Source organism: Symsagittifera roscoffensis, chromosome 1 (genome assembly GCF_963678635.1).
Source record: "Symsagittifera roscoffensis chromosome 1, txSymRosc1.1, whole genome shotgun sequence".
Lineage (NCBI taxonomy): Eukaryota > Metazoa > Xenacoelomorpha > Acoela > Convolutidae > Symsagittifera > Symsagittifera roscoffensis.
The window spans coordinates 53131519-53203607 of record NC_087062.1 but is presented as its reverse complement, the minus strand read 5'-3'; the positions used below and the strand labels follow the sequence as shown (position 1 = coordinate 53203607).

General features: G+C 36.1%; 2 protein-coding genes across 2 annotated transcripts; both read left to right on the top strand.

The window, feature by feature from the left end:
• Positions 1-3609: 3609 nt before the first annotated feature.
• On the top strand, positions 3610-22362 carry LOC134845535 (ribosomal protein S6 kinase 2 beta-like). The gene is made up of 6 exons (XM_063862468.1): positions 3610-4186; positions 15449-15634; positions 15717-15807; positions 15881-16438; positions 19427-20044; positions 20665-22362. The coding sequence occupies exons 1-6, from the start codon at positions 3635-3637 to the stop codon at positions 20970-20972; spliced, it is 2313 nt and encodes a 770-aa protein (XP_063718538.1). The 5' UTR covers positions 3610-3634; the 3' UTR covers positions 20973-22362.
• Positions 22363-28848: 6486 nt separating this feature from the next.
• On the top strand, positions 28849-62024 carry LOC134845524 (uncharacterized). Its single transcript, XM_063862457.1, has 9 exons — positions 28849-29154; positions 29887-30013; positions 33751-34104; positions 34401-34646; positions 53571-53896; positions 54019-54096; positions 54311-54572; positions 56315-56580; positions 61438-62024. Exons 1-9 carry the CDS (start codon positions 29035-29037, stop codon positions 61891-61893), a joined length of 2235 nt encoding a protein of 744 aa, XP_063718527.1. The 5' UTR covers positions 28849-29034; the 3' UTR covers positions 61894-62024.
• The last annotated feature ends 10065 nt before the right edge of the window (positions 62025-72089 follow it).

Genomic DNA, 72089 nt, shown 5'->3' with positions numbered 1-72089 from the left:
TGTGGCAGCCACTATCCATTACCCATGGCGATGGTGGAAGTATCCAGTCAAAGGGTATTGATAGACAAAGCCTTCTCAGTGCCCAAATGCGTAAGACTGGCTCGGATGTCGCATCATTCACACAAGCTGTTAAGGAAGATCTGAGGGACAGTGCCGAAGGAGCAGAGGGACGACTTGAGCGAAATCTGGGGTGAAGAACTTCTGGGTTTGGGGGGTGAAAACACAAGTGACCACGAGAGACAAAACGTGATCGGGAAACCCATGGTTGGTGCTCCAAACCTGGAAGAGATCGACGCGATACACGAGAAAATGATGTAACTTGAGCCTCTCCTGGAAGCCTCGGGAGAACGCAATCTTAGGAGCATCGACCTCACACATGGGGATTGTCCGTGCCACTGTCTGGCGCAAACAGTGTGGTATCCAGACCACGCCAATCTCTGCCTGATCTGGGATGTGGAGGAAATCAGGTCGTTGGGACTGCCCGATCATCAGCAAAAGGTGACCATCTTGGTGGTGAGCACGATGCTGGCCCTAAGATGGATTGAAGAAAATATAGCAAAGTATCGGGAATCGAAGACGCCAACGGCAGAGTCGATTCACGCGATAGATTACAGCAGAAGACTTGAGTTGTTCGAGACCGCATGCAAGGTGTTCGCCATACCAATGGAAGTCAGACACGTATGGAGCCGCTTAAGGTTCTTTCCTTGGTTTCGCGCGACGTTAACGTCCTGGTTATACATGGTAACGAAGGATCACATGAGGAAACATCAAAAGGAATATCGACAGTTCCAGGCCGAGATAGGACCAGATGCCTTCAAGAGACCTCTGCTGACCCATCAAAATGCGATCACGACGGGGTGGAAAAGAGTGGGTAGAGTATCCAGAAACAACACTAGAGCGAGGGAGTCGATTTTAGAGGAAGACCTGGCGAAGAATGTAAGCCTGAGTCTTCACAATTCCTTCTGTTTGAACCGAGAGTCGAAGGTGAAGAGCTTACCGAATCAAGCGAAGAGATTGCAGGAGCAAAGGGAGTGGATGCGATCCTATGAACAGCTGAAGGCTTGGGAGGAGATTGTGATCAGCTCCGATGATGAAGAGGCACTATTGAAACAGATCACAGTGTCAAATATATCTGGGTCTGGTACCTCGAAGGCGAAGAACACGAGGTGAGCCGGTGGCTCAAAAGGAAATTCTAGAGTCTTGAGCCTTGAGAGGGAGGGGGCTCGAGGGTGAACTCGGATGAAATCTGGATTCACCAAAAAGAAATTTTAACAAATGAGATATTGTTATTAATATGCTATATCTATTATGCTGCATGCAATTTCCTGATTGAATAGGACAAAAGAAATTTTAAATTACCAGCTTAAAAAGCGAGAATTCATAGGTGCAAGTGTGTGCAGAGTTTGATTGCTGTTTAGCGATAGTGTGAAAATTTTATATGGTTGTGAATTTTGGAAGGTAGATAAACTTAAGTCTGCTGCAAACTTCTGTAAATGACCACTGGCACTGTATCTTGAGTGACACTCGGGTTTCTGGGGATTCACTGACAGAGGCAGCACGCGATGAGGACATCGATCTTGAGTCCGGGGAGTATTTGCCAGTCGGTCATATCTGGAAGTTTGACCTTGAGGGACACGAATATACGTGATTTTGGAGTGAAGTTTATTTTTCAAAATTTCGAATGGAGCCTGTCATGCTCAGTTTTCTCGCAACAACTGAAAACACAAAATGAAAAATCAGAACGACCGAATTTACAATAGCGGGAAAGTACTTAAGAAAACAGCAGGAAATTGCTATTTGCAATTTCCAGATACAAAATAAGACACGAGTAGAGCCGTCTTATCCTGAAATAGGAGACAAGATAATCCCGAGAGAAGAATACAATTATTCGAACTGAACTAGAGTGAACCTTCAACGGAAAGGTGGACAGCTGGAGTGTCCCAATGGTTCAGACTAAAACTTCAATGCTAGAGTCAAAACTTATTTCCTTTATTAAAACTGATTAGTATTGAACTACTCAAGTTATTTTATTTAATTCTCGAGTTGCTCATCAATTTAATTACTCCCTATTCTCGAGTGTGTCGACATATGAGTTCCAAATTTAGTTTTCTCGAGTGTGTTTTATGATTGTTATGTTGAGATAAGGCGAGTTTTAGGTTGATCCATCTGAAATGGATCAAAGTTCCACTGTCCAATAAAAAGTAACTTAACGGATTGTTCCGACCCTGTTTTTAACGGCGTTCGTGTATTTTGGGTATCTCGAGACCTAAGTATGGGGACGTTCTTATTTTCTAGAGTGGGGGGGGATATTTTGGTAGTGGCCTTTAAGCTGTAACGGGTTCTAGTCTCATGTCGCAAGCGAACCAAATTGGCTCCGACCGTTCTTGAGGTAGAAAAACACAAGAGATAGTGTCCCTGACTCTTGAGCCAATGGTTATAGACATAGTGCCTTTTTTTCTTAAGCCTCATATGTGACCAAAGTAGGCGACTTTTACACAGTTTTGGAAGATTAGCAGCGTTATTTGGACGATTGGACGGGTCGTGAAGGTCGAGGGATTCTGAAAAAAAAACGGAAGAAAATCAGAACAACAATAGTTGCAGTAGAAACAACTACGAAGAAAAAACGACAGATAGAATTAGAAATTGTCAGAAACCGCTCCGAGTTGTAACGATTGTGCCGCTACAATCGTTACAGAGCAATTCACACGAACGAGGAAGGTTGTTGGGACGACGTGTCCAGCGTTCCCAAAAGAAATAAGAACGTTATTTCCCCGTATTCCAGAATCCGCAGGGGTCTCGGGCCCAAAACTCAAACTGTTTCATAGAAACTTTTAGCTTCCTGGTCATGTCCTGAATTGAATTAAATTAACATCCAGATTCGTTTTCAGATAATGAGAAGCTAGGAGTTGAGGGAAAGGGTTGATCCATGATCCATCTTCGATGGAGATGATGATCTTTATCTACTGAACAAAAACAATAGTAATATAGTAAGTAGCAGTAGCCCTGTTTTTAGGAGTGACCTCGTGGTCTGGGGATACTGAGACCCAGCCATGAGCTCATTATTCTTGCATATAGTTGACTTAATTTGAGTGTTTTGACCGAAGCCAGAAGCAGTAACGTTTTTGTCGACCCGATGTTAGGAAAACCACCAAAAGAACTGGCTTTGGCAGAGACAGTAAAAAGCATGTAGAGCTGTGTTAAGACGCTAGCCAGTCGTTTTAGAACCTAGCTTTATTTTCCGTCGATATGTACTTCCGGGCGAATGTTACATATCTGGCGTGTGCTGTATGGAACTGGCTTGTTCCATCCTCGCTAGGATTGTCATGGAAACGTTAGGGCCTATTAAAATTTTTTCAAAGAAATAAAAAGAAGATCTGTTGATATCGTGTTTTGAGTTCTACTCAAAATGTAGCCCGAAGCATAGTATCAAATTACCATTCACCATTTAGTTTTTCCTTAGTGGCGGAATATAATTTGCTGGGGGTCTATAATGGGTAAAAACCTCACTTAATTTGTTCAAATTATTTTTCATCAATCAATTTTTTTGACCGCACTGCTTTTTTCGATGTGCTTGATGTTAACGCTTGTTTAAATTAATATATCATTTTATAGAAAGATTTGAACAAATCCAAAGATGCCTCTTGCTCGAACTGAAATGTGGCAACAGAATGACACTGTTCCTCTGGAAAGTTTGGACGAGGTTCCAATGGACGTAACATATCAAGGAGGCGCTGATTCAAGTCTTGGTAGTTCAGGTATGGAACACCACATGACGAACTCCAGTATGGACAGTACTTCTACTCGCTCATTGCAATCAGAGCATTCAGTGACCACGACAGAAATCAATATATCTGACTATCTTGGTGGACATGTGAAGAAAGCTGATCCTTCTCATTTTTTAATGTTAAAAGTTCTAGGGCAAGGATCTTTTGGGAAAGTGTTTTTAGTCAAGAAAAAGCCTGAATATGGAGCCGATGGGGATCATCTTTACGCGATGAAAGTTCTAAAGAAAGCTACCTTAAAAATTAGAGACCGGCACAGAACGAAGATGGAGAGGAATATTTTAGCTGAAATCGACCACCCTTTCATTGTGACATTGCATTATGCTTTTCAAACTGAGGGAAAGCTATATCTGATTCTGGACTTTCTTCGAGGAGGAGATCTTTTCACTCGACTGTCAAAGGAGGTAAGAAGTTTCCATTTTCATCGACCGTTCATTTCAACATAAATTGCTGTAATAGTTAAACTTTTTCATTGAATTTTTCAAAGCTCATGTGAATCTATATGGGCGACTATTTAATCTTGAGTTGAAATTTGACGTTCAATCTCACCTTCTCTTTGAAATGACCAATGGTAAATTATCTTCGGGTTACGTAGCAGTATTTAGTCAACCGCGTAATCATACCCGTCGGTAAGCAGACAAAAAATGACGAATCAGAATGGAGACAAGGAATAAATTAATAATTATTTATTTCTTAAGTTTGCTTTCTCATCTCGATTCTGATTGGTTAAAATAATATCTGTCTGGTTACTGACGAGTATGAATATGCGGTTGTCTAAATTCAGACCGCACTCCATATCTTCCATAGCATGTGTTGATATAACGTTTTTATTCTGCATTGAAGTTTTTCAAATCAGAGCGTGCAAAATATTTTTAGCAGAAAATTTTTATCGAAAATTCAAATTGCAAGTCCTAAAAATTGTTAAAACAATTTTGCGTTTAAGATTTTGTCCGACCAATTTCTTAGATGGGACTGAACAATGGCGTTTGGTGGGTAGTTTTCCGCCCAACTTTGACTACTTAGTATTCAAATGGGACTACTTAGTAACATTTTTGAAAAGTTACGGAAGACGAAACCTCTTATCATCGACGCGATAAAACGACTTCTTCCTAAACAAAAACAAAACGACATTGATACAGTTGTTGCCCTCTCTAAACTACACCCCCCTCCGTCTCTTGAGCTGAAGTTGCTCAACAAAGTACTTTCGAAACGTCACAACCTTCGTTCACTAGTACTTCAGCAAAGATCAAAATCCAGAGTACGGCCCACCAAATCAAAGAGAGCAGCAGCAAAGAAAAAACAAGCAGCCCAATCCTCATCGCACTAGTTCTGGTGAGTCTGATTTTCTTGAGACTATTCTCTCCTGAGGTTTTTATACCTTGGAGTATCAGTCCAAGGGAATCAAAAAAACTCAATAAGTCTTCTCTAGTCTGGTTTTCTCCTGAGGTTTTATACCTTGGAGTGTCAGTTCTGAGAAGATTTTTTTGAGCAATATGGGCTCAGAAGAAAGACGCAGAAATGCTAGCGTCTCGCAAGCATCTGAGAAATCTTGTAAAACATGCAAAAAGCCGATCACAAACAAAAGTCAAATCTTTAATTGCATTGCCTGTGGCGATGTTATGCACATGACAAAAACATGCACTGGAATATCTGAAACTGCCATCCTTGGAATTTCGGAGATCAGCCAGAACGTCCTCCTGCTCTGTAACTGTTGTGTTGGAAACAATAGGAAAGAGTCGATGATCAACGATTTGATGCAAACCCGTCCATCCATTGCTGAAACAAAACTAAATGAAATCGCCGAACAATTCTCTACTTTTAAACAAGAGATAGATTCACTTAAGCAAAAGATAGATGAAACAAGCAAAAAACCACAAAACAGAAATGAGCCAAAGCAACCTGCCTTAAACAAACCAGAATCAAGCTATAACGGAATCCGGATAAGAGGACTGCTTGAACTGGGCTCAAAAAGTTCAAGAGATAGACACGAACACGACTTGGAAGAGGTGAACAAACTGTTTGCGTTCTTAACAGTTGAAGCAAAAATCACAGATTTAAAACGTTTAGGAAAATACGAAGAAGGAAAAAGGCCACGCACAATAGTTGTAAATGTTTCAAATGAATGGCAAAAACGACTGATACTAATGTCCTTGGCAAAATTGAAAAACTACGACAAAACTGTCTTTGTGTCAAAAGAGCTCAGCCCAAGTGAATTTCTGATTGAGAACAAACTTCTTATGAAAAGACGAACAATGATAGAAACTGGAGTATCAGCTAAAAACCTAAGGCTAAGGGACCTTGTCCTTTACCAATATGACGAAGAAAGTGGAAATTGGAAAAAAGTCGAAGAAAGCAATTGACTACCTACTGCCAAGTATTTAAAAATGTTATGCCTAAATGTCAGAAGTATTTTAGACATCAACAGAAGAATAGCTCTTTCAAATGCCATTTTACAAACAGACTACGATATACTATGTCTCACAGAGACATGGCTGGTAAAGGAAATACCAGATAAAGCTCTGCATTTGGCTGGTTTTAATATAATTCGCAAAGATAGAAAAAACTCCACTTTAAAAACCAATCACGGAGGCGTACTCATGGCGATAAAAGAAAATGTGCATTACGAAGAAATTGATGCTCAAATAGAAAATGAAGAATGCATAGTGGCCAAACTAACAGGTGAAACTGGGCATCATCAAATACTCTGCTGTGTTTATAATCCCCCGAAAAACAGTAAATACCAATGGAAACAACAAAACTTCATCAGTTTGTTCGAAAACCTAACAAAATTACAAATACAACACAACTGTAACGCAGTGTCGATTACGGGAGATATAAATTTTGAATACACTCATTGGAAAATGATGCACTCAAAGGACAAATATGAAAATGCAGTGTTAAAAAAGCTCATTGAACTTGACTATGAACAATTATTCGACTCCAAAAAAAAGCAGCTTGATGTTTTATTAACAAACAACTCTGGAGTAATACTCAACTGGCACACGGACCATTCAGCAACAAACGCATACAGCATCGACAAAGTTTCTTGCTCAGATCATTATGCTTACTCTGCAACAATTAACATGGAAGCCAGTATCAAAGAAATAAACAAAGATGAAAGTCTGGCGTTTAACAGAGCCGATTGGAAGATAATAAATCAAGAAATAAAAGACAAACCTTTCATACCGTATTGTTACAGTAATGTAAATGAGCTCCTTCGTCAGTGGTATGCATGGTTATGGGACAAAATAAAGAACAATGTACCCAAGGTTACATCACACAGATCAACTCTCCCCCCATGGGTGAAGCCAAGTACGTCTCACATGCTAAAAAGAGTACAAACCTTAAAACGGCGTATCGATCGGCAAAACAAACCTAATTTAAGCATTATCCTAAAACACAAAAAACTGGAAAAAAATCTTCAAATAGCATTGACTGCAGATCAAGCAATTTACGAAGAAACAGTAACAAGCAGTAGACGATTCAGTGACCTGCAAAAATACTTGAACAAAATAAGTAGTTCCAGGAAATATCCCCAAAAAATGTTCTACAAGGAAAAATCCACAAGAGATGACACCCAAAAAGCTACATTTTTTAACGAATTTTTCATCAGTGTATATCAAAAGGAATCAATTCCTAACCCTCTCGCACGAAATACAAACTGTTCTCCTACAGAAGAAATCTGTACACAAATACACATTGAAGAAACCAAAATCCAATACATTCTCAAAAATCTTTTAACAAATAAAGCGTCAGGTTTTGATGGTATAGGTAATATAATCCTAAAAAATCTTTCTGAAACTCTGTCAAAATCGCTCTATCTTCTCTTCCGCACATTCATTAACAAGCGGCTCTTCCCGACCTACTGGAAAACAAGTCAAGTGGCCCCAATTTTTAAAGAAAAGAACAAGGCGTCAGTCGAGTGCTACCGCCCAATTAGCCTCTTATGCTCCGCCTCGAAGGTCTTCGAAAAAATTATCTTTGATAATATATACCCCAAAGTTCAACCTTTCCTGGAAAACGCACAATACGGCTTCCGGCAAAAAAGGTCAGCAGTACTACAAATGGTACAATTTTTGAGCAAAGTATATGAACTCTACGATGACAAAAATGTTCAAACACTCTCAGTCCTTTATCTAGATTTTTCTAAAGCCTTTGATAAAGTTCCTCATAGTATCCTAGTCGCCAAACTACGGAACATAGGTCTAAGCATTCAAATACAAGACACAATACAAGACTATCTAACAGATAGAATGCAGTTTGTGAAAATCAATAAAAGTTCATCAACTCTGAAAGAAGTAACTAGCGGTGTACCACAGGGCTCAATTCTTGGCCCTCTACTTTTTATCATATTCATTAACGACTTTCCCAAATGCATTGAGAATTCAGATTGTTTTGGCTATTGTGACGATATGAAGATCTTGTCTACTGAAGAAATTCATCTGCAAAAAGACACGGCAAATGTTGAAAAATGGTGCAAAGAAAATAAAATGCCGCTGAATGAAGATAAATGTAATTTGTTAAACCTCAAAGGGAAAATGGAAGTTACACTATTTAATACAAATGTTGATACCGCAAAGACCCAAAAAGACTTAGGTATTTTAATGTGTCACAACCTTTCGTGGTCAGTAAATGCTGAAAATCGCATATCAAAAGCAATGGGAGCTTTTTACAAAATCAAACGAAATATCTCGAAAAAAACATCTTTAAAGTCAAAATTAAACTTATACTGCGGATACATCGTACCAATCATAAGCTATGCATCGCAAACATGGTATCCGAACAAAGCAGAATTAAGACAACTAGAAAGAGTACAAAAACGAGCGACATCTTGGATTACAAATAACTTCAAAATGAGTTATACTGAAAGACTGAAATTTTTAAAGCTCCTTCCACTCTCAATGTACTTTGAATTACACGACATATTGTACTTAGTTTCACTACTAAAAAATAAACATGACATTGATTTGAATACAATTATTCATAAAAACGAATCACGAACGAGACAAGCAACACGTGGTGAGATTGCTGTTCATGCAACAAGACTGAAAAAGTCAAATGAAAATTATTATATACGTTCTATTACGCTATACAACTACTTTAGCCAAATTGTGGACTTCGAAAATCAAGATTATGACAGCCTGAAAATATCTATAACAAACACGTTTTGGAAATTCTTCAACAGAAATTTTGCAGAAAACAACTTGTGTATGTGGAGAATTCTTTGCTGGTGTGGAAACTGCAACCCACCGGGAAAAATTATGAACTTATAAACGAGGGTTCAAAACCCATGGAGAAATCCTAAAGCCTACACTACTACTACTACTACTACTACTACTATTGGGTTGAGCGACGTTTTATATCGAAGTCCTTCAAGTGACAATTCGGATTCCACAAAAAACTTTAGTCTCGTGGAAAGATGTTCAATTACAAAGATAGTTTTAATTAACCATCGGTATAAAGTATAGAGAAATACTGAAAGTGTACAATTTATGCTGGAATGATATTCGATGAGGTATGCTTATTGATTGTGGCACAAAATGTTTATGTCGGTGTCTCGGGTACTACATGACGCGTATTGCTGTTTCTTCCGGTGTCCTCTCAAGGATATCAAAGCAGTTTTCAGGATGGTGAAGGAGAGCTTCTTCCGGATATAGTTCATAGTGTCCGCATACGTACAGTTCAGCTTCTCACTCATTTTTTCCGCCAGTATAGCATGATATCGCTCTGCCTCCTCACCCATGGCGCCGTTGGTCGCAAAAATCAAGGGGGGTAAAAGAGGCATGCTCTACCTGCAGAACGCGGTCGTTGTATTCGACTTTTTTCCGATTCTCATTAGTTTTTAGGAGTGGCTTCAGTTTTCGGTTCCTATTACTTGGAGCGTTCGGGTGTGTGAAAAGGACGTCAAGAAACATTTTCTGCAGCGGCGCCCAAAAACCTCGACAAGAAATATCCAGTCTTGCATTGTCTTCCAGATTGCTTCGACTTGCAAGTACTTCATTTCCCGTCAATTGGATCAGACCGGGCTCAACGCTCACATCCTTGCACACGTTACGTAAAAAGTCGGCTTCGACGTCGCGGACAGCGTTGTGACGCATTATGACGAAACCACCCAACTTACAAATCAAGGCATGGTCGATATCATTTGCCGAGCCACACTCACAAGTTTGAGCCATTTCTTTCAGGTGCCGGAGACATAGCGCATCCCAGAACTCGTCTCTGTTCATGTAAAAATCTGCTCCCTAGATGGCAGACAAGTCAGCCATGCGGATGTTCCTTTTGGCTGTAGCAGGTCTAGCGTGCGCTTCATTTCATTCTCACTTCGGGAATACACAATTTCGAGGGCTTCTTTTGCATGTTAACGGTTCGATCCTGAAATTTCTGCTCGTCCAGTTCTATTCGTGTAGTCAATAAAATCTTGTTTAGCAATAATTGCGTTTTTCAGTTTGTTTGTCAGCTTGACAGAGTTTTCATAGAAACAAGACGCACATTCTGTTGGATTTATCAGACCTAAACCACCAGCTGAGCATGCAATGCTATGATGTCCCGTTCTAGATCACTGAGAGTTCTGTCGACTAAAGAGAAATAACGTTCCTGAGTTTGGCTTCAAGTGGCTGCATGTGCAGTTCAGAACCAGGAATAGTCCTCATTATAAAGTTCCACCGACTCTGGATCACCTTGACGAGAGCAATATAGGCAAGATGGGGCTCCGTTTTGGCCGCTGCTTCCAGCGAAGACAACTCATTCGACCATTCTTCAACTTTGTCTCGTAGATAGTCGTTTGTGAAGTTTTGGCTGTCAATTGCCGCTCCCAAGTATGGACGTCCTTCGCTTGTGATGTTGATATTCGTGTTCTCAAAGACCTGCTTGGCTTGCTCTCGGAGAGCCTCGCTTTTTATTACTAACCAACATTTCGACGGTTGCGGAAAATACCCAAGCTTGGGGCCGATACTGGTCAAAAGATCAAACCACTCACGGAGTTGAACTAGCTTCCCAAGGCCTCCGGCGTCGTCAGCGAACCACTCTTGATGACACCCAATTTTGTTTAGACTGACAAGGAGCATAAGTTTTTTCAAGGTCAGCGCATAAAATGCCATCGCTAAATTATCTCCTTGAGTGGTGCCTTCCTCTCAACAAAGATGTTCGATTACATTTTAGCCAATCAGATTTCATGATAATACTTCTAGTTCCACGAGAAAAACAGTCAATAGTCAAAATGTTCTCGAGTTAATAATTTCATCAGCGTGTCTAAAAACATAAAACACCGTAAATATGTAGAAGAGTTCTATCCACAACACTATGGCGATCAATTTCACTACACTTGTGATCGGCATTGTGTGTTATTACGAACCTTCTTTTTTCTATCATAACTCGAAAAAAGTGTTCCTTAAAAAGGTTCACTTATTTGGAAATTTCACTGTAGTATTGGAAATTGCATAGCTCTGTAGCATTAGAAATTGCATAGCATCTGAGTGGTTAGTGTGCGAGACTCTTAGTCTCTTGGTGGCAGGTTCGATTCTCAGAAGTAGCCGAATTTCTACTAATTCGAGGCTTATTTCTACTTTTTATTATTGCTTTTTTCAGAGCTACTTTTGTTATGTTCTCGCAAGAGTTTGCGAAGCAAAGTTTCGCCTCTGTGCTCAACAAAAAAAAATAAACTTAGCTTTTATTCAGTTTTGATTGAAAAAAAATTGTGAATTTAAATAAATAGTCATGCATCTGTCACTAAATGGCCATGCCAAAATGTTCAACCAGTTTTTTTCAGAGCCACGATATGTTTTCTTCTTCCTGTTTTTCTAAATTTAGTTACAAAAAGCATGGGTTAACACGTAAATAAGGCTAGCAAAAATTCATGCTACTTTTTAATCTATGTTATACCTTTTCCACAGATGAATAGGGATGGAACAATTCTGTTCCACTTGCAAAACAACAGGTTATCTTGTTGAAAAAAAGAACTGCCATTTCTGGAGTATTTGGTGGGACGCGCGATCAGCACAGTCATTGGAAACGTGTACTCGACATTTTGCTGAAAATGTCATCTTAAAGTGGATCTTCTCATTTTAAGAGACACATGAGCTCAGAAGCCATTTTAATGTGATATTGTTTTTAATGAGCATTGGTACGGTACGTTTGCGATTATCAAATCGGATAGTAGACGTTTTTCCAGATAAAATTTTTTAACAGTCTTACAGAAATACTGAAGAATTTTCTTAATCTGTACTCTCGTCAACCAATCGGTTGATAATCGGTATTCGTCTTGTCAAGCTATCTCTGCAGTTACCCCAGTGTCTCAGCGGTAAAACCGACGTCGAAGGGAAACTACTTGTTCCTATGGTAGCGTCTTCGTGCTTGTGTCGACAATTCCTCTGTGTAGCACGCTCAAGTAGAAGTTTCGATGTGGTGAAAAAGTGCCGGTTCTAGGGGCCAGGTTTTTCAGTGAAACTTCATGCCCGGTTGAAGCGGGAAGTACTTAATTAGTGGAACGAGTTAAATCCCCGTTATGTGAGATAGTGTAGCTGCAGATGTTTGGAAGCTTCGGGTTTCTCCCATAAGCTCTCGGTTGTAAGGGAGGTAGGTTGTACCCGGCAGTTATGAAGATGCTCGGTGGCGTGTGGTCCTATGTAACAACTTGGGCTGATGTTGGGTTCATTGTTGTTTAGTCTGATGATAACTATTTAATTGAGTCCAGTTACCGGGATCGAAATTGTGAGTATACGTCTGGTTTTTTGTTTAGTTTTAATTTTGTTTGCTTATAATAGTGGTGGTATTCTGACAAGTAGCTGAGATTTTTTGTTAAGAATGCTCTGATGTGTGAAACTATTTGTTTTTTTTTCTGATATATTCATCTGATATATTCATGCTCAGGTTATCTTATAGTTTTCGATAGTTCGGTGTTCAATTTCCAGTTTAACTTTATGTTCGACGATCTGGTGTTCCGAATGAAGCCTCTTTTGTTGACAATATGATATCACTTTGATGATAGTCGATTTCTGCTTATGATAGTCGATTTCTGTCGGTTCATTTTCTGTTTTTTGAAACATCTTTTTTATCTGGTTGGGTTTCTATTCGTTTACTTTTTAAAGCATGGGTTGTGTTTAAAAATGCTGAAACAGGTTTTACTTTATTTGAACAGGTTTTTACTATAACAAATTTGTGAATTTACCGTGTCTGGTTTTGAGTTTTTCTTCATGTTTTCGTTTTTGAAGAAAACGAAAAAATATTCAAATATTCTTTTTAAATATTTCAAACAGTTTAAGTTATATCGACCTAGTTAAAAAAATAGGTCAATTAAAATGGGCCCTTCCGTCATGCGACGGTACGTGCGCAGGTTGGATCGGGCCATACCAACGCTATATAAATACATCGACAAAATTTTATGAATAAATCAAGTCTATTTTAATGAATCAAGAGAATTAAAATCTACCCTCCTCGATTACAGCACAGATAGAATTGTCTATGTTGGATGTATTTTTAAGTTTTTTGCACCCCTTAAAGCAGAGGATTGCACTCCTCAGAAGTGCAAAACTATCGACCTAGTCAACTTATTTTGCGTAGTTTCTTGGGCAAAGTATATCCGTTTGGTATTATGTGTTTCAGTTAGGGTAGGTCGTATAAGCTTTTTAATTTTATGAAACTTTTATGACAAAGTTCGTCAAGTGATTTCCATTTTTTAAGGGATTAGCAAGCGTTATCACACTATAATAAAGACTTTTTTCGGATTAACAACTTGTTAAAGAGAATCTCTCAATTGGTTTCTTGGTTCAAAATGAATTCGAATTTCTAAGCGTCTCTGGCACACATAGTCTGGAGAAAACCAATACGCTTGGGACGGCAAAGGTTCTGGGTTCAAAACTGACCGGTCCTGTTTTTTTTTTCAAACGGGAAATAGTCCATTTCAAAAAAGTTGTCGGCCTATTATTGCCTGCTGATGTTTTCTCGGCTCAGTTGCCATATTATAGATTTTTAGAAAGTTTTCGTATATTATAGTTGCTTCTGGTGTTTTGATTAACCTCTGCTGTTGTTAATTTTACTAAAATTTTTAAAATTGACTTCGTATAAAAGTAAATTTTTATTTTTTTTCTTAAGAAATTGATTCTGCCCTAATTATTTCGGCCTATTTTTATCGGCTTAGTGACCTTATTTTGAGAAACATACTTTTTGTTCAGCTCTGGATCGCGCGAAATGCTGAATTTTTAAATTAAAATATAGTTCTTCATAACATTATTTTTCCGGCGTTTTTGCTTTTTTTCTCCATTTTTTGGCGTGATAGGTTGCGGCTTATGTTGTATCGGCTTAGTGGCCTCATATTACGTCTTTCGACGAGCAAGAAAAGTTTTATTTGTACCTATCTGTGTTTTGAGGTTGAGGGGGACTTAAAATCTTCTTAGTCTTAATGTTTTTTCGGCTGTTTTTTAGGCTTTTTTCCCTTTTTTTGGACTCAATAGGTTTCGGCCTATATTTTATCGTCTTAGTGTGCTCATTTGGTTACTTCTGACGAGAAAATAAAGTGTTTTGATGGTGAGACGGACTTATTATTTTTTCAGATGTCTCAATAAAGGGTTTCTGACAAGGTATTTACGGCTTTGCTACCGCTGGTTACATTATCTTCCGATGCTTTTTACACATTCTATTGTCTTTTCATGTTTTTGTTTTAAAACTAGCCGTGTTTATTTGAATAGATCTAGTTTTTTTCGATTTTTTGGTTTGTATCGCAAGTGATGCGAAGCTCAGCTTCGCCTCTGTGTTATGATTTTCACCTGATACAGAAATGAAGTTTTTGTAGCTGTATGTTTTCAACTTTTGTCATGTTATTTTTTTCTAGTAATTTATTCCAACATAATTTTTCAGATTTTTTTGCCATCTGCCTTTTTTGCATTCACTATGTTGTAGCGCAACGTGTGCTTTGTTTCGCAAGTGTTTTGAAGCTATCTCGAGACGTGTGATCGTCTAGGTGTGTGATACACTAAAACCTCTCAATTTGAGTTTTCGATAGTTTTGTGCTGTGTGTTAGTTTTGTGCTGAGTGTGTTATTCGATCGAATTTATTTTTCAATCTCCCCATCCTGCATGAACCTCGGGATGATTTTGAGCTTAGAAATTAATGAAAAAAGATGAAAGGAGTGGTTTTGAAGTATATGGTAGCTCCCATTCCCGATTCATTGAAAGAAAGGAATGTATACTTTAATACTGGGAGCACACTCAACCAATTGATTGCTTTTGTTGATGCTGGATCCATAGAAAGGTTTTTTGAAGAGCAGATTCCAGTAGTTGCGTCAACTACTGGAATCTGCTTTTCAAAAAACCTTCTATGGATCCAGCATCAACAAAAGAAGATTCAGCATCAACAAAAGAAGCAGGCAATTGGTTGAGTGTGGTCCCAGTATTAAAGTGTTGGTGGCACCATGTTTTGACTGCTCAATTTTAATTTGCTAGTTGATCGTTGATTATATTCTTCACTACGCGCAATTTCTGAGTCAACGTGTTTTTAATGGGTCCCGTTTGTCTCATGACTAATCATTTTTTTCGGTTACCTTCTATTCGGCTCAATTTTTATCAGCTTAGTAGGTGCAATTCAGCTCGGATAGTTTCATTTTTTATATTGGTCCGTGCAACAATATTAACAAGTTGCTTTTATAGCTTAAAACCGTCATCAGCAATTTTGTTCAGGTAATGTTCACGGAGCAAGATGTCAAATTCTACCTAGCCGAGCTGGCTCTCGCCTTGGATCATTTGCATTCAGTGGGCATTATTTATCGAGATCTGAAGCCAGAGAACATTCTTCTGGATACTGATGGACACATAAAGTTGACAGACTTCGGGCTGAGTAAAGAAGCAGTAGGCACCGACCAAAAGGTTGGTATTAAAAATATATATCCATCCGGATACAGAACAAAAACACAAAAACGTGTATTTTTTTTCGGTTCGATTGTTTCAGGCCTATAGTTTTTGTGGAACAGTTGAATACATGGCTCCTGAAGTAGTGAACAGAAAAGGTCACACAGTCGCAGCTGATTGGTGGTCGTACGGTAAGTTGATTTTATAACAATCTATTGCAAGAAGGCGGAGTAACTTTACATATGAAAATACTTCCCCATTTAGGAGTTTTGATGTTCGAAATGTTGACCGGTTCATTGCCGTTCCATGGAAGCAACAGGAAAGAGACCATGCAACAGATCTTGAAAGCCAAATTGGGCATGCCGCAATACCTCAGCCCAGAAGCTCAGGGTCTTCTGAGACTTCTGTTTAAAAGAAACCCCGCAAACAGGCTCGGAAGCGGACCTAACGGCGTAACAGATATCAAAATCCAGCCTTTTTTCTCAACAATTGACTGGGATAAACTGTTCAAGCGAGAGCTCAAGCCACCGTTCAAACCTGCATGCACAAGTGAGGTGGTGAACTTCGACCACGAATTCACAAGCAAGACTCCTCGCGACTCGCCTGCCTTTCCAGCATCAGCGAATGCAACTCGCCTTTTCCAAGGGTTCTCCTTTGTCAACCCAGATCTCACCGCTGATTTTAGTGTTGAAAGGCAGAAAGCTATCTACGAGCGATACTACCATTCAGACAAAGATCTCAAGATGACTAGAGCTGTTCACTCAGTAATCGAGGACCAGTATGACGTCAAGGAGGAGATTGGACACGGTGCCTATTCAAAAGGTAGGCAGCTTCATGTTTCCAGTAATTAGGCCCGTTATTAGCTTAAGTATCTAATAACAATAAGAGACTCGAAAAAAGATTCAAAGAAATCCGCCGAATTTAGAAAAATTGTTAACAGTATGTATCTGCGCTAAAATATGCTATAAAATGATTCAAAACCAAAAAAGTCGCTGTCCGTGAAAAAAAAGTTCTTGCAAAGTCTTAAACAACTTTTCTTTTGAAATTTGGAAGAAAATGAACTCGCTTCATTAGAAAATATATATAACTTACCTGCAGCTGCCAATGTAGTGTTAGTGGTTAAGCACATAATTGAAGTTCGAAGGTCCCTGGCTTGAGTCCCGGACGGACTGTTTTGATGTGTATTATTTATTTTTTGATGTGTATTATTTTGATGTGTATTATTTGATGTGTCAAATCGGACATTAAGAGTTCGAAAAAAACAGGTTGTGGAAATCTCCCCAGCATAAGCTGCTCTGCTCTAAACGTTAAAGAAAAAGATAATGGCAGGCTATTTTTTGACATTTGGTAATTTTTTTGGATGTTTTTATCTTTTCTCACAAATGGCTTTCCTAAATCTTAAGTAAATTGTTCAATCGAATTAACTGGTTGTGAAGGCCTTTCCTGCATAAGAGAGTTGTTCTAGAAAAAAGTTACAGACTTGGGAAAAGGCCATTTTATGATAGTATGGTTTTTTTAGAACTTTTTTCTTTTCTCTATTACCAAATTGAAGTAACAGTAGTAAGAAGGCTCTCTGCATAAGCGGATATGGCCTAATTAATGCCGCAAACTGGCGTGGGACTGAAAAATAGTCCATTTTTGAAAGTTTGATCTTTTTGGGAAACTTTTTCTCTAACTACCCTGCCAAATTTCAGATAAATGGCTGAATCAAAAGAAAATGGTGCACAGACCTTCCCCGCATAAACGATTGAAATGTTAACTGTTTTTCGGAAACTCCCTCATTTTCTCGAAAACTTCTGTCAAATTTGAGATTAAGGGTTCAGTCAAAAGAACAGGTTGTGGCCATCTTCCGTTCATTAGGGACTATTGCCATGCTTAAGTAAAAAAACTAATTTTTTCTACTTAAAACGGAGAAAGTGGGTACAGCTAATTCATGAGACCGTTTTTTGGAAAGTTTTTTGTTTTCCTCGAAAAGAAAAATATTTTTTTTTTCTGTTTAAAGCGGAGAAAGTGGGTAAAGCTAATTTATGAGACTGTGTTTTGGAAAGTTTTTTTTTGTTTTCCTCGATAAAGAAGTAAATTGACAGAAAGAGCTGTTGAACTATCCCCGAAATAAGAGGAGCTATTGCCATGTTTCAGTGCTTTTCCATTTTCCTCGAACGCTACCTGGCCAAATCTGAGATTAAAAATTGAATTGAAAGGTTTTGGGTCATTTCAAAAAGCTTCAATTTTAACACTTCCCTCCGCACTTTTTAACTTGGTTGTATGTTGATCAATCGATTTGTTGAAATTTCCTTTTTGTTTTGGAAAATTTTTTTCACTTTTTGCAAAAATTTTAGTTTGTGTCTGATTTGAAAAAAGAAGGGAGTTTATTGAAAGAATCCTTATTTCTCTATGTGTCTGCATACTTCCCTAGAGTGTCTTTTTACTGAACCCCTCTGACTACAGCCTTCGAAAAAGTCTGGGGGAATATTCAAGCCATATTCTGATTTTTTTTTCGTCTTTTTTTTCGAAAACTACTCCTCTCAAAGTTTAGTTTTTGGTTCAAATGATTAGAACGGTTTTAGAAAAGTTTCCATGTATTAGCGGCTACGCCCAATTTTTTGTTTTTTACACATGAAGTCATGGCCCTCGGGATAATCAAATTTCTGACTTGACCGTTTTGTGAATCTTGGACTTCTCCATAATTTTATCTCTCAAATCGGATATTGTGGGATCAATGGAGATAAAAGGTAGTGGCAAGCTCCCCTGCATTGGCGACCACAAAGTTTTCTACGCAAAAAGTTTATTGCTCTAGGAAAGGACAAATTTTCGATTTCTTAACCAGTTTTTTTATACTTTTTGAATTATCTTGAAAACTACCCTGCAGTATCTGAGATTTTGGGTTGAAATAAAAAAAGGGTTGTGGGAAGTTTATTTATTTTTTCGATTATCCCCAAATTTTCTTGACAAGAAAAGTCATTGCCCTCGGGGAAAAATCATTTTTTCTGGATTTTTTACTTTCGACTTTTCTCGAGAACTATCTTCCGAAATCTGAGATTTTGGTTTCATTTAAAATTAAAGGTTACGTGAACCTCGTTTGCATAAGTGGCTACGCCCTTTTTCTCACACAAAAAGCTATGATTCTCGGAAAAGTCAAAATTTTGAATTGTTGACTGTTTTTCGGACTTTTCTCGCTAAATTTCCTGACATATCTGATATCATAAGTTTAATCGAACTAACAGATTGTTGAAATCTTGCCTTTATAATTGGCTTTGCCCAGTTTGTTTTAGAATAAGTTATGGCCTTCAAGTAAGTCAAAGTTTTGAAACTTTGACAGTTGTTCGGAAACTTATTGACTTTACGCAAAAACTACCAACTAATTCTATTCAATCGGGAATCCCGTTGTTGGGAAGCTTCTCTGCTGAAGTGGCCACAACCTGCTTTTTGCAGAAAAAGTTTTATGGATTTTGGAAAGTCTTCTGACCGTTTTTTGGAAATTTTGACCGTTCTATAGAAACTTCGATTTAAATTTTTTGTTGAAGTTGCACACGTGCTATGCAATAAATTCACTTTTGTGGCATGTTGAGGTTGTAGCATTCTATCATTACTTATGACTACCTAAGTCGAAACTGCAGGGGTGGAGATTTGAACAGTTCTATCAAAAGTTATCAGATTTCCAACAAAAATCAGTTCTTGTTTATTTTGGATTATCAAATACATGGCCAGACGAGTTAGTTCGCAGTGTGGTTAGTCATATAAAAAACTCATTCATATCGTACTTGGTGTCAATTTTTGTTGCTGTGAGAGAGTAACAGTGTTTTTGTTTAGTTTTCCTTTGTGTGGAACGAGCTTCTGGTCGTAAATATGCTGTGAAGAGAATAACTAAAGGAGGATTTGACCCCAGTGAGGAGGTGGAAATTCTGCTGCGCAACAAGAACAGTGATCACATCATAAATCTACATGAAGTATACGACGGTGGTGCTACTTACGACTTAGTTACCGAGTTCTGCTCTGGAGGAGAGTTGCTGCACCTCCTTCAGAAGAGGTCAGTCTCCGAGAGGGAGGCTGCCGAGCTCATGTTTGCCATAGTTTCCGCAGTAGCCAGTCTACACGAGAGTGGCGTAGTACACCGCGACTTGCAGCCCAGTAACTTGCTCTACAGAACGGCAGATTGCTTGCCAAAGGACATTGTTGTCGCGGATTTCGGATTCGCAAAACAAATTAGAGCTGAGAACGGACTCTTGATGACTCCATGTTATACGGAGAAGTTCGTGGCGCCCGAAATCATCAAGAAGCAAGGCTACGACGCAGCTTGTGATATCTGGAATTTAGGTGTGATCATGTTTGTTATGCTCTCAGGGCAAACTCCATTTGCAGGAGATGCTTCCGAGAAGCCAGATGTGGTGCTGCAGAGGATAAATGAGAGCAAACTCAGTTTTTCCGTCGGTAAGAAATTTTTTGAGAGTCGATGAATGTCGACTTTTATATAGGTTCTGATGTTTTTTTTTAAATTAGGAAAAGTCTTAAAAGTTGTTCAGGCTCAATTCAACTTTTTCGCATTTTAATTCTTGATTTTTTTTCGGTTCATTTCCTCTGTTATAAGGAAGGCAAATGAACAGCAAAAGTGTAAAGGTCACGAAAAACGTGATCGACTTCTAATTTCGAAGTATTTAAATTTCATATTTTTCAGCGGAACGAAAAATTTACGTATTGATCCAGTTTTCTCAAAAGGGGTAATTTTATCAAAAAAGTAACGATCATAAATTGCATTTGAAATTAAAAAGCCGCTTGAAAGTAGTTTTTTTTTTAATGAAAATCGAAAATTGCAATTTTTTCAAAAAAAAATCAGTATTTTTGTTTCCTTGCGTTCATTGACTCGTTTCCAACTGTCTGTTGGCAATGTTTTTAGCTGCAAACAAGTTCATAGTGAATATTTGTATCGAATCCCGTTGCAGTCGGTTTTGAATGCTCTAGGTTTATAAGAGTTTTGTTGAATGAAGCCCTATTAGTGTCAGTTAAAGTTTCAATCTGGAACTAGCAAAAATTGACGGCTTATTTGGTTATAGGCAATTGGGGATTCGTGACCCCTTCTGCAGTAAATCTCTGCAGAGCAATGCTGCAAGTAGACCCCAAACAGAGACCATCAGCTGCACAGGTGCTGCGATCTGATTGGATCATGAACCGAGCCCAACTCCCCACCACAGTCCTGCCGCATCCTTCAGACTCCCAACGAGTGGGGTCCTCAATGCGCATCCTGCAGAATGCCATCACCAGGACCACACCTCAGCCCAGTCTGGGAGCAGTGACTCAGAGCAGCATCGCACAGAGGAGACTGAATCGCGTCTCATCCACGACACCAATCGAGGCCGCATGAACCAATGTGCCAGGATGAGGACGATGGCCGCTCCACTCTACGTTCCCCATCATCGGCACTATCTTTATCTCTCTCAGATTAGAATTCGTTTTCGGAAATTGAATTAACTGTTTACCTATCGGATTTAATTTGGGTATTAGAGTAGGTAATTAATTACATGTAGAAACCCTGAAAGATTTTATTTTATACAATTTATAGCTGATTACTGTGTTGTCTTTGAAAGAAGCTATACTGTATGGCCTCCATGCAAAAAGTGTGATGGTTTTAGTTATTTAACTCTATTATAGCTCGTGTGAATAAGACTTGGCGACGAAACTCATCTCTGGTCATTTTTATTTCCTATCGTATTTCATACAGATAGTTTGGCTGGAATGAATAAGTCCCGGAGCTACGACATCGCCCAAAATAATAGCAATGCGAAAAATGATAGTTATATTTGTCTGTCGTCGATATCGTTGCTTCAAAGTAAAGAGTATCTAGCCACATACATGTTGGTGCTCCTGTATCTGCAGATGTAGATTGATCTGTGATCTGACCTGCTACATCTGTCTTGAGACTTTTGCCTGAGTTTCTGAAAAGTATCTCCATCTTTCGTACTTTCTCTACGTAGTAATTCTTTTAGTTTAATATTCTCTTGATACTCTGCAGCTTGTCAACTGAGGAAACGCTCGAACCAATCATGAAAACAGTGAGGAGAGTTCTTCTATCCTGCCTTCTTCTGATCTATTCTAGTCTATTGCAAGTCTCACCACCCAAGCATCTTTCACTATATCTTGCTCTTTCTATCTAATGCGCTTTTTCTCTTCACCCCTTTTTCGTTCAAAAACCAATACTCCGAAATGTTGCTCATTCGAAACATACCACCAAGTATCGTGAATGAAATTTTGGATCTTTTATCTCTTTGTAAATTTTAACTCAAATCTATGGCTTTTTATTTTACATTCAACATTAAAGCAATTTAAGTTCCAGAACTCTATTTTTGGTTGTAGAATCAACATCTGCTTAATCTGGTTGGAATCAACGACTGCCTGTGTAGCTGTTTTCTGAATCGTACCAATTTTTTTTTCAAAAGTGAACTTTTGCTCTCAAATCTGGCCGTCCTAACTTACTTAAAAAAATGGCTGTACTGTGCTTTTCACCAAGCAAAACAGCTAATCTTGCCCCACAAATATGTTGTTGTTAATTGCGAAAAGTATTGTTACAGTAAATGATTTATTTGAGTATGAATGAAAATTGGCAGTATTTTTGCGCTATACCAGACCATGTGTGTGTTGTATTTAAATGGTTGAAATATTGCGAAATCTGTACTTGACATCTCGGTACAATCTGTGCTCAGGTTGTAATTTTAATTTCATCGTCAGAACGAATCAGATTTATTATTCATTACCAATGTTTTCATAAATTTACAGCAAGTGAGAAGAATCAAAAGGGAAGTTAGCTTTAGATACCTAATATCTTAATGAGAATTGAGTTTATGGTTCGATTTAAGCGTATTAGAAATAATATACTCGGTGTTCTTGGCTTAGCACGCTCCATTTGAAGTTTTTTTTTAGGGAAAGAAAGTCTTCTGGGTGAATATAGGTCCCTGTTTACCCTATTTTTGTTAAACAGTTATGACATCGTTATGGCATTGTTTCATAACCACGTGTGTATAACAATGAAAAAGTACCGCCAGGCAGATAATGAAAGCTTTTCTACTGAAGAGAAAGGAAATTTCCTTTTTTGGAAAGTTATATTGAGTTCTAAATATATAATAGTCGCGAAGGGTGATATAAGGGACATTCAGATGGATGCACGGTCTTTCGATAAGGGAAAATTCCCATAAAGTTAAAAGTACTTCTGAATTTATAATCCAAAGATTTGGGTGCTAGTGCTGCGTAATTCGTCAATACTGGAAATTTAGCTTGTAATGAATAATTAATGTTACTGAACGAAGAAACGCTTCACTTTTCAATGTGTTATAGATTTCTAAAATAAAGCTGAAATGGATGGCGTCATGGACCGCTGAAAAGTTTTATCAGCGAAGAACATGGTCTGGACATTTAAGTGTTTAAACATTTTAAATGAGGATATTCTTAAGTCAAACAGTCACCGCCAATCGGCGAAGTCCCGATCAACGTATATAAATTGATAGATCTAGCGACTGCTCTCGCACCGTAATGCTCAGAACTTAATAAATAAGTGCAAGCCTTCGGGAGACACTCGACATTCTAGCGTTTTGCGCGTGCAGGTCAGATCTGTATTGGAAGCCACTGGAACAAATAGCGCGCGGTATAAACCGAAACGTGATTTTTTTTAACAGTTAACATTTTTTCAGAATCAATGAACGTTTTTCAATATGAACTTCTATCAATAACAGATATAGTTTGAGCCTGTTTCAATTTCAAATACCCGTTCTATTCGAAATTTATTTTTTTGTTCCGGCCATTGGAAATGGGTGAGAAGTTTTGTATTCAGGTGTTTTAGTTTTTTTTGCTTTTTGTTTTCCCCGAAAATCAGGCACCAGAAATAATGATCGGACGGGGTTGAGTGATATATAATATTAAAGCCCTTTTAGTCCGTCGGTATTCGAACGACTTCCAAAAATTTTGAAAAAATTTTTCAGTGTTGAGAAAAACCGGTTTGCAATTTTTGATTTTTGGTCTAATTTCTAGCTAATTAGGTGACCATGTTGGCTTACAATAGCATATTTAAGCATAATTTAAGCCGTGAAAACTGAGTATTTTGTATTTTTTGTATTTTTTTTTGTATTTTTTAAGACTTGTCGGAACATGCTGTGCTACTTGCACAGTAATCGGCTATCCTTGTTTATGTTTATAGTTTTACCAGATCCGATTTCGTTACTCTTCAGATATTTATTCAACTTGAAAAGCTTGGGATTGTTTTTTATCGGTTCGGTAGCCTCATTTTGCGTCATTTTTCGAGTGAAAAAATTAATGCTCGTGTTTATGAGAAGCGGATGTAAAATTGTTTTTTAAAAGTTTTTTTTGTGAAATTATTATTTTTGGGTTCAGCGGTTTTGTTCAGCGGAATTGTCGGCTTTGTTACCCCTTCTGTTATATTGTTCATATGCTTATTCAGCTTTCGATTGTCTTAATTGTCAAGTTTTTCTTAAAATGAATTTTATTTAAGATAATTCGAGACAAATATATGAAAAAATTGTTAAGTTCTGGTGTTTTTGGCACTTTTTTCTCGCATCGTCTTGGTAAAATTTTGTATTTTCGGGAAAAGCCGACGGAATCAGATGAAAAACTGCCATAATGAGAGATAATTAATTGCTTATTTGAATTTTGGACTAAGTTTTGTAACTGTAAAGAAACGCTCATTTTTGTAGGGACATCTGAATCTCCTCAATTTTCTCAACTTTGGGCTAAAAACCGAGATTTTTCTCGGCATTTAGACAATCTTTTTGACTTTTTTGGATTGCGAATCATGGTCATTTGTGGCTTCAGTATAATATCAAACCTGGAGCTGAGCAGTTTTCCTTGAGGCATCAAAATGGTTGGAAAAAATACACTCTGCTTCATATTTTTTAGAAAGCGGTTTAGTCCGATCGATAAGAAAAAAGGCTTGCGACCACAAAAGCGAAAATTAATTTCAATGAAAAAAAATTGATATGAAAAAAAAGCTTGCGACCATAAAAGCAAAATTAATTTCAATGAAAATGTATTTGTTCAAAAGAATTAATGAAGTTATTGGGACAAAGAAGAAAAATACCACGACATTGGTGCAATTTCCTTGCGCATTTTTGTTTTGTAAATGTGGGCAAGGAACTTGCAAATAAGCCCAGCAAGCAACCAAATGTTTCTGACGTGAAGCCAATGAAAATAACCATGATGCTATTTGAAATAAATGAAGTGGATCTTTGAACTGTAATAGCAAGTTTGCTAAAACGCAGAACGAAACTAAAACTTCAACTAATAAGTCGATTTGAAAGATAACTCCTTCGCTTAACAAGATTTCGGCTGATTTAATAGATAGAAAACTCATGTAACAGTTTGAAATAGCCAGGATTTGCTGTTTTGAAGGCGGGAGAAAAAATAGCACAAACTACATACCAGTTTTTCTGACTCCTCGTTTGTCTAAAATTCAAGAATAATTACGGATCAAATGAATAAATGTTTGTTGGCCAAACACTTTTTAATGTCGAAAGCTCAATTAGGATGACGAGTTAAAAAGTCAACAGTTGGCGTCATATGTGAGGTTTTAAAGGCCATAAGAGAAACCATGGCCATATAGATGGATCTGGAAAAGTTTTCATAGAGCGTGATACGATGTCACCTAAAATTTTAATTGAAAAATGTCGACTAAGAAGACCAGAGCTTGAATTACCGAAAATATATTTGAAAGATGGAAAATGAAATTTTCTTCGAGATAAAATGCCCATAAGAATTGTTCAGTTTAGGCATTCAACAGGGAACGGTTTGAAGTCTGATATTTCGTTTTCTGGATAGTTAACATGCCCAATTTTTTTGATACTACCTTGTACAGCCCTGCATTTCTTGTGGAATACACGAATAAAGACTTTGAATCTGTTAAAAGACTTTGAGTAGTAAAGACCTTGAATCTGTGTGCTCTTGTTTGGTCGCGAATAAATAGATAATAAATATTGATTAAGACCATTTATCCACGGAGGAAAGGACCAACACAAGAGCTGTACAGCTCATCACGGCGAACCGCTGTTGTGCCTTGTTTAATACCTACATGCATTTTTTTGGTTATTTTTCTGGGCTGGGTAATGTTGCTTTACCCTCAAGCAACGAGCACGGATCATGGTGGGCCTCGAACATCCGACCTTTCGATTGAGAGGTGGAGACGTAACCAATTCACCACCGCTCCCCTGACGAATTTGGAAGAATTTATTTGATCCCAAGCTTGGAATTCTTAGGCCCAAAAATGTAGGCTAAAAAGTATACCGGATGACAAATTGACTATAAAGCATATTTTTTTTAGAGCAAAAGGGAAATCTAAACCGAATTGCAAGATTTGGATGTATCAAGATAGTATGGATTTCAATTTTTTTCAAACCATGTTGCGACTGCAAAGCTAATGTTAAGCCAGTAATACAGTACCAAAATTTAATTCGAGTGCAGGAATGCCTTCTTGGCGTTCTTTCGGATAATTAAGTACTGATACAAGAATCTTGTTATACAGTGTACCAAAGCCATCAATAGCAAATTTTTGTTTTGTACCATTTTGCGTTTCGTGCAACGTGTCTCATCGTGTACTAGAATTTTTTCCCGTGATAGTTATTATAGATTTCATATGCCTGAAGAAGACCTGTTTTCTCTGTACAGTTAAAATTATTTTTCACTAAAATTAATAGGTAAAAAAAGGGAGCTTCGCGTCAGTTTTTGAAAAGCTGGTAGTGTAAAAGTATTTCACAGGGTTATATTATGTTAGTTTTTTTCCAATTTGACTTCAATTCAAATTTGAGTTCAATTCAGGTTCATTTGCTTAATATAAGACTCATTGCCTTATCCAATAGCTAAAGTGAATATGGCGCGAAGAAATGAATGATGTCCAGAATTGCTTTACATATTAATCCAGTTTTCTCGAAATGTTTTCGTTTTATCCACAAAGCCAATCATAAAATGTTCTTCAAATTCAAAGAGAAGTAATTGTTTGAAAAATGCTTTCAAAGTATTCAGTCATTTTTTGCTATCTTTTTAGTTTAATTTGTACTTTTCTGATTGTCTGTTAATTTTGTTTCTTAAATTTCATTTCATACGGATTTTTCTCAAAGATTGTTAGTTTTCATATCTCGATTGTTTTTGTTAATTTTGATGTGACTGTAAAAACTATTTACTGTTTTTGTTCCGACCATTGAAAATGAGGAGGAACTTAGTGTTCGGGTGTTTTAGGTTTTTTTCTTTTTTTTGTTTTCCACGTAAAATCAGGTACCACAAATAAGGATTGGACTGGATTGAGTGCTATATCAAATTAAAGCCCTTTCAGTCTTGATTCGAAACACATTGAAAGTTTTCCAATAAGTTTTCCCGGTGTCGCCCGGTGTCGAGAAAAACCGATTTGAAATTTTTTATTTTTCGTCTTATTTCGAGCATGTGAATAGGCTTACATTAGCTTATTTATGCTTAATTTAAGTCTTGAAATTTTAGTTTTAGTCTAATGAAGTTAGTTTTTGGAGTTTTTAGCTTCATCTTAGGTATCTAAACTTCAAAAATTTGGGGAAAAAATATTTTTAAAAAAATATTTTTTTTTATTTGTCTTCAAAATTTTTTTTCCAATTTGCATTTATTACATGACAATTTTGTACAATTTTTTAAGTCTGGTCGGAACATTCTGTGCTACTTGCACAGTAACCGGCTATCCTTGTTTGTTTTTGGAACTGTCAAATTATCACACTGGGCATTACTCAAGCGCAAAGGACCAATTGCGCGTAATCAATGTCCTTTTAATTTAGCAAAGTTTATTGATTTTATCGCGTACGTCAAACTTACGAAGAATGAATTCAGAATGGCTGACTAAATTATCGCGCATTCGGTTCTTCGTATGGGGGATTCTCCCCATCTCCCGGTGGAAATTATGTTGGCTAATTGCCATGACACACAAAATTAGTAAATAGTTTGGGTGATATTTCCTTGGTTCCAGTCTAGTATTGATTTTGGCTGTAAATGAACACGGTTGTCTGAGAAATGATTAGATCAAACCAATTGATTATGTACTATTCAACTGGTACTACTACTTTTGTGTACTGTGCAAATTTAGCATCTTCTGGGACCATCTTTTAATATGTGTCGGTCTAGTACTCGATAACAGACTGGGCACTTTTATATAGGGTGTTGCATTTAAGCGCATACCCCGTAAGTTAGTAATAAAGCGATGATGTCTCTACTTTTTGTGTAATTTCCTCAGAAAATAGGGCACGGCCTTAAATTTCAACGCTGCAGAACAAGACTTGCTAATTTTTCATGTTGCAGTGTGTTTTCATGCTCGACTCTTTTGTTCAATTTTTTTTATATTGTCCACAAGAAATTTTTTTTTGCAAAACCTGCATTATATTGATTGAGGTAGAATTTATTTGTACTTCCTGTACATTTGCAAAAACTTCCCACAGGTTAATTGCCTTGCGATGTTTTTGATGTCAAATTTGGCAGCTAATTGCTGCTGCGAGTTGAAAAACAATGCCGAGTCATTATTGACATGCGCTGAAAAAGATGGAAAAAATATTGAAAATGGAAAAGAATTTCATAGTGGAAAAAGCCAAGTTCACCTGTGGTTCAGAATGGAAGAAAAATAATATTAGCATGCCACCACCGAAAAACGGAAAAAAGTTTTAAGAGCTTTACAATCTATGGAAGTTATGAGCCTGGTCCAGTTTTGCACATTTTGTGCCGAGTTTTCGATAGTTCAATTGTAGTTCGTTTTTGGTAATTATCATCAGTCATTGTTGAAGCATGCTGGTAATGGTGGCAGTATGGTCATGAGTTTGCACTCTGGACTTGCCGGTAGCTGAGTCATCTATTCAATGAAAACCTAACATGGTTAGATAGTTTTCAATTTTTTTTTCTAAGTTTTGCATGCTCAGCTGGGAAGACATATTTATTGATAAAGTTCTAATTGCCGGGAACTATGAATGTTTTTTCATATATTTTTTTGTCATTTGAGATTACACTGAGAAATGTTTTCTGCTGCCTATGGAATTTTAATCATTTGTCGATAAATTATCAAAATAAAATGTCCGATTTTGTTCCCTATAAATAGTAATGAGAAACGAAGTACATGCAGTTCTTAATGAGGGCACAACATCGCGAAGAGCTGAATAGCTGGCATGTTGGTTGCTTACCTCGTGGACAATTGGTTTTAAAGTGAATGTTAATGATGCTCGAAATATGAGTTGTATTCTTTCAGATTATTTGTTTTATTTGCCGTTGACTACACCAGATCATCTGCAAGAGTATTGAGATACGTGGACTTTTACAATAAGCGATAGCTAGCAGAAACACTGGCTGCACTATCTGAACCATTTTTATCTTTAAACCTTAACTGCTCACTGTGTAAAGTGACCTGCTGATTTGACTTGAACTGAAGAAGCTGAACAATGGGTGGTAATTTTCTGTCTCAACCCAAGAGGGATGGCCCAGGCGAGTGTGACACTGACAGAGATGTGAACATGTCTTATGGAGTGATAGGACTGCAGGGATGGAGACTTAATATGGAGGTAGCAATTATAAAGCGCGCGGCGATAAATTGTCAAAAACGACAATTTGTGTCATTAAAAAAATCAACAGTTCGAAACCACATTAAATTCAAAATTGATTTAGGAGGCGACTGACTCAATATGGAATGTTTTTCATAGATAATAAGCTTCTAATTAAAAGATAGTCGATTAGAGAATAACTAATTGTTGCTTTCGACGAATTGTCGTCTGAGCAAGCATACTTGATCTATTTCAAACTTAATCTTTCGCATTTAATTCCATCAGTCGTCACCAATTTTGCGCTGTGACCATAAAAGTTATATCATGTTCGATAGTTTCCTCTTTGGCAGGCAGACTGAAGTTAGTTTGTTCTCTTCAGAAAATACCGCCCAAGACTGATAAGTTTTGATTTATTTCCGAAGGCGGGATGGGAGTGTGGTAATAAATCACTGTTCTAGAGGTAATCAGTTGAAGTCTTGTTACTCATGACGCACATATGACATGACGTTACGAACTATTTGAGGCAGGCGAATTTGTTTCCTTCTAAAGATGAACTTTTTACGTAATTAGTGTACTTCTGAATTTAATTTTCTCTCATAAAAAGTCGTCTTCAAATTCAAAACGTTGCTAGTCTTCAAATTCAATGGCTGTGAAAAAATGGTCATTTTAATTAGATGTTTTCAAAGTGCCTTTTGCTAATCAATCCGAGTGGCTATACAGAGAATTTTCTCTGTAAATTGTGTTTTATTTTAGGATGCCCACTTGTGTATACCAGCACTGAAAAAACATATCCAGAACAACAAAGATTTGAAGTTACCGCCAGATGAGCTGGAAAAGGTGCCGGAGTGCAGTTTGTTCGGTGTGTTTGACGGCCATGGAGGTATGCTTGAAACATTGCGATCTTTTATACGATCAGGAGGACAAGAGATCTTGTTAACTATTTCCCACTTTTTGACCTTGTTAACTATCCCCCCTATGCATTTATCATTTTTGACAACCGTTTGTGTTTAAAATATGCAATTCGAAAATGTCAAAAATTATTTGGGTTTTCATTTTCGCGCGTTCGTATTTGTATTACTCACTTTTTATATAATACCTACATACAATTTTTTATTTAAATATATTTTCTTGTTCTAAGCTATTGAAAATGGGGCAGCCAAAGTTGAATTTCTGAAAATCGAAATAGGGGGGATAATAGGGGGGATAACAAGATCCGGACAGCAAGTATCTGCCCTTTATTTTATTCTAAACACGCCTCTCTGATCTCGCACTTCTAGAACCAGTTTCGTCCATATGCCATCCTCTGCGAAAGTTTGATTTGTTTTAAAGTTTGCCAAGTTTGATTGTTTTTTATTACAAAAACAACAAATATTAGGTCTATATTTGTACCTTGAAATTTCGGTCCTTTGCCAGCAGTTTGAAATTCCTTTTTTATTTTGCAGAAATTCCTCTCCATTTTAATAGCAGTTTTGCAGTCTCTTTACAGGCAATTGATCTCTTCACTTCTCCCTTTCCCCTATGATACACGGTAACGAACTGCCACCTCTACGAAGAATTAATTTAACAGTTGAGCATACGTGAATTTTTTTGGTAGTTGTAGTTTAAGGCTTATTTACCGTAAAGGGTAATTTACGAAAAGAATAAATACAAATAAAGAAATTCAATTTAGGAAACACAGAGCGTGCAAGAGGTGTTCTGTAAGCTGTATGTCTCAATAGTGCAAGTCTTCAAGTAGTCGGCTATCATTAGGAGAAACAGCGTCAACGCCGAGTTTAAATTGCAGATCATTGACTAGTTTTGAGACTCGGTTGAAATAGGATGCATCGCATAATCGCTTCTGTGTATGTTTTATCATCAGCTTCGTGATACGGCCACTCCATCAAGTTCAATGTTTTTTTTTTCCAAATTTCCATTCCTATTTACACTTGCGAAGTAAAGTGTTATAGTTCGAACTTTCTTTTTTTCCAACTTAAGTCACAAATATTGTTGCGACTTGAAGCAACAATATTTGCTGCTTCAAATTGGCAATACAAAATAATTGGCAATATGTTGCACCTTTACAGCTTATTGATAGCATGTGCTTTGACATTCGAATAGTTATGAGTTTACAGAGTTGATGCATTTTTAATTCATCAAGTGAACCGAAGAAAGCTATTTATTTCAAACAAGAACAATAATAAAATCTCGATTTCAAAAATTGTTGTTTTATATTTCGCAATTTTTTGAAATGCATAATTTATACAAAATGTGGGGGGACCGATCGTTTAGCAGACCAATCTTTTAGCATAAAAAGTGAAAAATGAGTCTTTTAGCAGACCAACGTAATAAAGTGATAAATGATTGATTGACAGACTAAAAAAGACTCAGTCTGGGGCCATGCTTCCCTAATTAAGTCACTCATCTCAAGATATGTCAACAAAAGTATCAACTTCAAAAACGCAGCAGTCTAAATTAGCGGCTAAACAAAGATTTACGCGCACAATAACACTCGTGTTGAATTGAAGCGCAGCGGAGCAAGCGGTCGCAAATCGCCAATGCTACGTTTGAAGTTAGCTATCACACTTCATAATTGTTCTGAGTCTGCTAAAAAACCGGTCTGCTAAAATCCCTAGCACCATAATGTGGCTTTAGGATTTGCGATTTATTACATGCAAAATTGTTTCTTATTGTATTTGGTGCTACTTTTGCTGCATCAAATTGGAAATTTATTAGCTTTTGTAGCTGCGGTATTGGTGGATAGTTTTTGGGGATTTTAAGCATCCGTAGCTGAGTGGTTAGTGCGTGAGACTCAAATTTGCTAGATAGCAGATTTTTGCTAAATAGAGTTTTTGCTAAGCCTCGAGTGTTTGCGAATTCGAGGCTTATTTCTACTTTTCTTATGTCACTTGATAGAGCTGCTTTTTGTTCCTGTTCTCGCAAGTGTTTGGGAAGCGCAGCTTCGCCTCTGTGATCATCTTTGCGGAGATCTTTGCATCTTTAATAGGAATTGAAACTCGGAAAATATTATTAATCTTGAAATTGTTAACGTAAACTGAAAGTCACGCAAAAGTACAGTGTAAACAATTGGTAAGGTTGCTGATAAATTTAAAAGATCAAAACATCACATGGTTCTACGATAATTAAGGGAATCTAGTTTGCGTAAGCAAAGAACATCTGGGCTCCAAACTTAGAGCAATGAAAGATGAAAGGATGCAAACATCCTCTGAAAAAGTTGTATTCAAAACATTACGGGAGGCGAAAGTGAACTGTTTTGCGCAAATATAAGAAACTTCTTTGAGCTTTCTAGAATTGAGAAAAAACATGAGGAAATATCAACTCGCAAGTTCCAACCGCTTTTTTTGCACTGCAGCACAGTGTCATTTATATTTTGACCCCTGCGACGCAAACAGGATTTTTAAATAACCATAATCGATAGATAAAAATTATAACTTAATTTAAATTAGATTTCTGCTGCCAATAACTCGTTTTTTTAAAATACTTTCATTTTTTATCTTCTTCGTTTGTCTTTATTGCGAATTTTTAGTATCTTGCGTGAATTTTGACTTAAATTTGTAGTTTTTGAATATTTCGATTTTACAAGATCAAAAAAAACAATTTTTCTGTTGAATATTAACCAAACTCAATTATTTCATTTTGAATAGCATCTTTGGCTCTAACGTTCAATATACAAACAATTTTATTAGTTTTTCTTAGAATTGGGCATGATAGAAAGGGGCTTCAACCAATTGTTTTCCCATTGTAAATTTTATCTGACATGCAAAGTAGATGAAGATGAGTGGCCCAACGAAAGAACCTGGAATCCACTCGAAATACCAACTTGGAGGCAGTCCCAACGCGAACTATTTTGAAAAATCGAACAGTCTCGCACAATCCGCTCAACTGACTCTGTAACTCTTCTCTGACGACAACAATCTTAGCCGAGATCGAAGATCGAAGAAAAAGCCGCCACTTATCCAGATGTAGGAACATGGCGTGAATATGCAAGATGCTAGGAAAATCTTAGGGATTAGGAACCATTCCCTGGCACGTTGACAAAAGTTGCCTCTTGCTCCACGTGCTCCGCATACTATAAAAAGAACAGTCAAATGGGAAGTCCTCGGAGGCTGGAAAAACACCCCAAAAACAAAATAGAACGTCCTTTCTCTTTTACTGGAAAAATGCTTATCCGAGAGATGGGAAAACTTTGGTAAGCAACCAACGAAGGCGCCCAAGACCGCAAAACACCGCTTCGGAGTCAATTGCCGAAAGTGTCATCTCTAAACATGGGAAAACAGCTGAGCAAATTACCACCCAAATCCTTAACCTGACGACATGAAGAGAGATATTAAGCCGGAAACTATCAGACTCACTCGCGCCGTTTCTACCAAAACTTTATCACGCCATTGACGAATACATGGAACAGTCACTAAAAAGTTCGATACGACGAATTTGAAATCGGAATCTTGAAAGAAGAGCCATGAGAAGGCCGGCAAAAACCCGCATACTTGTGTCGAACTTGTCACCACATTGCCGTTGTTTTGAATGTTTTTCACTCTTTCTTATTCGCTTCTTTGTCAAATTTTTCTATCGGGTTCTATCAAAATTTTTCCAAATTTTTATCCTTCCATTTTTTTTCAGGTCACGAAGTGTCACAGATGTGCTCCTCCAAGTTTGTGCAGTTCCTAATGAACGAGGACAGTTTCAAGAGTGGCGACTACGAGCAGGCGCTGAAGAATGTGTATTTGAAGTTAGACCAGTTTGTGATCTCGGAGGAAGGACAGGAGCTGCTGCAGAAGATCATAGATGATCAGGACGAGATCGAAGAAGAGGAAGAAGACGACGAAGAAGAAGAGAACGAGGAGGCACAGCTGGATGATTTGGAAGAAGACAGTGAAGACGGAGAAGAGGAGGAGAAGGAGGAGGAGGAACATGGAGAGGGTGAAAAGCACGAAAACGGAGTTGCTGACGATGATGAAGATGAAGATGACGAAGGTATGATTTGTGGTTTACAATCATTTTTAATCAACAGTATCAATTGTTGCCATTTGAAATATTGAAAGAGGGGTGTTTTCAAGAGCTTTGTTTTTTATGTCGGCATACCGAACCATGCACTATAACTGGCAAAGTAAATTTAGACTTTTTAAAATCGGGTTAACAGCGGCACACTGATAAGTCAAAAAGAACAGTTTAATCTTAATCTTGATCCATATATTTGGGTTAATTCACTGATACTTGCTGATACCCAGTTTCTTAAAAATATCGATAATGTGACCGTTGTTTTTGAGAAGGTGTGTCAAGCGAAGGTGTGGGAGAACTGTTGAACTCGCTGATGAACAATGATTTCATGTCGTTCCTCGCCAAGAGGACTCAGCAGATGAAGGAGGAGCTGAGTGCACTTGGCGATGACGAGGACGACGATGATGAGTTCAATCCAGACGAGATTTCTGAGAGTGACGAAGAGGAGGAAGAGGATGATGAAGATAGTGATCATGGTGAAAGTGGCGAAAAAGATGACAAAGAGTGCGGCGAGAAAAGTAAGTTGATTTTTATCAGGGTAAGTTCACAAAGCAACTAGAATCTCAGGTAAACTATTTATTTTGCAAATCGTGGACAGTCAAGTGTTTTTAAAATAATCCTGTACAATAGTTTTATTTTTTTCTTGCAGTTTTTTCTGCAGTTGCGAGATGAAGTATATTGCAACCGAGTACCAGACTTTTTCCTGTTTACACAAGATTGTGTTATATTATGAACTTTTCTCCTTTTTTTTCCAACCTAAGTCACAAATATTGTTGCGACAAAATGTGTTCATTTTGAAAGTGTTCATTTTGATCTAGCTATTAAGTACAACCAATGCTAAGGATATTAACACAGACTATTATATTACAAATAGCACGTTAGCTTCAAGGCATCATGGATCTGTAGCGTAGAGCTAGGGAAGAAGGCAAGCATTAAAATAAGAGGGTTCGAACTTGGCAGGGTCTGATGTTTTTGATGAACATTTTCGTTTACTAGTTTAAATGCGTCCGCTCTATAAATTGAGGCATGTTAGTTGGTAAATTTTTTTCCTCAAATTGACTGGTACTGCTAATTCGTCTTAATTGGCTTGCGTCACTCTAGAAATTTTGTAGACTCAAAGTTTTACTCATTCCGTTTTTCCCCGTAGCGTTATCGGTCTATTTTTGCTTGCGTATGTGAAGTGTTACTTCGCCTCTGTGTAAAAATTTCAGCCGTATAAATCGATTTTTGCTCACCGGTCTCGTTATATCTACATTGATCCACTTAATAGGGCTTCTGCGAAATTGCACGAAAATATCCTGAAGAAGTATGAGTTACTTCTAGTTTTGAAACTCGATTTAACTCTGAGTTTTACCAGCGGGATAAGATTTAACTATTGATCCAGATTTCTTAAAATGGGTTTACGCTATGAACAATTTGGCAATCGTAAGAGCCTTGACCGGATACTCAGAAGTTTTCTTATTTTCGAACATTTTTCAAAGTTCTGAATATCAATCAATAAATCAATCATTTTTATTTTGCGGTTTCCTTCATTGTCGGTTGGCTGTTTTTTTTCTGCTTAGCTTCCGGTTTTTAAAAGGTGGACATTATCATTTCATAAAATGCTACTGTTTTAGAGCAATGCACGCTAAGCTAGTGTTTGAAGTTGAAACTTCATTAAACATAAAGTTGTCAATTTTTGAATTCTAATCGTAATTCTAAATTTATTGGCTGTTTATAATTGGAATTATTTACTAAATTGCAATATTTTTAAAGATGGGGCGAATTCAGCAAAAACATTCTGAATTTTTCGATCGTTGTTTAGCGTTCTCTTTCCACTAGCGAGCGTAGTGTATTAGTACGAACTTTTTTTCTAACCTAACTTGCAAATAAAAGTGGTCTGTAGCATTGGTAATTTCATAGCATGTGTTAACTGCTTTTTTGTGGCTGGTGTCTGTGAATCGTTAAGTGTCAGTGACTGAGCTGTAAATGTGTGAGACTCAAAATCTCTGGGTTGCAGGATTGAATCCGACACATAGCGGAATATTTACTTATTCGAGGCTTATTTCTCATTTGATTAATTCACTTTAAAGAGCTGCTTTTTGTCGTGTTCTCGCCAGTGTTTGTAAAGCGCAGCTTGGCGTCTGTGTAAAATTTGTTAAGATGCAAGTTTTGGTTCTAGATATTGCTTTTTTCATCCGTTTTTGTAAGTTCTTTGATTCTCAGTTGGTTTAAAGCGGTTGAAAAGATAGATTTAAGTCTATTTAACAGTGTCTGTGGATATTGAAATTCATGTTTTGTTATCACAGCAAAAATAATCAAAAATTTGACTCAATTCTTAAGAGTCGGTGAACGTAATTCAGACTCTTATATAAGTCGCGATTATTATTTTTCGTTTTTTTTCAAGAGGTCTTTAAATTTCTTTAGACTCAAATTAACTTTTTCGCGGTTTGTTTTTTGATTTCTTTTTAGGTTCATTTTCTTTGTTGAAAGGAAGGCGAACTCCACTATCGAACATTGAAAATGTTAAGATTACGAAAAACGTGATCGACTTCTTTTTTCGAAAATGGAATTTAGTTATTAGATTTCCCAGCGAAACAAAAATTTTATTTATAAATCCAATTTTCTCCAATTGAAATTTTTTTGAAAAAGTCAATTCTATTTTGTTCTATAAATTCAAAGAGCTTTCGAAAAGTTTTCAAATTCAAGTCAGTAATTTTTTCTGTTTACTTGCGTTCATCGGCTCGTTAGCAACTGTCTGTTGGCTATGTTTTTTTTTACACATGTGCAGATTCTCTCCTCAGCCGTGAAAGTGCTCATTTTGTTGTACTGTTTGTATATTTCCAAGAATTGGCATTTTAATTGCATCCTTTGTGTAATTTTTCTTCTTCTTTGGCTCTACGATACAATTCATGAAATGTGGCACCTCCGCCTAATGTCACCTATTTGTAATATAATATTTGTTTTAGTGTTGCAAATTTTATCAATTTTCTTCGTTATTTACTCGTTTTTGTTTCATTATGTGTTCCAATTGAAGCGACCGATTCTGCTTACTTAACGCAGACGATGCTGGGGTGATTTTGCATTTGGTATCAATAATTGTACATCTTGAAATTTTGCAAATAATTGTATATCTTGAATTTTTCCGGAAATTTTGCTAATAATTGTATATCTTGCAATAATTGTATATTATCAAGTTTTGCGGATCAATGAATAACTTGATAGTTTGGCTCATAATCATTTTAAGTTCTGGGTCTGATGCTGCCTGTGTAGCCGAGAGAACCAAGCCTGGTGCTCCAAGGCGAGGGTTCGAATCTAAATCGGACCTGTTTTTCGATTGTGTGCTTAAATTCGTTTGCGCGCTTAAATTTTTCGGCTTAGTTTCCGATTAAAGCAATTTTCTTGAAACTTGGAAATGTTTTTGATGTAGTCATGGTGTGATGTAGGTAATCGGGCCCAAGACTTTTTGGAGAGTTAATCTTTGGCTTTTTTGATACACCATTCTGTGAGCTTAAAGAAAGCTTTCAATTGAGCATTAATGTTCTGAAATTGTGATTTGTGATCTGAAATTGTGATTAATGTTGAAATTGTTTATCAGATCGCAAAAACTCGGAGAAAAAAGGTTGTGGTGTAGTATGAACTCTCTTTTTTTCAACCTAAGTCGCAAATATTGGTGGGACGCAAATATTGTAGCGAAAATTGTGTTCATTTTGAAAGTGTTAATTTTGGCCAATAACCAGCTATTAAGTACAGCCAATGCTAAGGATGTTATCACATACTATTACATTACAAATAGGACGTCAGCTTCAAGGTATCATGGATCTGTAGCGTAGAGGGAGGGATGGAGACCCCCCAACAAAATAAAAGAGGCTTCGAACCTGGGTGGGGTCGGATGTTTTTAATGAACTTTCGTATGCTAGCTAAAATGCGTCCGGCCTATAAATTCAGGCATGTTAGTTAGTAATTTTTTTTTTTCAAACTGAGTGGTACTGCTAATGCGTCATAATTTGCTTGCGTCGCTCCGAAATTATGTAGACTCATAATTAGCGTGCGTCACTTAAGAAATTTTTATGTAGACTCATTTTAAGAAGACTCGAAGTCTTACTTATTCGGTTTTTCCCGGTAGCGTTATCTTTTTGCTTGTGTATGCGAAGTGCAACAACTTCGCATCTGTTTTTAAATCATTTTTTCAGTTCCAAGAAAGCAGTTATTACGCTCGATTAGCAAGCGTTACCTAATCGGAATATAGGCTTTTTTCGGTTATTAAGTAGTTTAACAAAATCACTAAATCCTTTCTTCCGTTATCATTTGTGCTGCATTTAATTCTGCAGCAAACATGCTCAAAATGTTGAAGTTTCAACAGCGCCTGTCAGCCGGTCAGAAGAAACCGGTCAGCGCCTGTTTTTTTCTTAAATATTTAGTATCAAAAAATTCATCGGCCTATAGATTGTCTGCTAATGTTTTGTTGGCTCAGTTTCCACATTTATTACTTTGTTTGTGCTGTAAGCTATTTTTTGTAATTGAAAGTGTTTTTAATTCTTTTATGTAATTTGTTAATTTAAAAAGTGACTTAATTTAATTTTTTGTTTTTGTTAACACTTTTTTCTGCCCAATTGATTTCGGCATATATTTTATCAACTTGGTGACCTATTTGTGAGTCATTTCAATCAAAACGTATTTTCGCACTCTCTTCTGGATCGCAAAAAATGCTTAAAATCTTCATAGAAATTATAGTTCATCATGACAACAAGTTTTTCGGTTTTTTCTGTTCTTTTTTTTTCGCTTGAGTAGTAGATGTTGGAGCTAAAGGGAGGGGGGGGGGGGTGGGTCCATGAAGACTCCTATGTATTAAGATAGGGAATAGAGCATCCGATCTTCAAGCTATGTATTAAGATAGGGAATAGAGCCTACAATGTATTAGATATTAAGATAAGGAATAGAATTGGTATGGTAAGAAAAACGATTTTTTTTTGGATTTTCTGCGGAAATGTCTTGTTTTTTCGCAAACATTTCGGCGCGCGTTATCTAATTGGTGAATATCAATAGTTAATTACGTGCAGGTTGTGGAATGAAGGTCATGTAATTAGTTTTTTTGGTTCATGGTAAGTCAGTGGTAAGAGTTTTGGGCTTTTTAAAATAGTGCTCTATCTACCTGAACTATGCCGAAACCTACTGAAACTTCGAAAAAAGTCAATTTTTTGAGAAAAAAATTAATTTACAAAGAGCTTATAAATCACTGCATCGTCTTTGAAGTTTACCGCAACTTTACTATAAAACACCCAGAAAATACTGCATCGTACAAAAGCTTAATACATTGCATCACTTGTTATAAATTTATTACTTTGCATCAGTTCTCATAAGTTCAATGGTTTTGTATGAATTCCAACATCTTGAACTTGACTTTTTGGATAAAAATAACTAATTCCTGTCTTTGTTTGCTCATATGTGGCCATCATATGGTTAACCGTTCTGATTCTTTTATTTGTATATGTTAGGTTGATTGCTTCATCGAGCACTTGTACTTTGTCCAAGGGTCCGTCTACAGAATCTTCTAGAACTCGTTTTTTCAATCCTTTACTGCTGAATTTGATTTTATCTGACATGTTGTTATAGCAGCAATATGTCATAGTATTTCCGTACATCTAAATTCCTCTTTGAAAAGTTCCGGCTCCCATTTATTATGTTTTTAATGGATACTGCAACACGTTCGAGGGAAGAAATTAGATTTTGCATCTGCATTGAAAGAGTCTCTGCAGTCATTTTCCCTAAAATTTTCCCAAATGTCTCTTTTCTCTGGTTGGATACAGTCATATAAGTTTTCTTCAGCAAGTTTACTGAGTCTGTATCCATCTCCAACTCTTCGAAATTGTTTACATCACAGAACTTGTCAAAGAAGTGATAGAAGAGGTTCAACTTTCTTAGTTGCGCATACCGCAGTATGAAAAATCCAACGATGATGGGTTCAATAGTTGATTGCAACAACTCCTCCTCATACAAGTCTTTTTCAACTGTATTCAATCTTTTGAACAATGGCTCATTAATTGCTTTTTGAGTTTTTTCATTGTTCAGATACTTCGTAATTGTATGTTTGGATCTATCTATGATCTGATATCCATAGGAGGAATTGCCTAAAAGCTTCATAGTTTCTGCTACAACTCCTGATGACAAAGGGTTTTCATCTCCTACTCTTCTAGCATCAACCACTGACTGGACGAAATTTTTGAAGCATTTCCGAGAATTTTTGGTGCACTGCAATCCAAGTTCAATATAAAAGTAGAAGAGAGGATTTATAACTGTTCCATTTTCTAGCTTGAAACTAGGTATCAGCGTTCTCTGAGGATGTTTTAACATTTCGTTCTCGATTGCATAAATCTTCATGTAGTGTCCAATATCGTTTCTTCCCACTTCAGTGTTTTTGAAATATGGAGAAAAGATGGCAAATTTTGATTTTAGTTTGTCTGGAATAACTAAATCACACTGAACATAGTCAAAAAGAGATCCATTTTTTATTTTTGTCCGAAAGGAATCTGTAGAAAGAGGTTTTTTTGTGGGGGGATCTGACAAGGAAAATGGGATCTGACATGATTTTTGATCTATTCATGGGTTTTGAATTTTTCCCACCACTCACACTCCCACATTTCTTCAAGTTTGTAGTCTTCCTTTTTTATGTATTCCCATCTCAGATCATCCAACTTTCTCTCTCTCTCTTCTTATTACCTCGTTCAATGTCCTGATCTGTTAAAGAGGGACAAGCTTCCTGACAGGAACAGAAGTGGTAGTAACATTCCATTGCTTCGAATACCGTTTTAAAGTGATCGGTATAACCGTTCACATTAAAACAGTCAAGTTTCTGCTGTGTTCCGGATGTGAAAAAGCTCTCAATTTTGCAATCTGGTCTTATTTCCCGGTAGAAAGACATGACCATATTCTCAAAGTTGCGAGACCGGTTATGTCTAGCTTTAAACTACTGCATATCGGTGTCAAACTCCCATCTCGTGTACAACTCTGTTGGCTTATCTTGACACATTGAGAAAGGTCAAGCTGACTTGCATCAATGCCATCGATCGATTTTCGTATATTTGATGAATTTTTGATGTATGTTTCACCAACTACAGCTTCTCCAGTGAACACAATGGAAGGCCCACCGGTCATGTCTTCTCGTGGAATAAGGGAAGAATCCTTTGGTTTCGCTAGCTTTACAGGCTTTCAGAAGAGAATCTAGAGTAGTTGCCCACCCAGAAATTTCATTATGTCGAGAAATTGTACATCTCCACTTTTAAAGGATATAAAGTCATTTGCTTCTTTGATGACTGATGTTTCTTGTTCTTTATCGCAAATCAAATAAAGGATTAAGTAGGTCTTGATCAGTTTCAAATCATATCTACCGCTGTTAGATACAAAAACAGTTGAAGTATTTTAATAACTCTCCAGATGTTGTTTCAAATAAATGGGTTGATTTTTCTGAATTCGCAAGAATTGTTTTGACATATCTGCTTCTTCCGAATCTTCAATGTATCCGTCTTTCTGCTCAATTTGGTTACTTGAATGATTTTTACCTGGATCGTTTAGCTGGTCAAAGATATTTTTCATTCGCTCATTGACAGCTACTTCATTATCTTGAAATTTCGTTCCCATCTCCAGCTTACTTTTTTCAGCCAGCAGTTCGAGGTTACTTACAAAATCGATTATCAAGTTCTGTGGATCCTTGTTGTACAGAAAGATGGGTTCATCAATCAAATTCGATAATATAGAGACTGAAATTGGTACATGTTTTCCGATCCAGCTAGTAGTTTCCGTCTCTTATTTCCTCTTTAGGAACACAAATCGACTCAAAATCGAAAATTGCTAGATTATTGAAAAGCTTGTTGTCTTCAGAAACTGGAAGACTGAATCCTTCTTGTTTTTCAAACAAGGTTTCTCGAAGCTCATACACGTTTTTTAGGTAAATATGTTTCACTTGGTCCTTGCATCTCAGAAGATGTTTGTTAAAATTGTCGGATTTATTAAAGAAAGTGTCACAGCTAGGGCATCGAAAGCACTTAAAGAAACTATCTATATCATTTGTATGAATAATATGGTTGTTAAATCTCAGTAATTTGACTGTTTTATCAAATCTTCCAATACTTCGTCGAGCTAGTTCTCCTGCATATTCTCCTTCTTGGATATCAAAATTGTATATAAACATGTTTCGTTGCACAATTTCCTGGACAACAGGTAAGTCTTCAACGGAAACTCCACGAAATTTTTTAGGATCTTGAACTGACTTTGATACAAATTCTGTTAAGTATCTAGAAGTTTGGAGTCGAGATCATTGTGTCCGTTCATGTAAATTGCCAATGCGCGGAAAAGACCCAAATGATTTTTGTATGGTTCTTGTCTGTTAGATAAAAGACAGTTCACTTGCGCATGTCGTAGTAAAGGTTCAGGTATGACAGAGTCCGGACATTCCATTGGGATATTTTTGAGCAGCAGCAAAAATTGTAACGTTAGTAATCAACTTGAATCGCCACTTTGTGTTTTGGCGTTCTTGGGTACATTGTTCCACATTATCAAATTTTTCTACTTTTCCTTGGATTGTTATCAAGTCTGCTTTAGTACACAGCAAATGGGATTTTTCAAATAAAGTTTTGTTTTCATAGGCGTAGAAATATCGATATTCACCAGTCTCACTAATTTGTAGAACGAAGCCCAGAGCAATCTTGATTTTATTGGCGGAATCGAGCTTGTTGAAGACTTCTTCAAATTTCTCGTTGATTATTGTACTGCCTAACTTGGACGTTTTGAAGTTAAATACCTTGTCTCCCATTTCCATCTCCGTATCCACCAGAAAATGTTGACAAGCACTAAGTTCCTTCAATTTTTCGCCATCCTCCCCTTCTTACTCTACAATCCTGAACGAATTTTTATTAAATGAACATATATGTCTATTAAAAAGCATTTGAATTTCCTAGAGTTACTCTACAAGGAAAAAGATAAAATTCCAGTTGATTTTCTTTTTTCATTGACTCTTACTTTTTTCACAATTTTTTGGACGTTTATGTTGTCCAAAATAGAGTTCACCGACTAAGTACAGGTTTATTCAGAGAAACTTATTCAATCAAAGAGTTTACTTTTGAACCGAGTAGTGAGTATCAAAGCTATAAACTTAATGCTGAGTTTTTTTGTTTATTCTTGAGAATTTGAAATTGATCAAAAAATCGTACGATAATATATCAAAAGCTCTTTTTATTCCTTACTCGATACCGAAATTTGTAAAAACTTACCAGCAAAGTTCTTTATTCCTCCGTTTCCTTGAAGATTTTCAAAGTTCAAATCTTGCGTGATAAGGTTTGGAATAAGATTTCCTGAGATTTGCTTTGTAAATTTCATCAATTTTGAGCTATCCTCTCAATTTTACATCCAACTCAATCAACTTGACCATCTACTCAAAAATCAACAGTTTCTCATTGACTATATACAAAAATTTTAAATGAATTGATGAGGAAACTTTGGCAATGCTACTCTTATTAATTTTCTTTCTTTTGTTACTTATATCGGCAATATTTCTTATTTTTACAACGAAAAAGATTTGGTAATTTATTTTTTGCGATTGCTTTTGTGTATGTTTTTACTTATTTGGAGGATTTAAGTCCTTAAAAGGCAAATTTTTCTCTGATTGGATACGAGAATTAGAGCAAAAATGAACATTTTTGTGATTGGAAACGACAATGTGACAATTCTTATTGGTTGAACCCACACATTCGAGTTGAAGGTACCCCTCTCTCTTAACAAAAATCATTTTATTTTCAACCTAACTACCGTAAACTTCCTTCTCTCTCAGCTCTAATAACTTAAACTTCAACTTAACTACCGTCAACTACCTCCCTCTCAACTGTAAATCAATCTTTCTGTTTACTCTGTATCTTTTACTCAACCTATTGCTCAAAATGATCTTCTCAGTGCAAAACAGCAATCTTATGTTCTCGGTAGAATTTTCGCCTGATCTAGTACAAATCAAAGTGGGACAAAAAGTCTGTGGAGTTTTTCTGGCACAAATGGACATCGCAATCCAAGTCTGGCACATAGTGGAAGTGATGTGCAGGGATTTCAACGAACATCATATAACGCAAGTACCCATGACAGAGAACCAACTTGGAGAAATGCAAATGACGGAGGAAGTGGCTGAGCATGTGGGAATGAACTACCCCGACACTCCTGACTCTAGATATGTGGCTCAACCAGTCAAGTACCATCGAAGAGGCCCCAAGAACTCTTGTCAGCGAACCACCAAGGCAACCACAGGCGATGGAGGCAAGACCAGCCTTTATTTTTATTTTAAAGAGGTAGGAACAAAAGATAAGGTAAGCGGTCATAGAAAAGTTTGCTAAAAAACTTTGCACACGGATTAAAAATCAAACTTATTTTGCAATTGGTAAATGTTTTTACACATTTTTACTACAAAGATGGTAAAAAATTTGAATCTATTTCAACATCTTGTAAAAACTTTACAAGATTTTCTGCACACATGATAAAAAAATCATTACAATTTTTGCACACATGTTAAAAACTTAACAATAAATTTTGCACCATGCAAACTTTTTCACAATGCTTTTAGCACACATGTTTATCAAACACTTCAGAAAAATTTTGTATTAAGATCGGGAATAGCGCTCAAAGTCATCAATAATAATAAAATTTTAGCAATAAGTTCACAGGTTTTTTTTTTACAATATAGTTTTGTGTTTTTCGCAATTGCATAAGAAAAAAAAGTTTTCGCATTTGTTTTCAAAAGGTTTTTGCATTTATTTTCTAAAAAACCACGAAAAACTTGGATCTTACTCAAAAATTTCCTCAAAATTTAAGCACACTTGTGAAAAAACCAAAACAATTTTTGCATCTTGTAACGGAAAAATTGACACGCTGACTTTTTACAGAACCATAATCATCAAAGAAACAATCAACGATTTTTAACAAATCAGACTCATACTTTGAATTTTGAACTTTTCGAATCCTTTCCAAAACAGCTGATCCAAGAGTCTGAGTGGACGCAAGCTTCTAAGCAGAACTGAGTTGATGTCTTCTGATTTTTTTTGCAGCAGGCGTTTCTTCGCAACACTGGGTAATTTTTCCGGTATTCTATATTTCAAGTTCGACTGCAGAATTCAATTGATTGAAAACTTCACCTCTTGATAAAATAATATAGGAATAAAATCTGTGTTTGTATAAAGTATAAATACAGTCAACAATTTGGTAAGTGAAATGATATGTATCTGATCTGTGCAAAATTTGATTGAGCGATGATCCGATAATTACTAAATGAAATTTGCAATTTTCCTCTAGGCAGAATGATGAGTAGTTAGATACACAGTAGTCTTGGGTGACAATGAATTTTTCATATAAATTTTCTGAGACAGAGATAAAAAGAGATTTTGCATTGTAATCCGAATAAAAATTGGGGTTTGCTTGACACATAGCAGATGACATCACCGATTATTTGTTGCAAATGATTTTTATCTACATTGAATTGTTTATATAGTAGTCCTAGCTCCTACGCAATGTTCATATTTGAATCATCACCTACTCACTATTCCATATAAGGTAATAATACCTTATTTGGAATGTACAGTGAGTCATCTACTTTTCCTAATTTCTATTTTTACAAATATCATTATTTCGAACTATCTACAACTGATCTCAAATCAAAAAAGTATTCACGAAAAGATATTCTTCCCGATTATATTTAATTTGCTAAAAGTCAAAAAAGCATTGGGAGATTTTCTTGGTCCCAAAAACTCTACAACGGAAAAATTTACTTTGAACCTTGCTCCCAATTGCTAAAGAAAAATGAATCGGTACAAATCGAAAAATCCCAGCAAATCTATCTTGGCGAAAAAGAAGAAAGGATATCAGCAATACGGAATACTGTTATTCACGATGCTGAAAACCTTGGATTCTTTCCTCTATTGGAACCCTATTCTGACAAAGACTATACCATGGAGCAGGAACTTGCGAACTGTCATGCGGTGTATGACGTAGCAACATACAAGAAGAGAAGGGTGTGTGTCACAATCAAGAAGTAGAGTGTGAACAACTCACCCTTTATTCAGATTCGACTCTTCACTGCAAAGGAGAACGAAGTCTTGAAGCAAGTTGCCTATGTCCATTATACTTTGAATGAATTGGGAGACTTTATTTTTGTTGAGAACTGCAATATTCAATAATTTTAAGTGATGTTATTATAGTCATGTAATTCAAATATTCATCTTCTTGAATCATTTTCTAAATTTTCTTTGAGCTGAGCAGTATTTGAGTTGAAACATTGGTTCTTCCTAGAAATCTTGTTTCAGAGCTTCAAAATAAATTAGGACTTTTTCATATCGTCTTACAAGAAAAGTTCCAGAAATTTTCGCTAACAGTTCTGGAATTCCAAAATCTACCAAAATTGCAAGATTTGGATACAGAATCACAATTTTTTTACTTTGAGTGGACCTTGCATAATGGAAAACGTAAATTTTTCAGATATTGTTCAGATATTAAAAAAATAGATCTTTTAAAATATCGTAGGTAAGAAAACACTTAAAAAAAACTATCAAAAATTTCATTTCGAAAAAGAGGAGTATGATTTATTTTATCCCTTCGGTTTTGTCTTATCTAGAAATATTAAAAAAAACTTGTATAATTATTGACGAATGCACTGTAGAAAATGAACATTCAGAAATTGAATGAAATTCTCAGAAATTTTAAATTGATCAAGCAAGAATTTTCATCAAATACAAAAAAAATTAGTTCCTTTACCTGTATTGTTTTGGACCCAAACATAAATTTGAAAGAAATGGTCCAAAATTTTTCTTCTGGGGGACTAATTGGATACGGAAATTCCTGTATGGATTATTTTTTGCAAAGGCAAAAATCTTCAGACTTCAGGCATTTTTACATGATGCAGCTGGATCTGTGAAGTCTATTACGCATTAGGGACCTGGTTATTGTCATTTTTGCCTAGATTTCCTAGTTCTTGTTTTATTGGTCACTTGACTGGATTGCTTTTCTGGTTATATATTAAAATTTTTGCCTCAACAGCTTAAGCATTGTTGGATTGTTAGTCATTTTAACCAAAAACTTCAGCGAAAACAGTTATCATCACGAGTCTGTTTGTTTTGGATATTGAGTTTATTGAAAAAAAATTAGTGAAGGAGTAAGTCGTTTATAAAAACGGACAAACTGTGGGATATTCCCCTCTTCTTCCCAAAACGTTCAAAGCAACATCTCAATCTGCTTGGTTTACGATGCATCTTCATGGAATCAATTGGAGCGGTGGTTATGAAAATTATACTGAGCTTGGAAAAATATTGAAAAAATTAAAAGCTCCAGAAACGGTGTTTTTTGCAAAAGGTTTCGAAAAATTTAAAATTCTGTCAGAAATTTTGGAATCAACGTTTACAAACTTGGATGACTACGAATGATTGGAGGTGTAGCAACTACCCACTTCGTCATGCAAAAACTCTTCACTGTGCAGAAAGAAAAGCATTTGCATACGGAACATGGAATCGATGTTTTTAAAATAAATTGAAAATCATATAAATCGTTTTGTAGTACCTTGTGTATTTGAAAATTAAATATAAATCGTTATCAAATTTTTCCTTTCAAAGTTGAGATGAGTGATGAATTTGACAAGCAATTAAATTTAGGAAATTTTATTTGATGAGAATCATGAACGAAAATCATGGAAATTTTTTGGACGTACGTGTAATAGATCTCTTTTATTTTTTCTGTGCCAATTTTTTGTCATAGTTTTAATACTAGCACGTGCAATCGTTCGAATAATGTTATCCACTACATGTGAAGAAACGACAGTTTGGGTAGCAATTTTATCAAATACAGGCGGTTGTTTTTACCTTCTCCAATCCTCTGAATAAAATAATTTCTTTTAAGGAACGAGTGTTTTTTTCGCTAGTTGGACCGAGTGGATCTGGAAAGTCGCATCTTATTTTTGATTGGTTAAAAATTGGTACATTTTAACCCAATTTTGACAAAACTTTTAATTTTTATCAACATTATCAACCTCTTTATGGACAAATGCAAAGAAATTATCTTAAATTTATCCAAGGAGTTGACTTTGAACTGATTGAAGAACATTCAAATAATGGAACAAAATACCTGTTAATATTTGATGACTCTTGTGAAGAAATTTCAATTTCTAAGCAGTTTGTTAAATAGCTATTGCTGGAAGACGCAGGGGACTGAATACAATATATATTAAGTATAACTTGTTTCATCAAAGCAAATTGGGAAGAGATGTTGAGTTACAAAATACACATATTAATTTGTTCAAGTCACCGAGAGACTTTTACAAATCAATACATTAAGTCAACAGCTAGGTCTAGGATCGCAATTGAAAGAGTGGTATCAGGATGCAACATCTGTTCCTTATGGTCATTTACTCATTGATTTAACTCCAAAAACAGTTGATTCGCTAAGATATTGCACAAACAGCGGTTCAGTTTCATCAAAGTTTTATTTACCAGCAGGAACAGAAACAAAGTTTTCGGATGAAGAACAAACAAAACGTCTCTAAACTCCCAATATTTCAAACATTTTCCAAAAATTTTCAAAAACAGTTTATCCTCCGTTGTCCAAAAAGTTTCATTCAGTTCCTCAGCGAATCTAGTAATTTTGATACGCGAGCTACAGGATCTCCGAAAAGTAGACGTAGTAAAATATTGAAGAGAAAAATCAGAACTCAAACGAAGAGAAATTTCACTGCATAAAAGGAGAACTTTTTCAAGCTCGCGTAAAGGCTTACAACTAATATCTCTTATCACTCCTTTTGTCAATAAACGGTTGACATAGTATGGATCAGTTTGGTCTAATTCCTTACTCAATTCATCAATCACAAAGTAGGATTCCAAAAAAAAATTGGAACAAAACAAGAAAGAGAGGAAACTGTACCAAAAGTTTTTGATTCTGTTTACATTGCTGTAAATACGAGGTTGAAAACGAGTAACAATAAGCATCTTATTGATTTAATTTTGAGTTCTCCTAGAATTAAACTAAGTCAGTCAGAAAATATCATATTAGGTTATCGAGACACAAAGGAATCTATTGTAGACTTTGTGTATGTACTAAAGCGAAACAAAACCGACTTTCCAGATATTTACTTTACCATTTTGGAAGCAACTCAAATTCCACCTAAACAAGAATGCCAAAGCGAAAGATCTGAAAAGGTAAGTCTGAACAGATTGTATTCTAGGGGTAGATCTGCGTACGGTTCTGTGCGTTACTTGAGTAAAACAAGCGGTTTGTCAAAAAAGAAAGTAGAACAATATTTACAAACCAAGTCATCCTATACAAAATTTGGTCCTCCAATCAGACGTTTCCGAAGACTTCAAGCTTTTTTTTTGCAATTTATAAATGAAATTTGTTGTATGGACTTGGCTGTTGTGGACAAACTAGCGAGTCAAAAGCAATGGAGTCAACTATTTATTGGTTGCTGTTGATATTTTTTCGCGATTTAGCAAAAAATGAAAACAAAATATGCCCAAGACACTTTGCAAGCTTTCAAAATATGATTTCTCGAAAAAACACTCATGAAAAACTTTGGATTGATAAAGGGACAGAATCTGATGGAACTTTCAAAAAATTTGGCAAGGAGAGACATTGAAGTTTACTCAACAATGGGTGATACAAAAGCTGAATTTGCAGAGAGAGCCATTCATTCATTAAAAGACATAATTTACCACTACATAGAAGATCATGGTGAAAAAAAATTCATTCACGAGTTACCTCAATTTGTGTCTACAATGAATTGTCGCGTCAACAGATAGATTTGGGAAATCACCTAGAGATGTCAAGAATACTGATTTCCTCTCAATTCTGAACAATAAACCTCTAACAAGGTATAAAAAAGCCAAATCCAAAGTTGGAGAAAGAGTGAGAATTTCAAAGAATGATATTCCTTTTCGAAAGGGATACAAACCATTCATACTTCATCAAAGATCTCGACAAAGAAGAAATTCTGGGAAAATTTTATGAAAAACTTGAGAAAATGTTCAGAATAAAGGTAAATCATTTTTTAAACTACATGTCTATCGATCAGTTGTCATGGATTTTTTTTACTATTGAGTTAGTTTCTTCTGACGTTTGAAATGAGTTAGTTTCTTCTACGTTTGAAAGGAGAATGGGAGGTTGCTATTTCAGAAATATCATACCATTCTTTGTACCAAAGTGTTATGAGGGAAAGTTTACATTCGTAGTTGGTAGAGAAAGTTCTGAGGATAAAAGAAAGATTGAATCAATGCATATTGAATCAGGATTGTATCCAAGTATTGTTGATATAGTTGTAGCCATGAAAAACAAAATTCGAGAACGTCTAGAGGCTAAAGTTTTTAAATATAACGGAGTATATAAATCAGTAGATAAAATTACACAAAAGATATCCGTTCATTCACCTGAGGATCAGTCAGTGTTTATTATTCAAAGTTCTGACTTGAGTCCAATTTGGGGTTGTGATTTAGAACAAAATCAAACGGGATATATTGAAAGGAAAAGGTCCACGTTATCCTCAGTATTCTTACGACATTATAAGAATGCGTTCTTTGATGATAAATAGTGATATTCTGGAATATAACATAGTCTGTGATACAAAAACTCCCTTATTGCGTTGTATTTCATTCATCTTCAAAGTAACAAGAAGAGATATAATTTCTACAGGACAGTACATAAATTATCAGTCCTTTACAAATTTACAGTTCAAAAAATTGTTAAAAAAATCTTTCTATAGTATCAAGATAGAACTAAGAGATGTTACAGGCGAAAAAATTATTTTTGTGTCCGTAGGAGTTACCCGAGTTGTCTCGAGTTGATTGAAACTTCATACGAAATGGTTGCTCTAAATTCAGCTGATTTCCGTTTTTTTCGAGGACATGCAAGACTGCGTGGAAGAGGATTTGGAGCTCTTGCGCAAACTCGTGGGAGAACTGCAATTCCCTTTATTAAAAAGTACCTAGTCCCAGCTGCAAAAAGATCTGGAGCAGATTTGTTTGAAGTCGCTGCTCCAGCGATTGGGGAAGTTGTTAGTGGATGTAAAAAAACTCAAAACATTTGCAAAAAATGTGGGAACAAAAACAGTTCGGAAGCAACTGGGAGGTGAAAAAGAATAAAAAATCCAAGTGTAGAGCCGGATCCAAATGTAGATTGAAAACCAGTCGCTCTCGCAAAGACATTTTTGACAATATAAAATGAGTATAAACCAAATCATTTTGGGTGCGGGGCTTATACTAATACTTCATTGGAGATTTTTGACAAAATCCCAGTTTTGGAAAAAATTATTTCAGCTTACACACAAGACATATTCCCCAGTACTTCTCGAGATGAAAGCAGTATTGAGTTTGAATCTGAATTGGATCGTAATCTCTCCTTGGATATGCGTGATACCCATCTTAGTTTGAAGCTTCAATTATTCAAGGGAAGATTGTTGGATGCTTACAAAAAAGAAAAAGCAGAACATGAAGGGATAAATTATCAGTCCTTTCATCCTCAGTATCGAACCGAGGATGATTCAGATGAAGAATCAGAACCATGCTTAACTTATGGAAACGATCTACTACATTCACTATTCTTCAATTGTGAAGTTTGTTTTAACAATACAATGATTTACAACGCCAATGGATTATATCCTCATAAGGCACAAATATCGAACGAATTCAACTCTTGGTATTTGATTTGCATCCGTTCACTGACAGAGCAAATTCTTCAGGAACAGGGATAACTTTTAGTCTAGTACATAAGGCTTGTGTATGAGAATTTGTTGTTTCAATACCTAAATGTGTGTAAGTCATTTACTTAGTTATTTATCCTAAATTACACTATCAAACTATCTATTTCTTTGTTTTTAGATGTAAATCAGCTAACAATTGCAAAGATGAATAATTTTTCACTTCTGCAAAAATATTGAACGAATTCCTGAACTGAGGTTCAGGTACATGGGATGTTACCCCTCTGATAAAATACCTCAAATTACAAAATACTCTTTCGTCACTCAATCATCACTCAGCTCCAAGCAATGATAGAGGGGAACACTGGATCATGATAGTTCGATTGGACAAAACTTAGTAGTTGCGGGTTCTTTGGGTGGAAAAAGAACAACGAATTCCTTTCTAACAAAAAAAGTATTGGCGAATGGTTCCCAGAAAACTGCAAAAAACTGATAATTTGTGTGGGTTTTACACAATTTTTTCAGCATTTCTTCTTTTTAAATTTTACCAGAGAAACTTGAATAATCTGCATGATGTGCAGGTTTTTAATTTTATAAGTAATTTTATGTAACTGTGTAGTTTAATATTTGTAAGTGTAAGTTATGGCAGTAATTTTACTATACGATGCAGTGATTTATATACTTCCTTCGTAATTTAATTTTTTTAATCATAAATTTGACTTATTTCGAAGTTTCAGTAGGTTTCAGCATAGTTTCAGGAAGATAGAGCAGTGTTTTAAAAATTAAGATTATCTAAAAAAATAGCTAATAGGTCGAATTATACCAAATCTTATCGTATTTTGAAGTTTTTTGAAAAAAATTCAATTTTTTTGATGAAAAAATCCAAGTTTTTGCCCGCAAACTCTTACCACTGACTTAGCATGAACCAAAAAACTAATTACATGACCTTCATTCCACAGCCTACACGTAATTAACTATTGATTTTTACCAATTAGATGAAGCGCGCCGAAATTTTTGCGAAAAAGCAAGACATTTCCACACGAAATCCAAAAAAAAATCGTTTTTCTTACCATACTCTTACCATGACCATTTTCTTCGGATGCTACATTTTATTTTCTTGGCATGTCTTTGTGTCATATGCCTTATTCATTTTGATATTTCTAGTTTTTCCGCCCATTTTTTTTTGTTTCGACTAAACGGCTTTCTCGGTTTGTATCGCAAGTGGTGCAAAGCTCAGCTTCGCCTCTGTGTTAAAACCCTGTGAGTAAAGTTGGTCGAGATAAAATTTTTGTTTCTGAATGCCAATTTTTGAAGTAAAATATCCCGTTTCGTTTTTTTTACACTCGTGAGCTTGCGAGCGTAGTGTCTTAGAATGAATATATTTTTTTTATCCAACCTAAGTCGCAAATGAAATGTTATTTAAGTGGCATTTTTACTATAATCAATTACGATCTGTAGCTTTGGAAAATTCAAAGCATTTGATCTCTGCTTTGTTTGTGGCTAGTGTCAGGCAATAGTTAAGCGTCAGTGGAAAGAGCGCAAGACTTTGAATATCTAGATAGATGGTTCGAATCTGTTGCATTGCTAAAGTTTCACTAATTTGAGGTTTATTTTTTTTTATTTCACTTTTGAAGCTGTTTTTATGCCGTTTCGTCGCTGGTGTTTGCGAGGCACAGCTTCGCCTGTGTGCAAACTATTCCTCCTGATATGAATTAGTTCAATGAGTTTTATTGAATGACCTGTAGTTCATTTAATTTCACGTTTTTGTTTCCAGCTGAGGGAAAGAAGACCGATGACAAAGAGGTGGACACAAAAAAGAATGGAAATACAGATGAGATTAAGTCAAATTTGAAGAATAATGAAAGCACTGCAATGGAACGTGGCGACACATGTAACAGCAACGGTATCAGCACAAAATTATCAAGTGAAGAGAACAAGGGTTCGAATTGTAAAGAAACATTAACAGACAAGCCTGAAGAACAAGAAAAAACAGAAGAGACAACAACGGAAGTGTCGAAAAGCAAGTCAAGTCGAAAGAATAAAGCACCAAAGAAGTTGGATACGCAAGGCAGCGGTGACAACAATGAGCAACCTCAAGTGGTATGCTTAGACATTGATCCAATTTAGTACATTTGATTTGATTGAATTGACTTGGAAATTCAGAAAATGTGTAGAAAGAATACTATTTTTGCACTTTTCTCAGTGCAATGTGTGTGTTGCAGGGCGATTATGCACAGCTGGTGAATGAAGACAGTTCAGAAGATGAGCCACTCCTTGGCGGAGAGTCCCTCATGCAAAAGGTGATTTAAAAAATCAAAATAAAGCTTCTCTTGTTCAGATATCTATTTTTTTTGAGCCAAGTGAATTTCTTTTACCATGTGTTGGTTAAACAAGCAACGCTAAGGTTGTATTATGTTAACTTGAAACTATCGATTAGCTTCTTTTTCCTTTGAAAACCCTCCCTGTTCGGATAGTTGCCTCTAGTTATTACTATGATTATTATGTTTATGGCAGCCTGGCTATGATTCTGGCTGCACAGCAGTGGTCGCTCTCAAAGTGGACTCGAAACTGTACGTGGCCAATGCGGGCGACTCCAGGTGTGTGCTGTGCTACAAGGCAGCAGCAGCAGGCGAGGGTCAGCAGCAGCAGACAGTGGTGGCCCTGTCACGTGACCACACGCCCGCAGTGCAGGAGGAGGTGGACAGGGTGTACGAGGCGGGCGGCGAGATACACGCGGGCAGGGTAGACGGGGGACTCAATCTTACACGTGCAATAGGTCAGCAGAATGAAACACGATTTAATTAGACCAACAGTTTTTGACTAGCAGCCCTAAATGCTGCTTTCTTATATGTTGTATACTCAATGATAGTTTTTGTATAAAAAAAGTTAAATCATTAAGATTTTTCAAGTTCGAATTTCTTGAAATGTTTTTTTTTTAAATGTCAATCATTTTTCCGGTTTCAATGAGTTACTTGACAATTTTCCAAATGTCATTTAAACTTGGTTGCCGTTGCGATAAGTAAGGGTGTTGCAATCGGGTACTGGTGTTTTTCCCGTAAATAACTTCGTTCACAGGATGACTGAATTGGTCGTCATCTCCATCCATCTGTATTTCCGTCACCGAACAGACAAATTTTGAGGATGTCTAAAATTAAGATCATTTTCTGGGCTGGGCAATGTTGCTTCATCCTCAAGCAACGAGCACGGATCATGGTGAGCCGCGAATGAGAGGCGAAGACGAAACCGCTTCACCACCGCTCCCCATTGAGTTGTCTAAATTTCAATTGCGTGTTCGATTCGAAATTTATTTTTTAAGTTGGTTGTAGTTGACCAACTCCAATTTAAGTATATCAATTTTTAATTTTTTTTTTCCTTAATTGACTTAAGACGTTTCGGCTTAGAGGCTGCTTTTGAGTATTTTGAGGAGCAAAAAAAATACAAAGAGTAATGAACGTAGTGAAAAAAATAGTTTGTTCACGCTCAATCTTGATTTTTCGCTTGTGATTCGGTTTGACTTGTGATTTGTTTTTGAGTTAAATGCATTCCCATTGTTAAAAGGAAGGCAAACTCAACTATCGAACAGCAAAAGGGTAAAGGTCAATAAAAACGTGATCGACTTCTAGTTTCGAACGTGTATTTTAATGTTCAGATTTTTTGGAATTAAAACTTTACATAATGATCCGGTTTTCTCAAATTAGATTAACTTATCAAAAAGCACCAATCATCAATTATTCTTGAAATGCAAAGAGTTTAAGGGGCCTATTTTATATATTTTTAAGTTTTTACTTAAGTTTTTGAGTTTTTCTCAAACATTTTTGTCAGCGCAACCTGTCGCTCAAGCACGTGTCCGCTTTGTTACCGCTGTGTAAGTTTTATTCATGTCTATGCTTGTTTAAAATTCAATTGTCTTGCATATTTTCTGGAAAGTAATTTTCATTGAAGGCAAAATCATGCTGCATCTCATCATTTGGATGAAATAGTTCAAATGTTTTTCTTCAATGCCAAATTCACTGATTTTGAGGAATTATGGAAGTTGTCCCGTTTTGGTCAAAATATTAATTTTAAACCCAAGGGTCTATTTTGTGATGTATCTGTTTCAAATTGATTGCCAAAACCACCTGATTTTTGCCTAATTGCATCCTACCCGGAAGTCAAAATTTATGATCTGCCCATTTTATGTGCAATGCAGTACATATTAACTGTGAATATGGTATGCCGGGCTGTAAATAGCCTGATCCTCATCAGGGTAGCTAAATGAGAGTTTTGATTTTCATGTTCATGAACCATCAAATTCATTCTTATTTTAAATTAGCAGAGATGGTGCACTTATAGTAATTTTCGGTTTTGGTCTAAATCGTGACACCCAAGAAGTCAAAAGCAGGCGTGCAGTCAACTGTGGCATTTGTTTGATTTTTCAAAAAATTGAATACGGTATTACCTTTCAACTGAAGAACCCCTCGAAAATCTAAGATCACTAACTGGTCAAAATATTAATCTTGAGGTGAAGCTTATTCGCAGGTGACCACAGATACAAGCAGGACTCAGACTTGCCCCCTGAGAAGCAGAGGATCTCTTGTATGCCAGATGTTTCAGTTACTGATCTGTCCAAGTCCAGAAGTGCATCCGCAGACGCCACTGTCCTTAACGGAGCATGCGGTCAGGAGGAGTTGGATTTTTTGATCGTGGGCTGTGATGGCGTGTGGGAGTGTTTGACCAACGAGGTGGCAGCGCAATCAGTCAAGGAGAGCATGAAGTCTCAGAATCTCTTCTTAACCGCACAGAAGGTAAATAATAGAATTTAAAAAAAAAATTTTTCTTCAAATTTCAGGCCCTAAGTTTAACCCAAAAATAGATTAGTTTTAGCTTTTTTAGTCAATCAAAAATTACGCTGAACTACAGGGTCAATTACTGACAAACTGATTTCAAAAGGCACCTCTTATAGAGCCCAAGAAAGTTAAAGAATGGTGTAATCTCCAAGAAAACGTATAAACCAATTGATTTTTGTTTAATAGACAAAAAATGCCACTTTTACTGTTAAAACAAATTTAAACATTTTGCGAAATTTGTTAGTTTACGTAAGAGTTTGTTAGGTAACTGTGATATAATTTTGTCAGTAATTGACCAGGTAATTTCTGCGTTATTTTTGATTGACTTAAAAAGCCAAAAAAATGCATGTAAAATTTTGTGCCCGAATTTCGAAAAAAAAAACTTTTTTATACTAACTGTTGTAAGCAAGTTTTGTCTTGATGTTTTTTCCAAAATCAACCCAATTCGATCAGAACGCGTTTTAAATTTCAAGTTTTATGTGTTTTGTCTGGATAATTTAATTAAATTCTGTATGAAGAGACTTCAATGCAACGTATTTAAGTTTTGCTGTGTCACGTATTTTTATGTCTAGTGAATCGGCACCGTAATTGAGCGAGACTAATTGTTGTGATAAGTTTTTCAGAAGCTGTAAATGATCATGATTGATATTCCATTAAACAATGTCTCAAATCCTGATACCCATTCAAACAACCTATCAACCTATTTCGAAGCCTGATACAACATTCCCACTCTAAAATACCAAGGCCATTCACCCATCCTGAAGTCGAGAACAAACGAGTATGTACAGTTCTTAGTCCCATCGAACAGGAAACTTCAGAGAACAACCTAGTGCAGCTAATCTAGACAACCATCAAAGCATCGATCAGCGGTATAATCCCAACTATGTTTGCAAATCTGAAACATGAGATGAAGGAGTTGATGGCGAATATGATCAATGTTGCTACTGAAGACATGAAGAAACAAGTTCTCTCTGAAGTAAAAAAAAACATCTATGCTCACAAGAAAGTCGCTGCAACCTCAAGAGCCTATCTGAAGCTGAGTTGCTGGAAAGCTACAACAGAAAGCAAAATGTTCCCATTAGCGGAATAGCCAGAAATGCGGAAAGTGGGAGCCATGAATCAGTGGAAGAGACGACAAATAAAGTACTGAACATTGCAAATGAGATAGGAGCAAATATCACCGAGCAGGATATATCAATTGCTCATCGACTACCGGGTCGAGGAAAACCAAACCCATCATTATTATTTTTTGTCATCGAGTTGCAAAAGTGGATCTCTTGAAAAAGAAGCGCCAACTGAACACACAAGATGTTAAAATATTCTAAGATTTAACCAAGGCTAAACTGAACTTCCTCATACTAATGAAAACTGACGAGCGAATTGCGGTGACTTGGTCCAGAGAGGGAAATATCTACTTCCTGCAAGAAATGATAATTATCTCAATAAAGAAATCGGGCTCTATGATGGCGCTCATCTACTTGATTATAGTTTTGATATTGTTTTCCTTTGCTGTTGCTTTACTGGTGTTTTCTACCAACCGGCGGCCCTCTCCGGAACATAAAGTTTCTATGCTACATATAAATGTTCGTTCTCTGAAAGGTCATCTTAATGAACTGGAAGCATTAGTATACAGTCTTGAGTCTCTGCCTTCCATTTTATTCTTATCAGAAGCTTGGTTAACATAATGATGATTGTAAATGCTGTCTCATTGACGACCACAATAAGTTTGTAACATACAACCGTAAAACACGTGTAAGTGGGGTTATGATACAAATAAGCTCTGACTTGAAGTTTTTGAAATAAATTCCCGCACGCATCAAGGAGCGAAAATTGAAAAAGATAACTGTTAGTTCAAAATTGCCGTGATGTACAACCCTTCTAGAATAAACAAACTTGGTTTTATCGATCAGCTGGATAATTTTCTGGAAGATAACTTTTCGCCATCGTTAAGAATTGTAATATGTGGTGATTTCAAAATCGATTGTTTTAAGATTAATCAGCTATCCAAAAACAACCTGAGCTGTTTTCTAAATGGCTATGAATTAGGCGATACAAAAGCAACAAGAGTTACTGAAACAACAAAAACCTGCCTGCATCATTTCATATATCTAATTTTAACTAAAACGCATCACTTTGTTTTAGAGTACCAGGGTTTTTCCGATCGTTATCCGATCCTATAACAATGGAATCCACCTAGTTTTTTAAAAAAAAAGAAAAAGTCAATCTTTTCGTGGCCTACAATTTGTTAATAATAAACAAGCACCTGCCATGTATATTAGCAATTTGCAATCAGAATTAAAAGAAAATGAAGTCGCAGTTTGCTATAATTCTGACCCTCCTGCATCATTTAACAATTTTGCCGCAGTTTTAATAAAATTACTACATTTTATGCACCCATGCAAATAAACACAAATACGGAATAAAAAAATGGATCATTAGAACATTGAATAATTTAAAAACCAAAAGAAAGTAAGCTCATCGTTCATGGCAAAATCAACCGAGCAACCCAATTTTACTAGATAGATTCAAACAATTGCGAGTGAAGCTTGAATAAGAAATAAAGTGGGCAAAAAGCAAATACCATCATGCGAATTTTTCTGCTTGTATAGGAGACTACTAAACGATTTAAGCGGAAAAAACATGAATGATACCAATGCGCCAATACTGGAATCGTATTTGCAGCACTGCAATACTTCATCAACCTTGGATGTTGCTGAAAAATTCAGTAGTTTTTTCTCAGCAATTGGCAACGACCTTAAAAAGAACATGGATTGTCTACCATCAACACCTTTTACCCAAGCTGAGCAATCTGTATTTTTGTATACAGTAACAGAACTCGAAGTTCTGGTAATAATCCATAATCTCGAATTATCTTGAAAAGTTCTCTGATTTATTGCCGACAAGACGAAGCATAGTACTATTGACGCACTTGTTGATTTTACAGAAAAAATGCAGTCATGCGGCAAGCAAAATATAATTGCTTTGTTTTTTCTTTGAAAAACACATTTGATACAATGGAACATCCCCTTTTATTACAGAAATTGTAATCATACGGCATCAAAAGGAATAATTATGATTGGTTTAGTTCGTACGTAAGGGGAAGAATGCAACGTGTGGAAATAAATAGAATATCAATCAACTGGTCCGCAATATCCTGTGGTGTTCCTCAAGGATCTGTTTTAGGTCCTTTACTGGTTCTTTTTGACACAAATGACCTACCGCATGTTTGTAAATCATCTGAAATTGTTCTTTTTGCAGATTACACCAATGTAACTGCATTGGGACAATTAAACTTTTTGATTAATGAGGACATCCGTAAACTGAATTATTGGCTGAATGCCAATAAACTGATTATAAATATGGATAAAACAGTAGAAATGAATGTAAATTCCTCCAGTTCGATGACCCATCAATTAAACAATTGTGATATAAAAACTGAACCGGTTTGTAAGTATTTGGGGGTGTACGTTGATTCAAAACAAAACGATCTTTTTGTCCCATATAGACTATGTAAAAATGCTAGTAGCAAAACAATCAGGCATTATTTCAAAGCTACGGTTTTATAAACCTCGACATTAGCTTTTAGCTTACTAGCGCAGTAACATCAAAACAACTATCCAATATGGCATTCTTGTATACGGTTGTTGTATTCTTTTTTCCTTGCTGCCAATTTTTATGCTTCAGAAAAAGATATTGAAATTGACATATTTTAGAAAACGTGGTGACCACTCAGAAGACATTTTCGCGAAAAATCAACTGCTAACAGTGCATGAGCATGTCTACGAATTACTGAAATTCGTACTACGATCGATAAATAATCTCCGCAGTGGAGATTTTTTAAAGAAGTTATTCAGTTTTGAAAATCCACTACGAGAAACTCGTAGGGGGTAAATTAAACCTATTGAAAGAAGTATTTAAGAAAAACGTTTTGAAAAGCAATCAGTTATCTACCGGGGATGTAGACTTTACAATCTGCTTAATACACGAGGCTTACTCGAAAGAAGGATTAGAAAATTCGAACTTAAGAAAATAAAAAAGTTTTTATCATAAATTTAAAAATGGATACCTGTTAGGTAACAACTAGCTTGCAACTCTATTTTTATTTTTTAAATACATGGAATTTCACTGACTTAGGTAAATGCTATAGGATTGATAATTGTGGGTTGCGAATTATGTGGAAAAATACGGCGGTCCAGAGTCTCTTAGTTTTATAGATATGACGGTTTTTGTGATTTTTTTTTTGAAATTTCTCAATGTTTTTCCTACAAAACTTTCAGAAGGGAAAAAATTAAAATTTGATGTCAGTGTACAGCCAGTGGGATATGGCGTCAAAACATTGGTTGTAGCGCTGTGTTCAGCGCTGTTTGTACGCATTATATCATTTATTTTAAAAATTGTTACTGTACCTGTTTAAAATTAATTTAAGTATCTTGGATTTTTTTTAGATTTCTTTTTCCTTTGATTCATGATGCTATCTACCATGGGTTTGCTATTAAAGGGCTGCTGTTAGTATACCCTCATGGTCTCGTTAGTTTTCCCTTGTGATGAGTACTTTATCATTGAATTTATGTTTTATTCTGTCAATGAATGTAACTACCTATCGGAAAAATAAATTCTTTCTTTCTTTAGACTAAGTGATAAGCTGATGTTAGCAGTCACAAAGTTATCCAAGATTAAAAAGAATAGATTTGATATCAACTCAAACAGAAATACGTATCGAAGAACTATATTGTTCTTCGAACTTATTACTCCGTGGAAGGTAAGGTAAATTTATTTAAGTGATTGGTTTGGTCAATTCGAAGGAATGTTGTTTAGTTGGCTCAGAAGTGTATCTCGGACAGCTGCGACACAACAACGGGGCTGGATAATGTCACAGCTGTGATTGCAACACTGGGAGCACACCATCTGACGGAGAAACTAATCTACACTCCGGAACGAAAAGCGAAGACCGCGAACAGCAATTCTACTTACGACAAAGTGCCTTCAGACAAAATTGACTCGACCAATGAAGAGGGAAGCAAAGAAAGCAATAAATCTGAAAATGGAGTGAACGGACATCACGAGGCAAAAGAAAATGGTGAGACTAAATCGAACGGTGAGAATGAAAACGAAACTGAAAATGGTTGCACAAGTGACAAATTGAGCAACGGTTCGGATAAAACAGAAGACCTGAAAAGACGCAATATAGAAGGTTCTCCGGTGACAGCTAACGGAGACGTAATTGAGAGAGACTCGAAAGTTGCAAAAACTGATGTGGATGTTGCAAACTGAATCTAGTCTAACCTCATCTGCCATATTTTGATATGATGTTAATAGTTTGTCTGTTTTATGTTGAATTTTTGAGTCGCTTTGATTTCAAGAGTAGTTGAACGAGTTGTACCAATTGATCGATTTTTTCTTTGTTTTTTTTTCAGCATATCAAAGACACCGCAGTTTGAACGGCAATTGAGCTAGACGACGAAGCTTGCAATAATTTAGTTGATTGGCTTTTTTCGAAAAAGCTTCCTGAATAATGGAAAATTATGTGAATGGAAGTGAATTAAAGACCTACTTAAAAGGAAGTATTTTGGATTCTGGTGTTGACCCTCTCAGATTACTAACGCTGCTTTTCAGTGGTAATGAACAAAGCAATAACACTAATTTTGGTATAAAATTTTTTGCAGGAAAACGTTTAAAGGGGTTCACGCTCGCTAAAATTAGATTTGCTTGCTGTTTTACTTTGATTTTTGATTAAGTTCAGCTTAGATACATTTGTTAAATGAAAGTCTCATCGCGTTCTTCAATAAAAGTGAGAAGGGCAAGAAAAAAAGTGTTTGATTTTAGTGTTAGACTAATTTTCGTGTAGGTTCAAATCGTCATATAAACCAGATTTCTTGAATTCGATTTGTTTTATGAAATAAATTGTCAATTATAAAAATTTCTTGAATATCGAAGAGCCTCAAAATGATGTTTTTTTTCTCGAAATTTATTGAAATTGATTCCACGTTTCTGCTGGCTATATTTGCTGCAGAACAAAATAAATTTTCTTTTATATTGTCTAATTAGCAAAAAAATATCTTGAGTTATTAATTATGGCGGAGCTGGAGGGAAGCTTGCGATAACATTAATTTTGGTCTTGATTTTTCTCAGGAAAAAAGTTAGAAGATGTTTACGCTCGCTCAAACTTGATTTTTTTGTGGTTTGTCTTGGATTTCTTATTAAGTTCAATTCATATTCGTTTTCTAATTAAAAATTTCATTATTTCCTTCAGTAGCCAAAATCAAAATTGTGAGAACTAATTGAATGACTTAAGTTTTAGAAATTGATTTCGTTTTTCAGTTTCGAGTAGGTTTATAGTGTCTAAATTTTGACAAAATAAAAAAAAAAGCCAAAAAGCGTTTTTAGGCTTTTTTGGAAAATTTTGAGCAAAAAAATTGCTCTTTTTTGGCGCGTACTCCCCCCTCGAAACTAGTCTATATTGGCAACAAAGGCGCCTTCAGAAAAATTTTATTTCAGGGTCCGTCACTAAATTGGATATATAAAAATAGTACAAAGAGGGGACACTATGGGTCGGCAGGGAGACCCGAATCCCTGAGGTTGGCAGGAGGTCGACGCGCCCCCCTAAAATCGCCACTGACCTGTAGTGTAGAAGTAGGAAAGGAGACCAGCAACAAAATCAGTTGGTTCGAACCTCGGCAGGGTCGGATGTTTTTAGAATTTTTTTTGTATACTAGCTAAAATGCGTCCGGAAGGTAGCGCAGTTGATATTTTCTTAAGTGCGGTTTAGGCCTATGGCTGCCTAATTTCAAAACACTCTTGGAAAGTAGAAATCAATTAAAACTAAATGGTAATCATGTTTCAATGAACGTTAATAGTTGTATATGTCGAGATGATTTTGTTAGGTTTTTTTCAAGTCTCAAAATTTGTTCACGTTCAAATTAATTTTTCGCCGTTGATTTTCTTTTGAAAATTCGATAAATTTCTTTTGAGAAAAAGAAACCATTTTCAACTAGCTATTAGCAAAACATATAAAAATGAAACACGTGATCGACTTCTAGTTTCAAAAGTGCATTTCATTCTCTTAGTCCCCAGCGGAAAAAAATACGTATTGATCCACTTTTTCTCACATTGAGTTTATTTTTTTGAAAAGTGGCTATCATTTTTGTTAAAATTCAGAGCTTTAGGGTCCATTTTTGAGAAAAAAACTCAAAATTTTGAGTTTTTAAAATTTAATGAACGTTAGTTTTATACAGGTGCTGACTTTTTTTTTCTTCACAGGAAAAGTCTTAACATTTGTTCATGCTAAAAAGTTTTTTTTTCATGGTTTGACTCAAGTTTTCTTTTCAAGTTTAAATCATTTTCTTTGTTCAAAGGAAGGCAAAAATTTCGAAAGTAGATTTCCAAGTTCAGATTTTCCAGCGGAATTGAAATTTTACATATTAATTTACTTTTCTCAAATTGGATAAATATTTTCATAAAAGCATCAATTACCAATTATTCTCGAAATTCAAGGTGATTAAAGGGCATATAATTTATAATATTTTAATTTTTTCAAATGTGGCAATCATAAATAGTCGTGGAAAGTCAAAAGACATTAGATATAGCTGTTTTTTTTCTCATGGTTTGAGTAGGAGTTAATACTCAAAATCATAACCATGTATTACCGGTCTCTAGTATATTTACAAAGTGCAGTTACATAAACAAAAACTGGTAATACTCGGTTATGATTTTGAGTATTAACTCGTACTCACACCATAAGCAGACTGGTCGGTATATTGGCCTAAAATATCTGCCGAAGGTCCCATAGGCCCGAGTTCAAAACCTTGTGAACCTTCGTCAATGCTCAGCTGAGTTAAATCAGTTGCATCTGCCACCTATTTTAAAACATCACCAAGTGAAGTTTTTTCAAAAAAAATAAGAGTTTCTTTTTTCAAAATCTGCACTATCACCGAAAGTAACTAGTTCGACATTATGTATGATTTAACAACCTTAAAATACATCTAAAATCAAGAAGCCCAAATGTATACGGCACAGCCCTATCTCATTCTGCATGTTATCGTAACTAAAGGAAAAACCGCAGACGTGAGATATAGTCCAAAAATTTGACTTATTTTCTCTTGTTCAAGAAAACAGTAACTGTCGAAACTCTCAAATTTTTGTTGAACACACTTAATGCATGTATTCCCACTTAGTAAAAATGCTTATATTTAAAAAAATTTATTTCATTGGGGGATAAATTCTCCATCTTATATATCAAATGAAAGTCTTAACTTCTTTTCTAAGCAAACGTTTAATAAGGCTTAGATCAGAACCTTTACGAATCAGAGCAAACATAGAGCTCAATGTTTAAAAGGCGTTTAGTAGTACTATGGAAACTTCTCTGAAAACAAGTTCAAAACGTTATACAAGATGAACTCGACTGAACTTCAAGGCTAGACAGTTTTTGTCCAAAATTTTGCGTTCACAGATTCATTTTTGTCTGAAACTAATGGATTAAATGAGCAACCTGCATGCTTATAAAAACCAATTGTAGCAAGTTGATTTGCACTATTAAATAACTTTAAATGTTTCAAAGTTTCATAGCTTGAAAAACTTGCTTGGAAAAACTTAAAACTCTTGCGAACAGATTCAGTCTTTCAAAGATTTCATATCTTGAAAAACTTGCTTCACAAAAATGAATTTTTCGGTCTATTACTTCATAGCTTTAATAAGAAGAACTTGAAATTATTTCGAACTGTTTTGGTATATGGAATAACTTGCATTATTTCACAGTTTCATAGCTTGATTAGATTGCTTAGAAATTATTGAAGTTTTTGCAAACCGTCTATTAAAAATTGTCAAAGTTACATAGCTCAATAAAAACATGAACATATTGCAAACCGTCCTGTCTATGAAATAGTTGTAGTTAATTGCTTACTTAGTAAGCAAATTTTGATTTATTTGCTTGCTTACTGTAGCTTGCTTAGAAAAACTTCAGTTTTTCGCGCTCCGATTCGCTTCACGGAATTAACTTGAAAAATTTTAAGTTTCGTAGCTTGCTCAGAAGAAATTCAGTTTTTTGCAAACTGATTCGCTCTATAAAACGTTAAGTGTTCAAAACGATTTACGAACTTGCTCAACTTAAGATTGTTCGAAATTTCAAAAACTTGATTAGCTTGATCTTGATCAGAGCCTAGCGAGCATAGCAATTCTTTTTTGCGAGCTGTTTGATTACTGGACAAATTCTTGCTAGTTTTTGCAATTTTGCAGTCAGCTTTTTACAGTGGCTAGCACATTTCATTCATGGCGCGGAGGTACGGGTTTGATTCCCGCTAGGAACATTTTTGTTGTGTACAGATTAAGATTAGTGCTGCCATTTTTTGTAATATATCACCTTGTTGTTAGTGTATCACCTTTCAGTTAAATCAGTTATTTTATCTGAACTTGTCAAACTGCTGATTTGATTTTTGAAACTAGCATTTTAATTCATATTACGAACGTATCTCAAATTTTGATCTTTTATAAAGAACGTAAAAACGTGCAAAACTTAGAGAGTGTGTTGTGAACTAGCAGTTGAGACATGGAAACTATTTCGCAGCTCCAGATAAAATCAATTGCGAGGTATCTAATTTTCAATCAATTCAGAGGCCTCGACGTACCTTTTGCGCTATTAGCGTTTTTGAAATTTTGAAGAGTTTCCAGTGATCAATTACATTTCAAAAAGAGCTCATTTCTTGATTTTTTGATAATGAGATAAGCTATTCTAAAGAATTTTGTTTTTTCAGCTAAATTGGCGTAGAGTATATGATGTTGAATAATTAAACCTTCATTCTTTTTTCTTTGCTTTTGAATATAACTTCCAAACAAGTTTTCAAGAAGTAATTTGTTTTTTTTTTGTCTTTCTGATTTTTTTGCTACAATAACTGCTGTCGGAACGTTTTGTCTAGTCCTATGGCAGCAGATCACTCTCTTTCATTTTTTCTCAGTGCCACGAATAGACTAAAGCTGAGATTACTATTGATAATAAGTATTGCGTCAACACTCTTTTTTGTGCAGAATGTAATGTATACGATGAGAAAAAATTCAAAAATTTGAAAAAAATGAACTGTTTCTCTAAAGTAAAACAAAATGTTGGGGCAATTATCCTTTACAAAAAAAACATTATTTGTAGAAAAATGATTGATTTCATTTTGTTTGCTTCAGTTACTTAACTTATTTCTGAAATAAAAACAAGTGTGGCCGATAGAACGTTTTGTGCCATTTTAGCACAACTCGTATTTGTTTTTTTTTAGTACCACTCATAATTATATCTTGTTTTTTGCTTATTGGATAGGATTCCTCCAAAACATATGGAAGAACGATTAATAGTAACTAACTGGAGACTCAGTTCTAAGATGAAGACCAGAACCAACAACTTTTAATCAAATATCATTGATGCAGAAGAGCTTCTACATAACATATAAACTGCTAAAGTCGGTGTGAAATTTCAACAAGCAGTCTTAATATCTGTTCATGTTGCAGTATTTCCAGTTGCTCGAGCCCTCAGAGCTCTGTTAAGTCTCTGAATTAAGGGTCCTACATCTTCGTACTCCTGTAAAACATCCTGCACGACTTGAACTATGTTTGTCTTGTCGTAGAAACCATCATTTTCCAAGTAAAACGATGGATCCTGGTCTTTGAAACAAAGTCTCAGCTCAAAACACATCTGGTTTGCAGGCCGTGTTACAGATCGCAGGAGCTGATGGAGGTTTTCCAGTCTCCGTTTCAAGCTTTTGAAGAAATTGTGGTTTTCCGTTAAAATTGTGAGATTCCTTCCAGGCGCCGATTCGGTGTCCTGGTATGCACTTGGGTGCTGTCTTTGAAGCGCCAAACCTTCTTGATGCAACGCTCGCATTTCAGCGTCTATATGAGGTAGAATATCTTCCAGTGCGGTCCTAATTTCTGGAAAATGTTTCCTGGTTGCTGGCCTCAAGACTGACAGTTCATTTTTCATTCTTGGTTTCATGACAGTCAGCCAGTGTGATTCGGCGTCTCGTCTATCGATTCCCATCTTCTCGGCGTATTGGGTCCATTTATTCTCAATTGCATCTGGGTCCTCCTCATCTGCGAACGCGTCGTCGTCCCCCTCGACTGCAGTTAAGTCTATGTTCAGTGTATAGGCGTCATCTGCATGAATCAAATCTGCTATTGGCTCAGTCTCTCCCCCATATCTGACGTCACTCTTTCCCCAACACATCGTTATTGGTTAGAAACATATTTTTGACTAAGTGACTGGAAGAAATTATGACGAATGTTTTTGTCACTAATTTTAGTTACCTCAAAAAAATCTGTGTTTAAGTGTGGCATAGTGTTCAGATTATAGATTCCGCAAAAACTTCAGCCCAATTTAGTGCAGATTACTGTCGCTGCTCGGTAGTTAAGCCAGTAAATGGGCAACCATTAAAAGAAAAAGAACCAAATTTTTAACTTCCGATAAAAATCGTAAGTGGGGGGAATGTGAGGACAGAGAGCCAAATTTTTATCTATGGCCACTCCTCATTCCTGTCCAAATTTCATGTTGTGATAATTGTGGTCGGAGTATTCTGTGCATAGCAATCGGCACAACTGCTCTTACATGTGTGACCAACTAAAACGAACTAAAAACGTGTGCATGCGAGCAAACACTAGTTAAGTATGAAGCAAAAATGCGCAATTTTTAGTCAAATTTAGCTGAACCTGACATTAGACAAAATTTTGACAAAACCTGTTGTGATTTACATCATGTTTTGCAATTACTGCAAAACATATTAGTTTATTTAACTGGTCACTTTATTATGACCTTCATTGGTCATTCTCTCCGGCGGAGAGAATGATCTCTCATTGTTTTAATGTTTTAACTTACCGACTAATTCATCTTAATTCCATATTCTTTTTATAGTTTTAACTTAGAATTAGCTACAACAAAGTAATATTTTATCATGGCGCAGTCAACTAACGAATCTAACGTGAGAGGAATACCTCCTTTTTGGCAAAACCATACGGTAGACCCTCCCATTCCATGGGAAGACTGGAGCGATCTGTTTCAATTAGCTATCATTGCTAAGGAAAACATTGACATAGAAAATCTATTCAATCCGTCGGAGAGACAACACCCATTACCTCCAAATTTGGAAAACCCGACAGACGGTGAAACAGATGCCCAAAGACGCTCCAGATTAGAAAGAAACACTCAAGAGCAAAGACGGTATGACGAAGAAGAAACTGCTTCGATAAAAACTGAAACCAAGAAATTCAACGGAATGCGAATAGAAGAAGCAGACAAGAAATTACGTTCGGTTTTATATCTGGCACTGGGTAATGAAGGAAAAAGGATCTTTGGACAAAAATTTACCAAGGTGAAAGTTCTGCAAATTTCTTTTAAGGAATTCTGGGAGTTCTTAGCGATTGCATTCGTAAGAAAAACAAATGTCACATTTGAACGACATAAACTATTAAATAGAAAGCAACGAGAAAGAGAATCCCTTGAACAATTTTGGGGTGCCTTAGCCGAAATGGCCAAAAAGTGCGACATATCCGCAGGAGAAGAAGAGTGGATAAGAGACATTTTCATAAATAATATGAAAAACTACGACATTCAAAGGAAATTGTTAACAGAAACCCTCCCTCCACGCGAAGCACTAAATGTTGCACTCATAGATGAAAAAGGAATTTTAAACCACCTGAAATTAACAAATAATTTTAAATCCAACGGATCATCCGTACACAGACCAAGTAACCACTTTAACGTCAAAAGAGAACCAACCCTTAACATCGAAAAGAGTAACAACAGTATGAAGTGCGGCGGTGTATTCTCGAAAGGTCATTTAGCAGTTTGCCCAGCAAAGGACACGACTTGTACTTCTTGTAAATTCAAAGGACATTTCACTAGACTTTGTAAATCTCGTCGCAAAAATGTAAACATTGTAAATACCCAAATTGTAGATAACACAGATTTTAATCCGTCGGATATTCCGGATGTAAATACTGACCTCATCGATAGAGAATGTTGTGGTGTAATAAACGCATGGTCAGAATCTGGACAAAGTGAAAATGACGATTATTCTGTGCTAAATGTAACTACGATTTTCGATAACGATGGAAAAGAATTAAAGAAATTATTGAACATTGGACTCGGAAAAGAAAACCAAGTAATTTTAAACATTCAAGTGGATTCAGCAAGCCCGGTGAGTTTCCTTAAGAAAAACGTACTTCACGAATTAAAGTTACGAGACCCTTACTTGAAAATCTATCCAGTGGATAAATCAACTAGAGACCTATACTGTGGATTCACAGATAATGCCATAAACATTACTGGAAAGGTGAAGCTTCCGATATTTTCAAACGGCTGGTCAGACAACGATTGTCAATTCTTCTTAACCGAGGGACACGAGAGAAATATCCTAGGGAATGACAACCTTCCAAAAGTGGGGATAGAAGTCTCTCAGAAACACTTTCCACATTTCCAGACTAACAAACAGTGTAAGTCAATAAATTCCATCTCTCAATCAAACCAGGATAGGGAAATTTTAAATATAACAAAATCTTGCAAAAATTTATTCCTTCGTATTGGAAAAATAAAGAATCAAATGAAAATCACCCATTTTCACGAACCCTTAAAACCAATCCAACTAAAGGGAAGACGAGTTCCCCTTCATTTACTGGACGCGGTAAAGTCTGAATTAAATAGACTAAAGGCGGAAGGACATATCAAAAAACTAGAAAACTGCGACGAAGACAGATTTATTAGTCCAATAGTCATTACTTGTAAAAAAGATAAATCCATCAAATTAGCCTTAGACTCCAAGTTCATAAACAAACAGATTTACAAGAACAAATATCAAATGCCAAACATCCACGAACTGGTAGACAATGTCGCGGCACAAATTACTAATGATTCCGTTGGAGAAGTTTGGTTTACAAACTTAGACCTGAAAAACGCGTACAGTCAATTAGCATTAGATAAATTCACTAGTAACCAATGTAACTTCAGTATCGTGGGTGGCGACATTACGGGTACTTACCAATTTTTAACTGGTTTTTACGGCTTAGGGGATATGCCTAACGAATTTCAAAGAGTAATGGACTCTACATTAGGTTCAATCCCATTTACCAATTGTTATTTGGATGACATTTTAATCGCTTCCAAAGGATCCTTCTTAGAGCACAAGAATATCGTGTTAAAAATTTTATCAACTCTCGACGAATATAATTTCGCGGTGAAATGGTCAAAATGTAAATTCTTTCAAAAAGAAATAGAATGGTTGGGATTCAAAATCTCTAAATCTGGTATTACCCCATTATTCGACAAATCGAAAGCCATAAAAGACTTACCTATTCCGAAGAATTTGAAAGAACTACGTTCGTTTTTTGGTTCTACAAACCAATACATAAAATTTGTCCCAAACTTAGCATCCTTAGGAAGTCCACTTCGACCACTTTTAAATAAGAAATCATTATTCCAATGGAACGACGACCATACAAAAGCGTTTGAAAAAATTAAAGAGGAAATCGTAAACCTAACAGAGAATACCCATTTAGTTGGTATAACTCAAACCAGTTATTTCCACCCATAAAACTTGGTGATAATTTTTTTTTCATCTCGAATTCTTTAAACTCATCTCATATCCGTCGGAATCCGGATAATTAATTCTCAGTTAGTTTTCGAATTTAACCACTTAGTGGCGCTCCAGTTAATGTCAATTCCTTATTACAGCGCTTAATTTCTTTCTTTCCTAGTCCTAAAGGGGGAGAAAGGAGTCAGACTTAGTTAGTTATGGTGCTTATTTTACTCGTAATTTAAAAAATTTTTCCTGCTTAGGGGAATGTTGTGATTTACATCATGTTTTGCAATTACTGCAAAACATATTAGTTTATTTAACTGGTCACTTTATTATGACCTTCATTGGTCATTCTCTCCGGCGGAGAGAATGATCTCTCATTGTTTTAATGTTTTAACTTACCGACTAATTCATCTTAATTCCATATTCTTTTTATAGTTTTAACTTAGAATTAGCTACAACAAAGTAATATTTTATCAAAACCCAAGGAAAATTAAAGCCTTTTTCCAAAAAAAATACAAAAAAGCGCATCAATGTTATCATAATCAGGGGCAGATTTAGGGGGGGGGGGGGCACATGCCTCCCCTCAGAGATTCGACCCCCTACTGACCCAAAGGGTCCCCCTTTGGTACTTTTTGAGAAATCCATTTTGGGCCGACCGACTCTAAAATTTTTCTAAATATGCTACTAATTTTGAGGGGGGGGGGGGGGGGGGGGGGGGCGCAGAAAATACAGGGTCTTTTAGTGATTTGGCAATTTGGTCGACCTAAAAAAAACGTCTACAAAATTTTCGAAATTTATTTTTTTAATACCCCTCCCCCCTCCCCTCGAGAAAATCCTAGATCCGCCCCTGATCATTATCATATGATAACAATTCTAAAGGTATTTGTGCTTGACGGTGAAATGAACCCATTCTTAACTAGTCTACCGTAG

Bases quoted from the DNA above. Each gene is read 5' to 3' on its own strand.
- LOC134845524 (XM_063862457.1), top strand. From the start codon at position 29,035: ATGGGTGGTAATTTTCTGTCTCAACCCAAGAGGGATGGCCCAGGCGAG. The intron at 54,097-54,310 runs GTGATTTAAAAA...TGTTTATGGCAG, and splicing joins GAGAGTCCCTCATGCAAAAG to CCTGGCTATGATTCTGGCTG. The intron at 56,581-61,437 runs GTAAATAATAGA...AATGTTGTTTAG, and splicing joins TCTTCTTAACCGCACAGAAG to TTGGCTCAGAAGTGTATCTC.
- LOC134845535 (XM_063862468.1), top strand. From the start codon at position 3,635: ATGCCTCTTGCTCGAACTGAAATGTGGCAACAGAATGACACTGTTCCT. The intron at 16,439-19,426 runs GTAGGCAGCTTC...GTTTTTGTTTAG, and splicing joins ACACGGTGCCTATTCAAAAG to TTTTCCTTTGTGTGGAACGA. The intron at 20,045-20,664 runs GTAAGAAATTTT...ATTTGGTTATAG, and splicing joins CAAACTCAGTTTTTCCGTCG to GCAATTGGGGATTCGTGACC.